Source organism: Crinia signifera, chromosome 8 (assembly GCF_055691185.1).
Source record: "Crinia signifera chromosome 8, ASM5569118v1, whole genome shotgun sequence".
NCBI classification, from domain to species: Eukaryota; Metazoa; Chordata; class Amphibia; order Anura; family Myobatrachidae; genus Crinia; species Crinia signifera.
Genome location: NC_139224.1, coordinates 21,934,575 through 21,991,629, shown reverse-complemented (window position 1 = coordinate 21,991,629; position 57,055 = coordinate 21,934,575). Strand labels below are relative to the sequence as shown.

Below are 57,055 nucleotides of genomic sequence, written 5' to 3'. Positions count from 1 at the left end.
AATCATTTACACTGCTTAACCAGTGTTGCAGATTTTGCATTGTAAGTGATTGCCGCTTTAAAAAAACTGGAGATTTCTTACCAAATCTCTCACTTTTCTGAATCTCTCATCCTATTAAATTTCACCCATATGAGGTATTTTAGTGCGATGCGCAGTCATGCGGGTCAAGAGGTTGCTCCACTGTTCATACGTGCTGCACACATGATCAGTCAGGATGGCTTGGGGTTGTAAGCAGATCATATGTGTTTTATAGCACATATAGATCATACGATGAGCATTGTATGCAGGTCTTCCTAATGTATGGCCAGCATTAAATTAACAATTGTATGGTCAACAGTAATTCGGGCGACAGATATAAGTTGACAGATAACAGGTAGATAATGCTTAAGGAGCCCATACACGGTCCGTTGTGGACCGGCTCAGTTTCTGTACTATGCAATGCACGCTCCTGCGCATCACATAGTACAGTACAAAAAGTATGTGCTGCACATACTTTTTATACTAGCTACACATCGCATCGGATCGCGTTGCATGCACACTGCATGCACAAGGCATGCGATGCGATGTGTGCTATTTAAGTCCCGTTAAACGGACCGTGTATGGGGACCTTTAAAGTTATTAGGGTCAAAGGGTTGACGTGACACAAGTCGACACATAATTTTTTTTTTGGGGGGGGGGGGGGAGGGAATCTTGTATATTTTATGTTATGTAACCACCGCCAGCATATACCCTGGTGGACTTGCTTTGCCCGCCACACTTCTAGCTATATGCCTTACCACAGGTTACTATTTCCAGTAGATGTCCATGTGGATAGTAAATCAAGCAGACCATTCTTATGTCAACCATATAGACTGTTGACAAATATACTGTATCATCCAGATAGACTCATACACTAAGGTCGGCTGTAAGGGAACTACAAGTCCCAGTCTGGCCTGCCAGCCAAATCAAAAGCTCAAGAACCTCAGCTCCCCCAAGGATACTGCTGATATGTGATAAGCAGCTTCTTTCTGGCAGAGCATGCTGGGACTGATAGTTCCACTAGCTGGAGGCCACATACAGTATCTACTAGCTAGTGAGACACCAGTTAGCAGGGAGAGAATCAGAGTGAGAATCATTCAGTCAGAGTCATCACACAGAATGATGGCCAAACACGCCCAGATCCATGACGTCTTTCAGACACCTCCAATCAGCATGAAACCAGCTAACGCAGGGAACCAATCGCCGGGCACCCCCAGCCTCCCCCCTGATTGTCCCGAGCGCGCCTCGCGTCCCGGTGCGTGCGCGCCCCCGCGCGGTGCCCGGCAGAGAAGCGCTCCCCCGCCGACGCCTCCCTCTCCTGCGCGCCCCCGGTGACGTCACGAGCGCCATATTGGACGGCGGCTCCTGTTCCTCGTACCCGAAGGTACTTCCGCCGCCTCCGAGGCTGAGACCGGCAGTAGCGAGGCGCCGTGACCGCGTCCCTGTCTGACCCGAGGAGCAGGGGCCCCGAGCCAGGGCACAGGTGGGACTCGGGTTCTGGAGGTGAAAGTGCGGCTCGGGAGGCAGCCGGTGTGCGACAACCCCCTTCCGGCCATGGACGTCGACCTGCTGCAGGAGGCTTTAAAAGGTCACTATTGTCCTAGTGCCCCGAGATTCTAGTGATAGCTGCAGGGTACGGAGGGTGGGGGGTAGTGCGGAGGCTCTGATGGAGGATGGGAGATAATGTGAAGAGTAGGGAGGGAGGAGGATGGGGCAGGGGCTGCAAGTGGGGCTGAGGGATGGGACAGGGGCTGAATGATGGGGAAGGGACTGGAGGATGGGACAGGGGCTGCAAGCTGGGTTGGAGGATGGGGCAGGCGCTGCAAGTAGGTCTGACGGATGGAGCAGGGGCTGCAAGTGTAGCTGGAGGATGGGGCAGGGGCTGCAATCCGACTTGTGAATGGGGCAGGGGCTTCAAGTGTGGCTGGAGTATAGGGAAAGGGTTGCAAGTGGGGCCGGAGGATGGCATAGACTATAGGCTGGAGAATTACTAATAAGGGGCCACAAAGGACCCACAGCACCTTACAGAGCATATATTCAATACAGAACACTGGGTAGATTTATTAAGCTCGGTGAAGTGTCTGGTTTTTATCACCGGCCAATCAGCTTGTACCTGTCATTTTTCAAACCAAGCCTGTAACTTCACAGATAGGAGCTGATTGGTCGGTGATAAAAACCAGACACTTTATCACTTCACCGAACTTAATAAATCTGCCCCACTGATTCTTACCAGCTAGATGACTGACACACTTCTGCATGTACAGTAATGATAACAAAGAGCATGCTGGTTGCAATTTGTGCTGAAGTAGATGGGTGCACCAAACAGTCCCAAAAGCCACCAAGTACTGAGTAGATAATGGCAGATGTGGGGGAGGGAGAAGGGCCTTGCTTATGAGAACAGTCTGACTCTGTACACTAGGCAGACAGGGTGGCACAGCAAGATGAGTCTAGGATGAGATCTGCGAGGACAGATAGGTGCCATGGATGTAGATGGGGAGTTAGATACTGTTCTAAGGGAGACGTTATGTAAGTTTCAGAGGGTACTTCCTCATCTTTTTGGCCACTGCTTACACTGCGTAACTTACGTAGCATCATCACCCCCTCGCGGGCTCGCTTCACTTGCCCCACTTTGGGCTTGGTGGCTTGCTTTGCTCGTCACAACTTTACTACATGTAATACATGGTGTGGACACAGGAGGGTGGTGCCGGAAGCATGGTGAGTGAAGAATGGTGTCGCTATTCCCATAGCGGCTAACGTAACTGGCGTAGTGGTGGCTGCAAAGATGACGTACCATTCAGATGTTGGGAGTGGATTATGTAGAGGCAACAAATGTTGACAGGTGGTGGGGATGTCGAAGAGACAACAGGTGCGGTCGAAGGGTGGGTTGTCCAGTATGATCTAGTGTGCGGTGTAGATGTCGGTATTTACTACAGGTTAGGGCTACAATTTCATTTTCATATTTCTGCTGTGTAGTTATTTACAGGGTTTCAGTGTTCAATAATGGTAAGTCTGTGTTCCTGCATGTATTAGTGCAGTAAAGGACCACCTCAGAATTGGGTGTTAAGGTGCCCATACACTAGGGCAATATACATGCGATTATGCAATTGTGGTAATAAATCGTAAAAAAAATGGCATGTATTTGACATACGATGCGCGGTCATGGGCAACTCTCATTGCAGACTGAGGATTGCATGGGCTGCAGAAGAGATGTCACATCGCAGCGAAGCCGGTGAGGCTTGGCTGGGATCCAATATGATACATTGTATGCAAAAAAAGGACAGCGTATGGTTTGTCATATGCGATCCTGCCGCCAAGCAAGCTACAGGGTGGCTCAAGGGTAGACTTCTGCCTTCGGAAAAGTCATACAAGTGTATGGCCACCTTTTTAAAAAAAACGACACACTATGCAATTTATTTCGGAAAAGACCTGATATTTAATGTGGCCTACACATGGGGCGATTTCAGGGTGTTTTGTAAGCAATCTGACTTAATTTGAATAGATCACTTAGAAAATGCCCCTAAATTGCTCAGTGTGTGTGTGTGTGTGTGTGTGGCCTTAGCGTTTTGCAGCCCCGCGCGTCACTGTCGCCCGGTGATCAGATCCGGCATGCTGGATAAATCTAGTTAGATCACCTGTCAGGCCCAGTGTTCAGAGAACCCTGACCGATCGCTCAGAAAAATCTCCCCATGTGTAGGCCCCATAAGAGAGAGACACGCATGCGATTTGACCATTTGTTTGTTTTTATATTTCTTGCACATTAAAGAGTAATGCCCCTTATGTAGGGTACACACCACGACGACCCGCTCACGATGCACATCGTGAGCGGGTCGTCAGTGTCTCGTCCGACCCGCTCACGGTGGCGCGCGCGCGCGGGGGGGGGGACGACCCGCTCACAATGTGCACCGTGAGCGGGTCCGATCCAATGGCAACCCGCACCCGGCTGTATGGTCGTTCTTCAGATCCTACCTGCAGCAGGTAGGATCTGAATAACGACCGACCTGCAGGGCCGCCCATCGGATCGGGATCAGAACAGGGAAAAAAAGGGCCCATCTACCTACAATCTACATCCAATTGGTCCGAATTGGATCTAGATTGAGGGGTTCGGGCCATAGTCGTCCTGGTGCTGGTGCCTCCATCCAAAGCCTTCTGCAGCAGCGCCAGGCTAGCAGGGTTTGCTACAGAAATCAGTGACTGGGCGAGTATTTCTTGGGGCAGGAAAAACTTGCCCCGGTAGCTTTGTCCTGCCCCAAGAAAACCCTCCACTGAAGGGGTCAATCACTCAGGTCACTCAGCGCTGCACCAGTGATGTGTGCTGAGTGATCTGTCACTGCCCTCAATAGAGAGAACCCTGGCGATGACTAGATATATTGAGCATGCTTGAAATATCTAGCCCAACAAATATCTAGGCATACACACATACAGATATTTGTGCTTCGTTTCTAACGTTCTAGTCAGATTGCTTAGAAATGGGGCTTAAATCGCCCCCGCGTGTTTGACCCATAACTGAACTTGAAGCCCAACATCATGATCTACAGTTGTATAAACATTTAGTAATAACTGCAACAGTAAAATGTTCTATACCACAACATTTCTGCTTTTACTTAAATATTTTATTTTTTTTCTTAGTTTTCATTCCATTTTTTTTTTCTTGAGCATAGTATTATGTGTGTTGTAATGCTTGACCACCAGGTGTGTGATGTAAGTTCTGATCATCAGTGCGCTGAGGTCTGTGTACCAGACGGAGCTGCACATATGAACTTCCTTGTTTATGTAAGGACCCCCATAACAGCGTTCTGGACTTTGTTATGCATTTTGCCAGACAATCATGAAAGCCACGGCAGTGACAGTTTCCCTTAGAGTTCAGCCTATCGCTGCCTTCGGTCGGTCTACACTCTTTATTCACCAGCACAATGCAGCTTCTTGCTACCACAATCCTCTATTGTCAGTAACTGGGACAAGAAAAAAATGTTTCCTGTGACATCATCTGTGCTACAAGTCAGGTACTACGGGTGACGTCTATAGGGCCTTATTCTAGTTCACTCTTTCTGACAAAATCCTTCTTAGATGGACAAAACCATGTGCACTGCAGGTGGGGCAGATGTAGCTTGTGCAGAGAGAATTAGATTTGGGTGAGTTATTTTGTTTCTGTGCAGGGTAAATACTGGCTGCTTTATTTTTACACTGCAATCTAGATCTCACTTTGAAGTAAAAACCCACCCAAATCTAATTCTCTCTGCACAAGTTACATCTTCCCCACCTGCAGAGCACATGGTTTTGTCCATCTAAGAAGGATTTTGTCAGAGTGAACTAGAATAAGGCCCATAGTCCTAGAACATATTGGCCCTTATTCTGATCGGTGCGGATATATCCGCGTGCGTTCGGGCCGCCGATGTTTTGTGTCTGCGCATGTGCAGAGGCGTCTCTGCGCATGTGCGAGCGGGGCGTACGGCCATATCCCGCATGATATGTGAACACTCCGAACAGGGGGTGGAGAGGGGCGTGAAGGGCTATTTGGGCTCATTACCATATGCATACGCCCCGCGTTTCATGGGCGTTCCCATGCAAACGCTGGGCGTACGTATGGTAATGCGGCCGTGACACGCATGTAGGGGGCGGATATATGACATCGCTGGATGTCAGCTGCCCGCCCAGATCCCTGCTTTTGCACGGAAAAATGTCCGTGTGGTCTGAGGTTGCGGGTGCTGGTGGACCACTCGGTCCTGCATTCGATGGTCTGCGACCATCGAATGATGGGGGAGGTTCCCTTAGATGGAGGAGGCGTATTCCGTGAAAAATACACTTGCGGTCCGTTCGGACAGCTTCTCACCGCATACAGACGGAGTTGGCGATCCGTATGGAAGACGGGGTTTCGCACGCACGGTCCTGGCCGCATAATCTGCTCCGGCCGCACCGATCAGAATAAGGGCCATTGTGTTCTATTATAGTGGGATGTTATACCCCTTTCACACCAGCCTGAATTCCCACAATTAGTGCTGGTGTGTAAGATTCCCAGGAATTCAACCCTGCTAAATAGCAGGGTTGCTCCCGGGAAACAGGCCAGTGTCAAAGGTACTTACCCGCCATCCCGGCTTGCAGGACAGAGGCAGCTGAAAAGACTGGCCAGAAGCACTCACCAAATCAGCTGTCCTGCCAGTCTTTTCAAAATGCTTTCAAATTCTCCCGCCCCGCTGCCCGGCAAATAGTGCTACAAGCGCTCAACTGCCAATGCCAGACCCCCGCAGTCTGGACCCCACCACCCGAAGCCCGGACCCCAACACCTGCTGCCCCCACACACCAGAAAATGCAGGGACTAGCCCGGTGTGAAAGGGGCCAACCCTTGAATGTCCCTGCATCATCCAGAGACAATATTCCAGGAACATCCCTGCATTTGCTGGTCTGAATGGGGTATTATACCCCTTTCACACTTGCAAGCCGGGTACGATCCGGCTTGCCACCGCTTTCACACTAGCCACCCAACCTGGCATAAAGCCAGGCGGGTGACGTCATCTTTAGGCGGTGCTGGGGCGGCGCTGAGAGATGTCAGCATATTCCAGTGGCGCCTTTTACACTGAACGGGACCTGGGTCGCGTCGACCCAGGCTACCGGTTCACACTGCGCCTGGACCCATCCCGGGTCCAACCCTGGTCAAGACCTGGGTAGAAATTCCGGAACGCTGGACCTGGCATAATCTACCAGGACCCTTTCACACTGAGCAGTTTCCCGAGTTGATGCAGTTCACATGCAATAACTCGGGAAATATTTGTCAGTGTGAAAGGGGTACTAATGGCTTATATTTTCCGGTCTCAATTATGTTTTTTTTTTTTTTTTATTAACTACGTTGAGATGTTCCCTTAGTGTTAATATTTACATCCAGTCTATGTCACATACTTGGCTGGTTTTGCTGTTTATTGTATTTCCCTGTTTTTTTCCTCCTGTAATTAGCGACATTTGTGAACGGGGCATGGTTTTTGTTTTTTTTAATCCTGTAAGTATTCAGACTATAAAGTGTCCTGTATTCCTAGTAAAGTCCACTTTGACAGCTGTATTGATGACGTTGTCCTTGTTTAAGGAAGCATGGGGAGAATTTCATGTCTGCAGCTCACAATAAATTCTTCTTTACTATGCAGTTAGGCTGTACTGTTGTATTTCCTTTTATAACACTCCCTAAGGTGGCAATCGCGTTCCTCTGCATTAGTCTGTAAAACAGTACTACGGTTTATGGCTATAAATAGGACTAAACTTTTCTTTTATTCCAGATTTTGAGAAAAAGGGGAAAAAAGAACCATGTCCGGAATTGGATCAATTTCTGTGCCATGTGGCGAAAACTGGAGAGACCATGTAAGTATGAGACCAGCGACCATTTAGTACATGATGATAGTTTGTGTCGAGCCGCGCATTTGGTGTTTGTGGTCATACAAACCTGTGGTATATTCGCGGGGAAATATACATTGTATTTTTGTGATCAGCTTTTTCTAATCTCCTGAAATCGGACAGGGAGAAAAACAATTGCAGCAGCAATTCGTAGAGGTGCATCCATAAAACTGACCGTTCAGAACTTGGCACTCTGCACACATTGGGGCAGCTGTATTAAGCCTGATAAAGTGGAAGGTGATAACGCACCAGCCAATCCGTGTTTGAAAAAATGGCAGGAGATCATCATTACTAATCACCTTCCACTTTATCGATCCGACTCTATGGAACTCGCTTCCCCGTACAGTCCGCGAGAACCCCCACTCTAGAATCCTTCAAGAACAGACTCAGGACTTTCCTGTTTTCTCAAGCATTTCCATAATTCTTTTAAGTACAATGTATGAAAAGCTTTTTCTGTACTTCATTGTTCCTGTATTGTATTACATTCATTCTATCTGTTAAGCGCCTTGAGTCCTATTGGAGAAAGAGATTATATATATATTTATCACTGCTTTATCAGGCCTATTGTACAGGATTAAAAAGGCACCTTTAAGCTACATGGATTTGGAAACCTCTATTCCATACTTGCGTTTCCACCACCCTCCCTTTAAGAGTATGGTACTGTCTCTGCTGTCTGTATTACAAATCTAGCAGACCAGATCAGTCTTTCTCCCTCGGCTATAAGCAATATCAGGCAATGTAATCAGTCCTTGCGTTACACAGCTTTCTAGAAGTTATGACACTTTAGGGGCCTACACACGGGCAGATTTTGCTGAGCGATTCTAGATCTCTCGTCATGCAGCGCTGCACAGCGATCTGTCAGGGCCGGTGAGAACACTGGCCCTGACTGGCGATCTAACTAGATTTATCCGTCATGCTGGATATTAATCGCTGGGCGATAGCGTAACACTGTGGCCCCTGCACACAGATCGATGTAGGGGCATTTTCTAAGCGATCTAGTCAAGTCAGATTGATTAGAAAATACCCTTGAAATCGCCCTATTACTGTCGACGAGAGACTCCTCTTGCTGTCGTCCAGTGATCACTAATAAGCTGCTAAAATGATTGAAAACTGTTCCCACTTTCAAATGTCGTTCATCAGTAAATTAGGAAGGTCAGTGGTGTCATTGCATCTTCAGCAAATAGTAAATACAGTTCTGTCGTTCTGTGCAGGACCGGATCTTGGTTCTGGACACCTTGATGGCAGTAAAATCCAAAGGGCATTTCCACCTTCGGATTACTGTAATCTCTCTGGCTTCATGCCCACGCGCATCCCCTGCTTTGCCTTTCTAATTTCATTCCATGCGTTCCAGCAGCCGGGGTTATCACCGCAGCTTGGCGTGACCCTCTCTCATGAGACTGTGTAGTTGCGTCACTGAAGAGAATAAGAATGTGCACGTGCCAGTTATTATCGGTTATCTGGAGCGCAGGGGGTTCTATGATGTCATGTTGGGGGGCCGGCCTGTAAGGCCCCTTGCTGATTACAACACCTCTTCCCCCTAATCTGTGCATTGCAAAGCTACCCTAGAAGCTGCATGTTCCTGGCTTGCAGAGCAGCTCTTGGGAACACTAATGGGGATGCAGTTACAATCCCGGCGGTCGGAATCCCGACGCCGGAATCCCGACCACCGAAATGCCGACACATTCTCCCTCTGTGGGTGTCCACGACACCCCTGGAGGGAGAATAAATTAGTGTGCCGAGCGTAGCGAGGCACCGGGCCCGCTGCGTGGCGAGCGCAGCGGACCCGCAGCGTGGCGAGCGCAGCGAGCCCGCAAGGGGGGGCGATCCACGTCCCCCCCCTTGTCGGCATTTCGGCTGTCGGGATTCTGAACGCCGGGATCCCGACCACCGGGATTCAATACTGAATCCCACTAATGTATTATCTGTCTCGTTACATGATAAGAATGTTGGTGTGACCTGCCACTCGTTTTAGACTGGACGGTGGTGTCTGTCCCATTGGTTTAATCTATCTAAAGTAGCATAATACATTTATTTATATAGCGCTCTTTGTCCAATAGCACTCAAGGTGCTTAACAGATAGAATGAATGTAATACAGTACAGGAACAATGGAGTGCAGAAAAGCTTTTCATAAACTGTACTTTAGGGAATTAAGGAAATGCTTGAGTAAACAGGAAAGTATTGGCTCTGTTTTTGAAGGATTCTAGAGTTTGATACAGATTACTGCTAGTTAGGCTTTGTTGTAATATCCTGCCTTCAGAATTAATACATATAGCAGTATGAGGTGTATAGAAACAGATTAGTATGGCGTACACATGGGGCTATTTCAGGGCATTTTATAAGGGATCTTACTAGATCGCTTAGAAAATGCCCCTACGTTGCTCCATGTGTAGGGGCCGTATCGATGTGCGGCCACCCCCGTCTCTACCGCCAGGTGGTTAATATCCAGCATGCTGGATAAATCTAGTTATCACTGGGCAGAACACTGGCCCTGACAGATCGCTCAGCACACCACTGTGCAGAGCTGTGTGCTGAGCGATCTACATCGTTCAGCACAGTCGCCCCTTAAGCGAGCAGGTGCGAGGTAAGCGCAGTAGGGAGCTGTACCGATGAGTCACTGCTTGCAGATTGTACTGGGAAAATAATGGATCAACTTTATTTGCACTGTCCTAGGGAATGGATTACAGTACGCTAGCTGTGATTTGAGAATACAGAAACACACACATCGCAGCAGCTGCAAAACATCACAGTCGTTTTTTTCAAATCCTCTGTCTGTAAAACTAAACTCGGCAGTGTTTGTGTAGATGGGGAAAGCATTCGATTCATTTTTACTGTCCGCGCCTGGAGACTAGTGAAGTGCCATAAAAATGTCCTGTATAAACTGCGCTGCAAAATCTAAGCCATGGCACTGCGTATACACTGTTGTAGTCAGGAGACCCTCAGTTCTGCAGCCTTTCCGCCAGTGCTTGCTTTGCTGTGTAAAAGTTCAAAGTCCCTGGCCCGGACTGAGCTGTCTGCATAGTGAAATGATGTGGAAATGTTACAGGCTGGATGATGTCCAGCATTTGCTTAGCAACCGTGACTGTTACCAAAAGCGCTGGCTGGAGAGGTAGCCGGGTGTCTGCACTGCTTGGGGTAGAAATGTCCTTACATTTGCTCTTTGCTTGGAGTATGTTAGTAGTTAGGGATTCCTTTCCAATGACGTGCAGGATGTAACGCGTCATAAGTCCAAACTTGGAGGTTTTTATTTAAAGGGTCAGTCATTTGCCCGGCATGGTTTTGCCCTGTAAATGACTACCCCCCCCCCCTTTACAAAGAATCCTGCAAAGGAAACGGTCATTAGGTCACTGTTGACATGCATTGGGTCGACTACTGAATATCGACAACTGAAATAGGTCGACGTGCATTTTTCACGTTTTTTATTTTAGCCAATATGTGCGGTGTTTAATGCCCTGCCATCCACTATGGCGTGGTGGGAGAATATAATAGTGCGCTGGGCACAGCGAACGGAGGTGGTACACTTTGGCAATGTCCATGTTGACTGTGTCGACATTCGGGACAAAAGAACTCTGAATCTCATGTCTACTTTTTTTGGCTGCTGACCTTCCAACCCTGTTGATCATAGCCATGTCTACCTAATTTGGGTCCACCCAATGACCCATACTCTCCTGCATGGCAGTAGGACTGGCAATGCCTGATGTCTCTGTTTATGCCACATTTCTTTGTGCGGATTGACAATATCTTCCGGTTTCAGATTAAGGGTATTATTTGTATTTATTTGTTTTGGAGAGACCTTTAAACATCCCGTCGGTTATATACCTAGCATTCTAGTCACAAAGCAGCACACCAACTGGACCTATTTATCATCGTCCTTTTGGCATGTTACCTCGTGGGCGGCTTAAATGTCTTATGGTGCGTACACACAGAAAGATTTGGCAAAAGATCTGGGCGTTCCCGACGGATTGAAATGACCAATCGCTCAAATCGTTCCGTGTGTATGAACGATATATCGGACAGTGCGCGTACCTGCCGTCGTTGGTAGAGGTCACTGATCTTTCCTGCATGCAGAATGATCAGCGATCAATGTGTACCAATCTTTTCATGTGTATGCACGTTGAATGATTTGGTAAGGCTGATTGACTGGCTCCCTCTCCCTCCACCATCGTTAAAGATCAATCATTCATCATTTGACACCAAATAGTTTGTGCAGGAGTTCAGAGGAAATTGTAAAGACATTGAATCGTTGCCCAAATCTATCCGTGGGTACGCACCTTTAGTTTGCACTATTGTCTTTGTCTGCCTATCTCTAATTATGTAATACACATGCTCCTGTCCACATTTCTCCAAGCCATTGTGAGTACTGGGTGTGACTGCACAATAGAGGAGGCAGAACCTGAGACCACCCTCCCTCCTCCACTGGTTTCCCAGGGTATTTAGTGCAAGAGCCATATACTGTACACATGTCGTTAGGATGGGGGGGGGGGGGGGGGGGGGGCAGATAAATACAGCAGCGATTTGGAAATCCTTTTTTATTTTAAATTTGCAAAATAGAAGCATGCAGCTAGCTGGATGGGCGACTTAAGCAAAGATGCCTGTGTTCTGTGTTGTAGTTCCCCCTGAACATGAATTTATTATTATTTTGTTTAAAGAAAAAAAAAATGTGAGGAATGGAAACAAAAAGCGTAAAATTAACCTGTTCTTGTGAGGTAAAGCAGATTGCTGTGGTTGTATCTACAGTATTTGCTCTATTTGAGGTGTTATTGCCAGTGCCTGATACCCCCTGGAATCTTTGCTCCGCTACCTTGTGTGTGTATATATAATAATTGTATTGGGGCAGATTCATCATTAAGTGACGTTATCACACACAATGGCTGGAGGTGATTGGCTGGAACACAGTTATGATGCTATTGATAACAAAAATATAATTCACTGATACATCTGCCCCTGTGTGTGTGTTCTATCTTATCAGCGTTTCCTGTGGAGTTGATCTATTGGACTTATTATTCTCGTATTAAATGCTATTAACTAAATGCGGTTCTGACGTATTGCTGGAATGTAAAGTCCCCCCTATGGCGTAAAATTCAAATGTATTTATTATTATTGTAGAGTCCAGTGGCCGCAGTTCAAAGATTACTTCATGTTTAAGCTAGAGAAAGTTATGGATGACTTCAGGACCTCCGCTCCTGAGCCCAGGGGGCCCCCGAACCCCAATGTGGAATACATCCCCTTCGATGAAATGAAGGAAAGAATACTCAAGATTGTTACTGGTTTTAATGGGTAAGTGTACAATGAATGTCGTGTCGTCAATCCTTCCATATGTGGGCTGGGCGGAGGAGCTTGTGCTGCTGATATCTTGTCTCTTAAGGTGCCCAATACATGGTACAGTTATTGTATACAATATCACATCACATCGCATTGCATAGGTTTTGCGATGAGATCTAGTACAAAAAGTACGCGCAGCACATACTTTTTGAGCTGTGCGATGGGGATGTGTGACGGGAGCGCACATCTCATCGCACACAGCAATTGTACGTGTATGGTTAAGTTGTACCATTCAGCACTTTTTTATTTATTTATTACTTTGGAATTGGGAAAACCACTTCATGAGAACTCAAGACCCTATTTCTGCCCCCCCCCCCCTCCTTCATAAATATCCTAACATTATACAGGTACCTGCACGCTCTTCCATTGTACCATATCCTTGTTCTGACTGCATCTTCCCTCCCCTGCATGCTGTGGATCCCCCTCTTCCCAGCTTTGTGGCACTTCCTTGATGCTGTGTGGTGAGTGTTTTGTTAATGCTCTGACTGTTACAGGGACCACGAGCATTCCGGATAAGGGAATATTCCGGTTTTTGGAAAAATTTTTTAGCCATACTTACCTGCCCCTGGTGGGTCCCCGAGGGTCCCTCGGCGTCCATGGAGTCCTCCAGCGTCCACGGCAGACCACCAGCACCGTCTCCGGCGTCTCCAGCGGTCCCAGGAGTGCTTTGCGCAAGTTCCTAGGCGCGCCGGTGATGTCACCGGCGCGTGCACTCACGCAAAGCACTCCTGGGACCGCTGGAGACGCCGGAGAGGATGCTGAAGGCCTGCCATGGACGCCGGAGGACTTGGTAAGTATTAAAAGAGGGTTGGGGGGGGGAGGGAAACAAAAAAAATTTGAATTATTCCAAAAAACCACGGTTTTTGGAATAATTCGGATACGGGATGCCCGGATACGGGATACCCGACCTGTAGTATGGGGAATGATGCTGTTACTTTGTATACAGTGATAGGGTGAGCCAATCTTTCTTCCATGTTGCAAGAGGATTCGTGGTCATCAAGAACCAGTTTTTGAGAATGGTGCCGGTGGCTCTGCCACCATGGCGAGTGTCTGTTAGTGGTTTGGGCTCGCACAATAACTTTGTTGCTATAGTATTATCCAACAGTACTTCCTCATTGATGGCGCCATAACACGGTGTTATGCAATTGGAAGGGCTAATATGATTGCATGATGTGACCTCTAACCTCATGCCAAGTAACGGGTCTCTCTGCAGGAAGACCTTCTTATTGAGAGAAGTAGCGTGGTAAAGTGTGGTAGAACCAGGACTCTAGACACGATTAGCTGCTGAAACCGGTCTATAAAAAGTAATGGGCTCCAGTAGAATTGCCCTGATCATCCCGTTACTTGTGGCACCCAAAAAAGCATTCTGGTGCGTACACACTGGCTGATATATTGATGCACCATCGGCCAGTGTGTACGAGCGATTTATCTTTGAACAGCATTGTTCCCAGATATATTGTGATGGCTGTGCAACTCAGCCGATGCCTGATATCCCTGGATATATATCTTTAGATATAAGGATCACACTCTCCTCCAATAGGTGACAAGTTCACCAATATAGCCACAAAGATGAGGACACTCACCGGTCTTTCTTCAATAAAGGAATTTTAATCCATCTCACCACATCCAATAAAGTGCAAAGTGCATGACAGTGGGCCTAGGGCCAACGTTTCGGTCTGCCAACAGACCTTTTTCAAGGCCCCCACTATCTCCTCCTAAAGTGCATAACCCACAGGACATTGTGTGCCTTATATCAGCCCCACAAGTAGCTGTACACTCCCCTTTGGTACAGTCAAAAATCTGGACATAACCTGAGCCACATTCTTAACACACACTAATTACCTTATCCCAATTCCATAGTTTGTAGGTAACTGGCGCCAACATACTCGCCTGCCACGCCAGTGTCAGATAGCGCCACACACCTGGGCTGGATTTCTCCTCCATCACACAGTCCCAGCATGTAGCGCCAAAAGCGGAAGTGCATCACCGCCGCGTCACTTCCTGTAAGTGGAACGCACAGTCAGGAAGCGTGCGTTCCCCCTGCGGCTTTTGTAGAAGATCAGCCTGATCTTCCTTACAGATACCTGCGCCGCATCACTTCCTGTATGTGGAACGCATAGCCAGGAAGCATGCGTTCCACTGCGGTCTCCTTAAGGCATTTTAGAATCCTGTCTCTCAATCTGCACATTACTGTATATAAAATAGAGTAATGATATATATAAAGATATATATCGGCACATCGTGCTGTGTGTACAGGTGATCCGCCTACAGCCCCTGGTGATTGACGGCTCAGTAGGCAGGTGCATGGAAGAGCGCCCACTCATTTATGTTGTCAGTCCCGATGGATCGGACAGCGTGTATGACGAAAACGCTGCCTAGCCATAATTGATCTACAGATATATCTATAGATGAATCAAAGATCTGTTTGTCGCACTTATGGTAGCCCTGAACACACACGTACACACTTACCTGCGGAGCAAACTCCCTCACGTCTAATGATGTTGACCCTTCACACAAGCTCATTATACGATATAGATGGACAAGGGAGTTTGGACTTGTGTTTGCAGGAGCGTGTATGTGTTGGCCTAGTCCACTTGTTCCCAACCTCAGTCCTCCAGTACCCTTACAAGTTCCCGTTTTCCTGGTCACCTTTAGGTTTTTGAAATGTGATAGTTGGTGACACACAGTACACCTGCTGGGTGATATATTGGGGGTACTTGAGGACTGGGTTGGGAACCACTGTGTCTCTGGTGGCTTCCCTAGTCCTGCAGTTGCTTGGGGCATATGCTTGCTCTTCCAGTTAACCCCTTGTATCTCTAGTACATCCTTCCCTGTGCTGCTGGTGTTGTGAAAGTACTAGTCCCAGCAGAGCATGCTGGGGATTGTAGTGTCACAGCACTTGGAGAGCGAAAAAGTGCACCGCCCTGAGCATTCACACCACTTCTGGCTTTGTGTTGTTGTGGATAGATGTCTCTATTTTATATATTTAGAGCTGAGTTGAATGGCATGGTTTGACATTAGAGGGTTAGATGCCATCCACCAGTGCTGCCCCTGAAGCACATCAGATTGTTTATACATGCCAGCAAATGTCTGGTTGTTATGGTAACATCGCCACTAATGGAAGTCATTTCATAAATGTGCCTGATGGTAAATGTTAGCTGCTTTGCAGGCCTTACTGGTAAGCGGTACACTAGGCATTGGCGTCCCTGCGTCGGGCACTCAGCGTGGCATTGATACATCCATGTGAAGTAGCTGTATCCACACTTGCGCTACATTGGCCAGTAAGATTTAGTTTGGCAGGAGTGCTGTAAATATTACGCAAGACGAGTCTGCCGGCTGCACGTCCCACAATCCCCACGGGCCTGTAGAAGGATTTAGAATTTAACTGAAACCGTTCGGGATTCAGACAGGGACGTGGTTTTTTGTTTAGTTTTTTGATAACTCTTTTGTGGTTTAGGGTAACTCCTGTATTCCATTTAGCTGCATGCATTAAAAGAGTTGTGCTATAAAGTTATTTTGACAATTCTTGTTGTCTTTATGGCAGTATAGTATAGGCGGTTTTATGTTCTTGCTTTTTATTCTTCCTTTAACTTTAATTAACTTTAATCAACTATATTCTATCTTACTAATTAAGGCCGACAAGGATTGTGGGGTGATTCAATTCAGCGTGATGTTATTAGTGCCGGGAGGTCCTAGAGGTGATGAATTGTCAGCATCAGACCCTGCACTTAGTTGGGAGACGCCAGTTTCTGCACCTTATGATGGGTGTTTAGTAGCAGTAACTGCCATTTTTCGCAGTCCCGGCTGCGATGCTTTTTGCACTGGCCTAATACAGAAAACTGCTTTTGTGGCGTTGGTTTAGTTGTTTTTCTGCTTACACCTCAGGAGGGGGGTGCAAGATGAAATGTTCTGGTCGGACTTAGGGCAGTGTATTGAATAGCTTCTTCCCTCCTATTAATATGGCACTCTATTTAAACGCACCCATTGAATTGCGTTCCATATACAGACCAATAGGAAACGTGCGGTCAGTAATATGAGACATTTTATAGAATTTTCTCCTGCTAATGTTTTGGTACCTATGAGGCACTTGAGAATGTAAACTAAAACAAATCTGTCACCAGCAAGTTGTTAGACAGTCATTAGGTCGACATGTGTCTAGATCGATGAGGGTCATAAGGTTGACATATATATTTTTTTACCCTTATGTCGACACATTCAACATAAACATTAAAACGTACCACCACGTCCCCTTGCATGGCTAGGTGCGCTAGCCATGGTCGGGCACGGTACCTTGCTACGCTCGACACACTATTTTATTCTCCCACCACGCCCTAGTGAATGGTAGGGCAAGAAATACTGACTGTCGGCTCAAAAAACAGTAAAAAAAACCCCCAAAAAACTCTGTTGACCTAGTGGTGTCGACCCAATGACCATATCCTATCAGTATAATGAAGTAAATTTGTCGGTGCCATCCAATAAAGCTCCAAAGCATCGGAACCCCCAATATAATCCTCTGTGTGGCGGCACTTCGCGTGACACCGCACAGAGTAATATATACCATGTACCTGTCCTAACTTGTACTGTAAGTTTTTTTGCTCATTTTCATATTATTTGGCACTGCGGAACCCTTGTGACCCAATATAAACGATAATTATTTAAAATTCTTCAGTTTAAAAACTGTAAACTGCCTGTGTAAATATAATGCAGATGTTGCCCTTTATCTTTTATCCCTGATTTCATGAAAGATATTGTAGGCTGTGTCTTGCCGTGCAGTTGTATAAATGTTGCGTCTAACCATGTTTTCTTGCCTGGCTTTTTCCAAGGACACCGTTCACAATTCAGCGGCTCTGTGAGCTGGTTACTGAACCCCGCAGGAATTACACCGGCACGGATAAGTTTCTCCGAGGAGTTGAAAAGGTCATTTTAATATACACTCTTTACTTTTTATCGACACCGCTTTTAAATTGGCATTTTATATTGGCTTATGTGACGGTTTACTGTACAACTAGAAACGCTACATTTATGGTGCATACACGCGGTGAGAGATGCACTGTTTTTCTATTAGATTTTTGCTTATAGAGGCAAAATCGAATGGTTTTTCTACATTCGATGCAGATTCAATCCCGATGCTCGCTCCTGTGTAGTGTAAAGCGAATAGAAAAATGATCTTGCCAGGAAAGACTATATATAGTGGAAATCGAATGCCAGTTGGAATCGAAATCTAGTCTAATTCCTCGTGTAACCGTGTGCATGCACTAGAAGAGTAACCTTTACAATTGCATCTAATGGCGATGGGGTGAAAAACTGTAGTAATCCGAGAGTTTTCAGTGTGCCGGTTTGCTTCTGGTCGGGTGAGACCACAAAAGCGCATCTTTTCATCCCCATAAAACTGATCTGGTACAGTAGGATTGGCCAAACCGGTCCTCAAGAGCTACCAATGGTCCACATTTTCCAGCCCACCTAGGTTGTGCCCAGCTGTAGTCATTACTGTCACATTTCCCAGGTCACCTCACTGGTGTAGTCATTACTGTCACATTTCCCAGACTCCCTAGCTGGTGCACAGCTGTAGTCATTACTGGCACATTCCCCAGATCACCTAGCTGGTGCACAGGTGTAGTCATTACTAACTGTCACATTCCCCAGATCACCTAGCTGGTGCACAGGTGTAGTCATTACTAACTGTCACATTCCTCAGATCACCTAGCTGGTGCACAGGTGTAGTCATTACTAACTCACATTCCCCAGACCACCTAGCTGGTGCACAAGTGTAGTCATTACTAACTGTCACGTTTTCGCGCCTGCTGCATTCATTCCTGCTATAGATCCACAGATTGCCTGATATACATAGTTGGCAGAACTTGTGGATCGGTTTGGCCACCCCTGCATTAGTGTCATTTGCTTTAGAAATGGCCAAATCCAGTATAGGACTAGAAGAACAAGGCCACACAGACACCCCCCTCCCAGCAGGCGCTGTTGCTGTCTACGAGCGACCCACCTGTAAATCTTCGGTGCTTGCAGGGTTTATGGGGGGAAAATGCATTGGACCGACCATTTGCGCGGTGACCTCCCCTACTCAGTTACTGAATGTATATTACTTTGTGTCTTGCAGAATGTCATGGTTGTCAGCTGTGTATATCCCACGTCTGAGTGAGTATGATACATTTAAGTTACACTTATGAGCATACAGAAGTGGTAGTTATATCATTTCAAACACCGGACAGTGTTCTGCTAATATAAACAAGGGACTGACCTGAAACGGGCATTTTTATGAGCATTTGCTTTCCAAGACTTCATACTTTATGGGGGTTGCTGTAATAGCCTGCGAGGTGCAGCCATTGGTGGGTTCCCAGCAAGTCTTTCTGCTGTGTGGTGTTTTTTTTTTTTTTTTTTTTTTAGTAGCATTAATTTATAAATTCAAAAACAGATTGATCCTGTCTTTTAAATGATTGTTGCTTTATTAAAACAGTGGGCGTGCTTAATGGTATCACGTTTATGCCTGTATTTTGCAGCCATTACATTTGCCCCCTATATCGTTCTACCAGTAACTATGCCTGGTCACCGTAGTCCTCCTGCTACTCCTATACACTTACCCTTAGTCCCCCCCCCCCCTTCTAAGGCCTATCCCGACACGCTGCGGCGGGAGCCCACTGTATAGGCCTTGCTGTAATATGTAGATACCTGCTGTACAGTATGTTGCTTTTCCAGTCATTTGTTACAAATACAAACACTTGCTGTGGTGTAGAGGGGCCGTTAGTGGAACAATAAACCTTTTGTAGAGCTGTTCCTTTTCTTTTTCTAGTCAACTTTAGGTTTGTGTTTGGTTTGTGCTCAAGAGCTGGGTGGTAGGGTTCTTCGTGGGGCGGTGAGAGGGGACGATGGAGTATAAAATACATCTGTGTTCAGTGAGTGACCAGACTTGTAACTCTGAATATTTAAGTACAATCCATTTATCTCCTAGGAAAAACAACTCAGGCAGCCTAAATCGGATGAATGGTGTCATGTTCCCTGGAAACTCCCAAAGTTACACGGACAGGTAGGAAGGAGTATTATGTGCATGAAGACTAATAGTACATAGAGGGGAATTTCATTATGGGCACGTATTCAGTACATTAGTATTAACATAACATTTTTAGAACAAAAAAAAAAACCCACAATGTTTTGTGCCTCAGATCGAACATTAACGGCCCGGGAACTCCAAGACCGCTGAGCAGACCGAAGCTTTCACTCTCGAGCCCCATGACCACAAACGGTTTACCTGATGGTGCTGAGAATAAGGACACTGATGTACTACAGAAAGACAAGACTCACAGGTTACTCATAATTTTAAACGATTCGGAGATTCCACACTTTCCCTAGGCCCTCGGATTAATCCCGTAATTCAGTCACGTGAAGGGATGAGGGTCCCCAAATGAGAGCATTTATGGTCATTTTGGTGTCCTAATAGTCTAGGATGTTACCGGTTTCTCATGCGTTTGGAGAACATGAGAAGCTAGAAACAATGGTGGCCTCTCACACGGCCCTGGGCTTACTTTAGTAGCATTGCTGAATTCAGTAGAAGTCAAGTGAGCCCATAGACAGTTCCTACATTTCTGGAGAAGACTCTTATTTGGGAATACTTCTGTTGTCTCCCTAGTCCGTTTCCTGTTGTCTCTGTTGAACCCTTGTAGACTCTCTAATTACAGATTGAAGAACGACTCTAGAGCAATGTTCTGCTGTAATCTAACCAAGGTCCGTGGTACATTTCCATAACGTGCTTTCTGCTTTTCCCCCACTGACAGTGATTCCCTCTCTCCCGATGACGATGATGAAAGTTCTCCGCCAAGTACTGTAAAGAACAAGCACTTGGAGGAAGACCCAGCAGAAGAGCACGAAGTGAAGAGACTGAAATTCGACCCGGAAGACGAGGAAGAGGAGCATTCTGACCAGCTTGACTCCTCATCCAGCCAGTGTTCCAGTGACATGACTGACGATGCAGAGGCTCCATCTGAAAGTGCGGAGAAAGTAGAAGACAGCTGTGATACAGAGCATGCTGCAGAAGAAGAAGAGGAAGAAGAAGGTGGGCATCTCCCAGGCAGTAAATGGGTTAAATATCATGCAATTGTTAAATGGCAGTCTATATGTCCCCCAGAGCATGCTGGGATCTGTAATTTTGGTTGGAGAACCACTGGTTGGTCTCTGGTATAACAGACTAAGGGCGGTATTCAATGCTGACCCGTAATTCCAACAGGGGAAATAGCGGAGGCCGCCTAATCAATGATTTCAAACAAATTCACGGCCGTTTCTCGACAATCCGCCGCAGTTTTCACCGACACGCCCACTTTCCGGCACTCTACAGCCATAGCATTGAATCCGGCTGTTGAGATCCAGTCGAGCTGGGCAAAAATGGCCGGGATTCCAAATCCCGGATCGAATTCCACCCAAAATGCTAATTAATTATCCAGTAGGCAGACCAAATCCAAGGCTGTAAATGAGGAGCAAGAATTGTAACTTAGTGTACAAAAGCCAAATGGCCTTTTTTTATTTTTTTTTCATCTATCCAATTTTGGATGCTTGAGAACAGACAGATTCAGTGAAACCTGTGTGTTCCCTGGTTTCATCCTTCATTTGCTGGGTACATCGATTTGTGGCATTGAACCGAATATACCCTTTTAAGTGGGATGCAGTTAATATCCCGGCGGTCGGGATCCCGGCGTTCAGAATCCCGACCGCCGAAATACCGACATATTCTCCCTCCGTGGGTATCCACGACACCCCTGGAGGGAGAATAAATTAGTGTGCCGAGCGTAGCGAGGCACCGGGCCCGCTGCGTGGCGAGCGCAGCGAGCCCGCAAGGGGGGGCGATCCACGTCCCCCCCCTTGTCGGCATTTCGGCTGTCGGGATTCTGAACGCCGGGATCCCGACCGCCGGGATTCAGTACTGAATCCCTTTTAAGTTAGTAACGAAAAATAATACTGGAAAATAAAAGCCGACATATTTTCAAATATTTAAATGCACATTGAGTTGCTTGTTACCAAGGTCTGCTTTGAATAACGTTACATATATTGGAAGGGAAAGATGAACGTTGGAGTTTGTCGCCTGGAAACCTACGTTGTGATGAGTATATAATATGAATCCATCATTTCCGTTATTTTAGAAACTGTGCCTCTGTTGGTGATGGTTTAGGGGGGTTTTCAATCCCAGATTCCAACTGTCCGGACGTCCCGACAGTCGGACTCCCGGCCATTTCCGAAGGCTTCCCCTGACGGGAGATGGCTGTGGGGCCCTATTCAATGCTGTCTTCCCCGACCGCATTGAGCAGGGGATCTCGCAGAACAAGACCGACTTCACAAGCAGTCAGGCTCGTTCTGCCAGGAATAGACAAGCTCCCGGCCACAGTTCGCCGATTCCCAGCCACTTCTCACGGCCACGCCCATTTCTCCCACGGCAGACGGGACATTGAATCCCGCCTGCAATTTCTTGGTCGAGAAACGAGACCGGGTCACGGCTATCGAGCCAACTAGACAGCTGTGACCCCACATTGAATACCCCCCTTAATCTTCAGACCTCTTGTAGCACATTTTTGGTTGAGGGTGTGATATTCAGAGAATAGCGCAGGGACCAAACATCATCTTGGTCTACGGCATACAGATAAACGCGGTTTAGTTGAAATGTTTTGTGTTAAGGATTCCGCAACCAGTTTGTCATTGTACTTTATGCTTCTTCCATTGCAGAATCTTTAATGACATCAAGCGAGTATGCGGCCGAAGTGGAGGACAAGCAAGCCAACGAATCCTCACCCGCTAGGGAAGAGACCTCCGAAGAATCCCACCAAATGGAGGAATCGGAACAGACTGAACCGCAGGACGCTCAGCAAAGCGAGGAAGCGGAGAGCGCCGCAACCCCAAACAAAGCCGACACAGAGTGCAGCGAAACAGAGCACCCAGAAACTTTTGAAAAGTCCCCTGAAATCCCCACCGAGTCCCCTATGGAGAACAGTGAGGAGGCCACAGATGTAGCAGAGGAACCTATGGAACAAGACTAACTATACTGACACCTATAGACACAGTATTTTCCAGACAGTTCTGTTTTTACACTGTATACAAATTTTACCTAATAAAGTGGACCTTTAGTTTTACAAAAGGCAGGTTGTGAAATGCAAACTTTTCTGGAATAGAAGCCGCTTTACTCCCCCCTGTTTCAGAACTGTGAATCTTTCCACCCTCCAGGTTCGGTTTGCCACTCAGTTCTTGGTTTGGTCAAATCCGTTGTCTGTGTATAGACTTCCCTTTCTCTTTTTTTGTTTGTTTTATTTTTAAATCGTTTTTCAACTGGAAGGTTATGATTTTGATGACACACACCCCCCCCCCCCCCCTCCCTTTTTTTTTTCCTTCAAGGTTTCCACATTTTGGTTAAAGTAAAATCAAATCTATGTGGCGTCTAGTCCTACCCACCCACCCCTTTTTTTTTTTTTTCCTTCTCTGCCTTGTTTTTTGTTTACTTTTTAGTTCAAAAACTTTATTTGTATAGGAACAAATGTTTCCTGTTTTTCTTCCCATTTTTTTAGTTGGCAGTGAATGTGCTAGGGCAGACCTCTTCAAAACCTATACTAAACTGTACCCACCGCTTTGTGCCCGTTTTCAGTCGGCCATGTACGTTTTGGTTCCGTTCACGAGAAGTTGGCCTAGAATTCACTTTATACTCACGACTTCACTGAGGCGCATCTGTAACTAGTGCCCCGATGGATTGCATTCCCACGTACAGATAGCTGCCTCGACATATTGTAGCAACCTGTGGTACCCTTTAGCTGCTATGGAACTACATATTCCAGAATGTTCTGCATTCCGGACATGCTGGGATGTGTTGTTCTACAGCAGCTAGATTGCCACATGTCGCCCGCAAAAGGTGCACTTAGAGTTTTAAGACTCTTCTTCCGGAGTTGCAAAGTTTTAACATTCCAAGGGACTGAACCATCATTGTTTTTTTTTTTCTCCTGCATTAATTTCTTTTTATAATATAAACCATGTCCATTTTTATTTATGAGAAATGTGCTTAATAGCGACTGCTGTTGACGCAGTTGCCGACAGGTAAAGGTAGATACTTGCAAACCTAGATTCTTAAACACTCAAAGGGTACTAGTAATTTTCTCTCGAGACTTGTGACTACCAGAATTTCTCGTTACTGATCCAAGAATTAAACTGTATGCAATCCCAGTGCTACTCTGCTCAGCTGTAGCGAGAGGTTATATATTGACGTATGTACCTATACTGAAAGGCTGGCGGGTTTGTTTTTTTGAAGTGCATTGAAAATAACATGATTTGTATAACACATTTTTAAAGTGAACTGAATTTTTTTGTTTTTTTCCTCCCTCTCCGCCTTCTGACAGCCAGTGATCGAGAACATCCACGACCAGCTGTAAAGCACAATTATTGCTCTAGAACATCGCGCCACCTAACGTCTGTGCGTCACAAATTGCTGGCCGCCGTCTTTCTACTGGTTTCTCCAACTTATAGCTTTTTGATATTTAGAATTTTTAAATTTCGGTAAAGTAGATTTTGTAGGATGTTAACGAGTGTTCACTGCCTTTGTGCAACGTTATCTAATTGTATAATTTTCTGTGTGTAAAACTGAATGCTTTGGGCTTTCAATACAGTATTCATATGAAGCAATAAATATTTATGTTATAAGTGATGGAGTACATTTTTATCAAATATATGCACCGAAAAATAAAAATAGATAAATCCTAAATTGGAGAGTGTAACTGCTTTTATATCTTCTTAAATGGAGTCCGTTCCCCACACGGACTGTGAAACTGTATACAATGGAGGAAGCCGCCTCCGGGGCCAGTCCGGTGTTTGGGAACGGAACACATCAATCCACTAGGTCTTTGGACTCTGGATAAAGTGATGGCTTCCTTCAATGTATATACTGTAGGCTAGTAAATAATATACATTTAGGGGGGTATTTAATACCAGACACTATTTCCGCCTGTAGAAATAGCGGGCGTCACCTATTCAATGCGGCAGTTACCTACAGCATTGAAGGCCGATTATTACAAAAAATAGATCCGACTTTAAAACAAGTCAGATCTGTTTTGTCGGAAACCGCCGTGAATTGTCAAAATCATGGCCGTTTTTCAACAATCTGCTCACTTTTCAACAAGGCAGCCAGAACATTCTGGCTGTCGAGTTAGTCGAACTGAGCCAAAAAGGACCCGGGATTCCGACTGTCGGCAAGTTCTGACAATCTGAATCCCTGATTGAATATATATTTTTATTTTTTTACACCGGATCTGTGGCTGGCTAAATTCAAGCCTGTGTAACTTTGTCTTGGATATTATCGCAGGCCTATATGTAGTTTTGGGCTTATACAGGTGATGTGATTTATCCTCATTTCCTTTCAGGTAAGGAGGGGAAGACTATCAGTTGCCGAGGTGTTCTCACAGTGAGGGTGGACACGGGGCTAGTGCAAAAACGGTGGGTGCGCCCAGAAAAAATGCTTGGCCCGTGTGAACGCAGGCATGGCGTAGCCTGCACGGGGCACCCCCTGTTCGGCCATCTCTGGCCCAAATAAAAGTCAGATCAGACTGTGACAGACTTATCTGCGGGCGGTCAAAAAAATCATTCGATGGTCTGCGACCATCGGCCATACGGCCGCATACAAATAGATGTGGCAGCGTGATTCAGCCAAACTGAATCACCCCCAAGTATCTTTTCCCTTCATTTTATTTAACTTTTTTCTTACATGCTTATTTCAACCAATCTGAGGAACCTGTACTGTCTTACTCTGTACCAGTTCCTCTATACTGCTTATTCTGGACTACAATAACTTCCTGTCCTTACCACAAACCACCAGCCTGTCATGATTGTGTATTGCATTTATAGGTGAAAGCGCAGTGGCTGCCATTGGTTCCGGTACGTCTTATAGCTCTTTACACTTTACTGGTGAGATCTGTAACAGGACTTGTACATAGGGACTCTGAGGACGTCCTTGCTAAATGCTGCCACCTTTTGGTGATCTGAAGCCATCAGTGCACAGCTAGAATATAAATTTGCAGGAGAGGGCTCAGATTGGCACACTATTTTAGGACGCTATCCAATCCAGTATGAAATGCAAACCCTTCCCATGGATCGTTGTTTTTTTTTTTTTGCTGCAAGTTTTTGACTCAAATTTTCTATGGGGTTTATAATTTGCTGGACATAGGAAATGCTTATTAATGGATGTAAAAGAGAGATTAATCATCTAGGTGCTGAGCTAAATTAATACAGGATGTACTAAATATGGTACAATAGCCAATCTGTGATGTTTGCAAACGTGTGATATATTTAAACACACGATGCAAATCACAGATAGGACAAAATCAGGCGCGCAATAACCCGCGGTTGGTGACACACTCAATAAAAGGCACCACAGGGGAATAAATTAAAATTTATAACAATATTGCTGCTCCTAAGAGTGATTCTGTATTTTTATGACAATTGCGCTCCTTTTCTTAAGAAATACTTGGGTACTTGTTTCCTAGCACGGCGCCCATCGCATCGCATACCATAAGCCATACGATGGTATGCGATGCGATGGCAGCCGATGTTATACAATTTTAAATCGTATACCATCGCATTGTATGCCATATACAATGGTATACGATTTAAAATTGTATAAGCACCCTAATGGGTGTTTTCAATGTTAAATATGGCCCCTATAAGATTATTGTATAAGCACCGTAATGGGTGCTTACAATGTTAAAAGCACCCCCACTATCAACTCCAACCCGAAGCGTGGCGAGCCCGCGAGGGGCGGCGGTACGCGTCCTCCGACCTTTTCATACCCCCACTCTCCACGTCGGCGTGGAGTTGATTTTAGATAGTGTGGCGAGCGGACACGGAATACATGTAAAGTAATACGCGTCCCCTCGCAGGGCTGGCCACGCTTCAGGCTCGCCACACTATCTAAAATCAACTCCACGCCGACGTGGATAGTGGGGGTATGAAAAGGTCGGAGGACGCGTACCGCCACGCTTCGGGTTGGCGTTAATAGTGGGGGTGCATTTAACATTGTAAGGACCCATTAGGGTGCTTATACAATTAAAAATCGTATAGGGGGGCCATTTACCATTGAAAAAACCCATTAGGGTGCTTATACAATTTAAAATCGCATGCGGGCATATGGCATGCAATGCGATACAATGCATACGATGCCATACGACTGAATATCGTGGGCGCTGTGCTAGGAAACAAGTACCGTTACTTGTACTAAATATGGACTTGAGGGTATCAAGTGTATTTATTGAGCTGATAATGGCAACACAAACAAAGGTCAAATAATCAGAGACCATAAAGAGGACGGAAAATAAGGTGGTAATCCTATTCGCCACAGGCAACTCGTAGTAGGGGTTGCCGGTTTAAATGGTGGCAACGCCACCTAAAGTCGCATCCCGTGCAGTCTCTTCTATTGCTGGACATGCACATTTTTGCTTGCAGGCCGCTGAGGCTGCAAACTGAAACCCAAGAGTGTCAGTACCACATGGGCTGCAGCCACACTTATTCACCCTAAAGTGTATTCAGTATGCACCTGGAGAGTTTAAGTGAGGAAATATTAATTGCACTTGTAGTAATAATAATACTGGGTGATTAGTTGAGAGCTACAGAGGCGGACCATCAAGCAAACAAAAAATGTATCCAGAAAACAACTCCTACATACAATAGAAAATACCTATATGGTTGACAGACAATCAAACAATGAGTCGGGGAGATCAGTGTATTTGCCTACTGTTCCGGAATGTTTGGTGTAATCCTATGGATGCCTGGAAGAGGAGGCCACTTGTGATTCTGTGAGGAGATCTGGAAATCATTGTAGGGATTTGAAGGTATCAAATAGCAAGAGAGGGATATCACCTCTCCATAGCAGCACACAGGACTGAATAGGTGGCGTAGAACAAGATGGAGTCAAAGATTTCCACAAGGCATTGGTCCTATTGGAGTGCTTATGTCAGCCATTAGAGCAGGCATTCCCAACCACGGTCCTCAAGGCACACCAACAGTGCAGGTTTTGTAGATATCCAGGCTTGAGCACAGGTGACTTAATTAGTATCTGAGGGATTCTGATTAAACCATCTGTGCTGAAGCCTGGATATCACTAAAACATGCACCGTTGGTGTGCCTTGAGGACCGTGGTTGGGAATGCCTGCATTAGAGGCAAGTAACTTCTCGGCCTTTTGGCTAAGATCAAGTGTACTATCTGTTCTTATCAGTGGGTGTGGACCCGCCCCTGGTAGAACAATAGAGAAAGGCCGGACCAAGTATCTGCTCCGATGGGCTGAGGGGACCGAAAACCTCATGGTCGGGGCATTGAACAGTCTGGTTGTGTATCTTCACCCTGCCGTGGGAGGGGAAAACAGGCCCTTTCCCCACTGGTAGGGAGGGGAGAAACACTGGGCCTAGTAGGTGGCTCTCTTGAAGGGGTTTGTGGCCCCCGAAGGATAAGTACAGTCTAGTATCCATTCCTCAGGAGCGGGGAAACGCTGGGACTGAGTAGATTGCTCCCATTCCAGAGGTTTGTAGCCTCTGATGCGGAGTCAGTGAAAAGCCCAGCTTAGTACCTTAACCTTGGGATGCGAGAAACACTGGGACTGAGTAGATTGCTATTCCGAGGGAGCCTCAACCCTCAAGGGAGTCAATGGAAAAGCCCAGTGGAGTATCCATTCCCATGCCAGGGGTTGCAAAACACCCAAGGTAGGAGCGGAGAAACACTTGGTCGAACGCTGATTAGAGCCGGAAGTTTAGCGTGCCTCCGGGTGACGTACACTGGTGTCCCCACCAGCATGTTTTGGCACTAGCACTGCACACTTTCCCTTTAAGCTAGCACAGCAAGTCCTTGCCCTGTGCCTTTTGGCTGGGGCAAGACAATTTTTATACCCCCACCCGGCCTTCTGACTGGGGTCTCTTTATTTATTTCTCTTCACCCCTCTCACGTTTGTCACTTTTTTCACGTTTTCCATTTGTTTGGTCACGTTTTTAGACAGTGTGTACTACCATTATGGGCTACCGGCTCCCCACGTACCAAAGCTCTCTCCTCAGATTACCCCAAGCTGCAAGGTGGAGGGAAGCCTACTGAGGGTCTCTCCTAGCTTCGGCCAGGAGGACCCACCTGCCCTAACCCTTCCGGGGGTTAAGGGAAGAGGGTCTCTCAGAGCTTCGGCAAGGACCCACCTATCCCTATTTTCCCCTCTTGGGCCTTTTAGCTGAGCGGGGTCAGGGGAGTAACAGGGTTTTTCTCCTTTGGGAGAGGGTCCATACGTATGTATGCCACCTATGCACGATTCAGGTCACTGGGTGTTTGGAGAGCACCACCTCGGGCTCCAAGTAAATAAAAAAATTAGAGGCAAGAAATTGCTTGTGACACTCAGTTGAGGGGAGATGAGGAGCAGCCTTGAGCATTAAGTGGTGTTGTGCCATCCAAGTGGACAGGCAGTTGGACAGGGGGATAAGACACATTGAAAGTAATCAGGAGAGAAATTAGAGTATAGAGTATTAAAGGGTCCCGACAGATAGAGGCAGTGGAGGGCTGCATCTGCCAGAGGCAGAGACACGAATGTAATGTAGGTAAACCAAGAGCGTATCATGCTCTGCCAGCCGAGGGGGTGAAGGGTGCAGGAAACGAGTGGACTGACTGTATAAAAAATGGCAACAAGTCCAAGAAGATGTGTTTGGAGAAGAGATAATTTGGCTTGATTGGATGTTACTTTGACACTTACCACCTACCTAAAAAATGTACACCCCTTCCTGGAAGCGCTATTACCTGATGGCAGTGGCCCTCAGCAGGATAATGTTCCCTGTGACACTACATACAGTGTTCAGGAATGGTTTTAAAGAGCTGAAGGTGGTGGCCGGGCCTCTATATTCCCCAGATCTCATTCAAATCCAATCTGTGGGATGTGCTGGAAATACAAATCCGAGCCATGGAGACCGCACCTCACATCTCGCAGGACCTAACGGTTCTGCTGCTAACGTCTTGGTACCAGAGACCACAGGACACCTTCAGAGGTCTTGTGGAGTCCATGCTTCAACAAGTCAGGGGGTTTTGGCGCCACGAGGGGGTCTTACGCAATATTAAGCTGGTGGTTTTAATGTAATGGCTAATCGTTGTACATACACCCATTTTGTTACCGTGAGCTCCTGTCTATTTTCCTAATTATATTCATCTGCTGCATGGCAGAGGCTAGAACGCATAGAGAGTATTTCAGTCAGAAAGACTAAGCTACAAGAACTGTCAGTGTAGCGCTTATTAAACCATTTTCTTTCTGTTGTTGTCACTGTTGGGATTTAATGCTCCTGTTTGCCGGGAGTTGGGATGTACGTCTCCACACCGATCACTGTACAGCACCTGTCACTGGTGTAAAAGGACCGATTACTAGCGGCCTCCTGCTTCTCAGTATTAGCAACCAGTGACCCCGCCCCCCTCTGCGTCATGACCACGTTCTCTCCCCCGATCAGCTGACATGATGGAAGGGATATTATAGCAACATCTTGGTCCTATTTTGCATTTGTCATATTAAGTAATAATCCAATTTAAGAAATGATTTCTCTTTCTAGTTTCACTGTGTCTGAGAGGTTTCCCATTTTGTTAAAGCGGCAATCATTGACATTGCAAAACTAGAGTGATTTTAAGGTGCTTTAAAAAAACTCTCCCAAACTCCTTACTTTCTGATTCTCACATGATCACACCCTATTAAGGTCCATACACACTGGGTGTATGGTGAAAGATGATGGGGAAAATTGCCGGAATGAAAAACACACAGTGCATACACACTGAGCGTTTTATCGATTTTCCCGGGGGTGGACGGCTTTCTATAGCAGGACGCTATGGAAAAGCCATCCACTCTGCCGCTCATCTGGGGCAGCAATGATGCCGGAGTGCCCATTAGCGCTCACTGCTGATCGTTGCCCCGTACACACTGGGCGACTTTCAAGCTGAAAGCAGCGCAGAGGAGTAAACTGATCTGCTTTCGAGCTGAAAGTAGCCCAGTGTGTATGGGATGCGGTCATTTGGTCTACAGCATTATGTCGACACCATTAGGTCGACATGGGTGTAGGTCGACATGGGAAAAGGACAACATGGTTCTAGGTGGAAAGGTCATTAGTTCGACAGGTCGTTAGTTCGACATTGTCTAGGTCGACAGTCAAAAGGTCGACATGGAGTTTTTCACTGTTTTTTGAGCCGTCATGTGCCGACAGGCGGTATTTCATGCCCTACCATCCACTAGGGCGTGGTGGGAGAATAAAATAGTGTGCCGAGCGTAGCGAGGCACTGTGTCCGACGCATTGCGAGCGATGCGAGGGGATGCGGTGCACTTTAAACTGTGTCCATGTCGACTGTGTTGACATTCAGGTAAAAAAACTGTGAAAAACTGAATGTCGACCTTTTGACTGCCGACCTAGACAATGTCGAACTAATGACCTGTCGAATTAACGACCTGTCGAACTAATGAACTTTCAACCTAGAACCATGTTGACCTTTTCCCATGTCGACCTAGACCCATGTCGACCTTTTCCCATGTCGACCTAATGACTGTCGACCATAATGCTGTAGGCAAATGATCCCAACCCGTGTGTATGAGCCTTTACATTTGGCCCAATATCTTTGCTAACTGGCTTCTGACACTGCATCGCAGTGGTACAGTTTTTGCTTGTACAGTGCACTGGGGAAGTGTTGCATGTGCCTGAAAAAAAGTCTCTTATTTTAACAATTCTCGGGAAATTAGATGTATTTAAAAAAAAATATGATGATAATAAGATAATTAAATTCAACAGTGTGCCAATCAATTTTACAACTGAATCTCCCAGTCCAGCACAAATACTTTAAACCACAAGAGGGAGCTGTGGATTTGAAAATACAAAGCTGGAACTATGCGCCTTGGGGATGATTCTGCGTCGGGAACAAAGCAAAAAGAGAGACAGAGAACTTTGCACATGCACAATCTATGCTGTGATGGTAGAGACAGACTAGATCCCCTTCAGTTTTGATTACAGGATGTGATGTTCAGTGAGGGCGGAAGTTGTTAGATGCCCTCACAACGTTTTTTATTTAATATGTAATTCACGTAGGTGGAGGTTATTTTGTTTTATTTTAGCTGCATTGTACCCTCGCGGGCTCGCTACTCTCACACGCTTCGGGCACGGTGGCTTGCTTCGCTCGCCACAGATTTATATTCCCCCTCCAGGTATACGTGGACCCAGGGAATGATGGGAAAATTGTCAAAACTGAAGGGGATCTAGACACTTCCATGCTTGTGATGTCAGTGGTGCGTGCAGGGTAATTACTGCTGCTTTTCCTACGTAGTCTAAAAATACCAGCCAGCTTTATTCCACTGCAATTTAAATTGAAGTTATAGCCACTCCTTCAAACCTTAAATAATAATACCAGTTATTATTTATATAGCAAATTTCTCTCAATAGGACTCAAAACAAAAGATAAACAATTTAAATCTGACCCCGACTCAAAGCAGCAAAGGAGGATTTTCCACAAGGCAACAGGTCCCAACAGGTCCCAAGGAGCCCCATAAAGATATCCCTGCTGTACAAAACATTCCCAGAGAAGCCTTGGGTGACTACCGTGGGACATTATGAGTTAGATTTGGGTGGGGTGCGTTCAAACTGAAATCTAAATTGTCTAAGAATAAAGCAGCCAGTATTTACCCTGCACAGAAACAAAATAACTTCCCCCAAATGTAACTCTCTGCACGGGTTACATCTGCCCCACCTGCAATGCAGCATGGTTTTGTCCAAATGCAAAAATTGCAACAGGTCTGAATCAGGCACTATTGTTAGAGGGAGGATGGCCCCAAACTTGTATCTTGACTAGGGCCCCATGAGGTCCAAATCTGCCTCTGCCAAGCAGTGCAACATGGTTTTGCTCCCAACTGAGACTCGCCTCCCTTAACCGGAAGTTTGGTTCCCTCTCTGTGGTTGGACAATACGGGTTGGGATCATTTGGTCTACAGCATCATTGGGATCATTAGGTTGACACCATTAGGTCGACACGGGAAAAGGTCAACATGGGTCTAGGTCGACATGGGAAAATGATTGACATTGTTCTAGGTCAAAAGGTCATTAGTTCGACAGGTACAATATTTGGATATATAGAATACATTTGTGGTCGTTTTCCTCAGGTTCAATGTACTGTCGATAACATGATCAATTTTGTTTTTGCTTCCACTTTCTGAACACTGTATACGTAAAATCCCACGTCACTGTATTTATGGCATACTAGTTACCAGCCTGTCAAAATGCCAGGAACAACATAACAGTAATACCCCCTTCACACTCGCAGAGCCGGGTCATACCCGGGAATGTACCCTTTCACACTGCACTCAGACCTGGGATCGACCCGGGACAGCCCCATTCACACTGCTCCCGGGAAATCCCTGGAAATACATATGCATGTCATTAGAAATGGACTCTAGGGCTCTGAAAGATGACATCAGCATTTGTGAGCCCAAGAAAGCTCCAATCAGCAGCTTTTTTAAAGTCCCGTGTACCCAATCCCGGGTACGGGACCATTCACACTGACCGCATCCCAGGTCGATACCGAAATCTACCCAGGTCAGGACCTGGGTAGCAATCCCTGGATGTTCATCCCGGGATATTCTTTCAAGACCCTTTCACACTGAGCTAAATCCCGGGTTGATGCGCGTTCGTGTGCAAAAACCCGGGATATTTTTGCAAGTGTGAAAAGGGTATAATACAAATGGATGTGCGCGTCCGATTGGAGCAACACTTGAATTTCTAGTGGCCCGCCAGCATGCACAACATTTGCATTACCCCCAAAGAGCTGAGGAGCAGCGTTAGCCTTTTTATATATATAGTGAGAGAGAGCTGGAACCCTCCCTTCCTGCAGCCTGACCCAAAAGGTGCATACACACTGTACTTTTTTTTTGACCAACTTTTTTGACCAATTTCATTCATCTCGGCCATTCTGAATGAAATTGGTCAAAATATCTTTCAATGCGTTTGCGACCAACAACGAATGATTATGCCCATACCCGCCAGTTGTTCATCAAGGTTGTTCATCAACTGAGCATGCAGCTCAATTTGGAAATCTTTCAAAAAGACCCTATAAAGTGTAGCTAGATCTTTCGTCTGTCATCAATATCTTTTGCAACATCTTTTGTCCAGGACACTGGGTTCAAGGGAAATGTCTTTCAACGAAATTGGTTACATAAATTATACAGTGTGTATAACCTTTACCCTTGTAGCCCACTACCTAAACCCTCTGCCAGTGCCTAATGACTAATGTAACCCCTGTAACCCACCTCCTAAACCTAGCCATCCCTGCAGCCTAAACCTAACCTCCCACCCGCCGCAGCCTAGCCCTATGTTCTCCCCAGGCTCAAGACTAACCCGCCCTGCCGTACTTACAAGGGTGGATCAATAAGTACCTGTTTTTGAAGACAGGTGGCATTGCTGAGGAAAGTTGGTATTATCTTTCAAACAACGCCATACCAAATTTCAGATTGATTCATAGGTTAGTTTTTTTTTTGCACCACGACAATGCACCGGCTCCCTCATGCCGGAATTGTTGTGGCCAAATTGCATGAAGTGCATATGAATTGTTGCCGCATCCACCGTACTCAGCCGACTTGGCTCCCTGCGACTTCTTTCTGTTCCCTAACCTGAAAATGTGGCTCGTGGGGAAAAGAAACAATTCATAGCACAATTCATGCAAATTGCCCGCAATTTGCAAAAGGATGTGTTTTTTTCTGTTTTAGTAAGGATCCGGTGCTTCTTTGGAGGCGATAAAAAGTTTTAAAGATATTTTTTCCTAATAGCAATATTGCTGGATGCAGACGTTCTCGCAGATACTATAAGGAATAGAGGGGGCCGCGCGGACCTTGGGAAATGCCACAAATGTTTAGCGGCGTTCCTATGGCAACATCTGCACAGAAGGATCGCCTGGAATCTGCCAAGATCTAAATGCTTCAGTCTTTACGTGGAGGTCAAACGATGTCTTTTCTCTGTATTCAAAGCCAGGGAAGCGGGCAACGCTCTGCTGGATAATGTCTTTTGCCCGCCAGTGTTTTGTTTTTGTGTCGTTTTATTTTTTTTTAGAGCGTTTGCAGTGACACACAAATATTCTAACAGCTGTGGAGATGTTCTACCCACCGGTGCAAAAATGATGAAGGTATTTTATTAACCACTCATATTTAAAGACAAAGGGTCTAATTCAGAGATGAACGTCATCGTAATGTTTTTAGAACTGTGCACATGCAGAATCAGCACTGCAGGGCGGCAGCGGGACGCAAAGTTACAGGCACAATGTTGCAGCGCAGATCTGATGGTCATGTCTCACGTTGAGACACTGGGGCAGATGTATTAACCCTTAACAAGAGATAAATGCAAGGGTGATAAGGAGAGATAAACATCCAGCCAATCAGCTCCTTACTGACTTTTTTCAAACACAGCCTGTAACATGGCAGTAAGGAGCTGATTGGCTGGACGTTTATCCCTCCTTATCACCCTTGGATTTATCTCTTGTTAAAGCTTAATACATCTGCCCCACTGATTGGTTGCTATGGCAACTTCTCAACTTTATTTCTATGGGCGGGATGTATTAATATACATCGCCGCCCTTCGCCTGACAGCCGCCGCGATGCTGCCGCATATGTTCTAACATATGCGGCTAGCATCGGGTTGCGGTGACTGAGACCCCCGCGATACCTGTAATGTGGTGTGCGGGGTTCTCCATCACATCCCGGCTGTGACACCTGCTGGGGAAGGAGGAGATCAAAAGAGGACCTGAATCACAACCAATTTGTTGGGCGTTCCTGGGCGGTTACAGGCGATTGGCTAATTAGATGCAGCAGTAACATAATATGGGCGTGATTGCATATACGGTAAGTGAGACTCAAACCATTTTTGCCCATTTGTAATGTCCTTATGGCTTATCACCCTCACATAATAAGCCATGTCTGGCAACAAGCATGTAACCCCTCCCCCCCCCCCACCTCTGTTTGGGCGGGATTCTCTAAAATCCATAGCCCAGTATCGCCGGCCACCGCATTTCTAATGACCGCATATTCTCTAAAATATGCGGTCATTAACGCAAGGGACAGCTCTTGCGGTAAGAGCTGTCCCTTGCGATGCGGCACCGTTGCTGGACTTCCGGGTCTATGACCCGGGAGTCCGTCTGCGCATGCGCAGACTGACGCGCCGGCCGCAGGGCATGCTGGGAGGGATCCGTGACGGATCCCTCACACACCGCTGCGGTAAGAAGCCCATAGGCTTCTGCAGGGAACCGCCAGCTTTTGCTGGCGATTCCCTCCGCAGCGGTGACACTGCGGAGGGAGGTTAGAGAATACAGAAATGCGGTAAAAACCCCGAAAACTGGGTTTTTACCGCATTTCTGTAATAGAGAATCTCGCCCCTTATGGCTTATCACCCTCACATAATAAGCCATGTCTGGCAACAAGCATGTAAACCCCCCCCCCCCCCCCCCCCCTCTGTTTGTGTAATGTAAATCTTATGTATTGGGCCACAACTAATGTTGCCATGGGAGTTGGGGGTGCGGTTTCCCGTTACTGCTGTTCTTGTAAAACATGGCTACTTGAAACTAGCAAGTAACTCCCGCTAGAAATGAGCATGTAACTCCCCCTAGCAACGAGCATGTAACTTCCCACTGGCAACAAGCATATAATCCCCGTTGACAATGTGAATGAAACCCATGGCAAGAAGAATGTAACCCCTGGCAACGAGCATGTAGGTTAGCTTCACTTATGTGGCATAATATGTATGTAATAGGCATTATGGTTTGTAGTATAATGTGTACAAGGCATTACATTGTGTGGTATAATTTGTAATGGGCATTATGTTCGGTGGCATTATGTGTAACGGGCAATTTTTTGTCTGATCATGGGTTACGAGCATAGCTCCGCCGACTCGTTTGTTGTCGGGGTGGATTTCCACGAATCGATGATGCATGAGGTGACAAGCCTAGTAGTCACAGCCCAGCTGCAGCAAAAGACGCAATGAAGGCTGCAACTACTTCCAGCTCAGGATCTGACCCCACGAGTCGCTCATTCCTCTGCAGACCCCGTCCCCATTAGGGATGCTTACAGAAATGACCCAGGCTGGTTGACCAACCCAGTCCACCACTGCCTGCTTCTGACATCGCAGGATTCCTTCATGCAGGTGCAGAACAGGTGCTGTGCATGAGCAAAGTACAGAACATCGGGCCTTTGTGCATGACACTGCAGGTGCAGCTAAATGGTCCCCAGGCTGCAGGAGGGGTTGGTTAGGGTTATCATGCGCAGTGGCGTAACTACTGTAAGGCAGCCCCAGCTGCCGCTTGGGGGAGCAAGCCACAGTGAGGTCTGTGTGGGCGCCATCACCCGCTCAACACACTGATATGCTGCTGCCTGCCGCTGCCCACTGGTTGAGCTTCGGAGGCTAGTCAGCCGCAGCGCGGGTGCGGCCATGGCAGAGATGAAAAATCCCTCCACTGATTCAATTGACTGTACACAGAGAAGGCTATTGGCTACTGTGTACAGGATGGGCGGGCGGATGGACGTGCTAGGGCGGCCTGGGATGCGTCTGTACCAAGGGAAGCAGCAGTGTATTCTGGTCTCTCTTCCTCTATCCTGCTTCAGCTTCTCCGTTATGCGTGGGGGGCGCCACAAATTTTTTGGCAGGGGGGGGCAAAATTTATAGTTACGCCACTGATCATGCGGGAGGGGTGTTCTAGGGTTAAAATACCTACCCTAATCCGTCTGCATTGTCAGGACCCAACCCTAGGATTTCATAGACAAGACATCGCTCAGAATTACATTCCCTTAGATTGGGCGTTCTCCCATGTTTTTTAGGAATCAACTTAATCTTTTTCCCTCAGGTCCCTCCCTCATGTTGGCATATTTCCAGTAAGGGGCAGCTTAGAAGAGGAAGAGTACCCATGTACAGTCCCCATACAAACCACCTAATCTCTCGACGTACTGTTGTGTGTAGCAGACTCGGGCACGGACGCCATTTTCCTGGTGATTTGGGACTCTGGAGAGGTGAGTATAATACAGTATACGACTGCAGGGCCTGTGTGTGCCTCACACCCTGCTCCCATTATACATACGCCACAGTCTGCGGTTAGAGTTAGTGTAGCCGGTCAGTTTTGGCACCCTTACTGGCTCGCTCCTGTCAGTGCATTAGGCAGAGACTGACATTAATATCCCGCGGGACCAGCACAATATTTAGCAGAACAATACCAGCTTGTAAGAGACAAGTTTACAAAGTCAGTTTTGTATATAAAGCAAATTGAGTGGAAAGGTGAAATTATCGCAGTTAATGCAGCTTTGAGGCAAACGGATCTATTGTTAATGAGTATTCGTTTATTTAATCCTGCGCAGGCAGCAAATTATTTACATTACATTCCCCTCCCTGAATTCTCTCTCCCGGCAACAGCTTCGCCAAGTAAATCGGCCACTCAGTTGTGTAATTAGATTATTGTCTGCAGTTGCAATTGTCAGAAACACAAAGTTAAAAGCATATGATCGCTCCCCATTGAAAGATTTTTCCTCCGTTTGTGGATAAAAGTCAGTCAAAACTGTAGCCCTCCAGCTGTTGTGAAACTACACATCCCAGCATGCCTTGCCATAGTTTTAGCACTCCCTAATAACAAAACTGTGGCAAGGCATGATGGGACATGTAGTTTCACAACAGCTGGAGGGCCACAGTTTGGCCATGCCTGGTCTAGACGGAGATGGCCAAATTTGGGGCGGGGGCTGATGTCATGTGATGTCCGCCACCCGCCCTAATCAGGCATCGACACACCTGCATTCCCAGGGGTAGGCCCAGCGTTTCTATGGGCGCACCCATAAAACAATGGGTGTCCCCTACCTCTGCCCCCTGCCCACCCATCCTGGAGTAAACGGGAGTTCTATTGAAGATGGGATGTTGCCCATAGCAACCGATCAGATTTTATCTGTTATCTTCTAGAAGGTGCTAAAGATATAAAAAGTAGATGATTGGTTGCTATGGGCAACATCCCATCTTCAACAGTGCTCCCATTTTAGAAACCATTGTAAATATAGCCCTTAGAGCAGGGATGGGGAACATTCGGCCCTCCAGCTGTTGTTGAACTACACATCGCAGCATGCCCTGCAACAGTTTTGGTATGTCCAAATAGCAAAATTGGAACAGGGCATGCTGGGATGTGCAGTTCCACAACAGCTGTTGAGCCGAAGGTTCCCCATCCCTGCCTTACAGCCTTATCGGGAGTTTAGTGGCCATCTGCATCTTGTCACAATGTACATCTTTGGTCATACATGAATCGGGCTTGTGTGTGATAATACAAGCTCCCCATTACACCATGGGGGCACCCATACAAGCTCCCCATTATCCAGATTTATCGATTTACTGCCAGATCTAGGGGCGTTACCTGTGTTTGACAAACAGCTGACCACCTCGGTCCGTGTAGCTAACTGCGCATGATTATGATGGCAGCAAATTGTATTGAAAGATTGGAGCTACAGGTAAAAAAGTCCCACACTGCCCAAAAACTGACTCAGCAAAAGAGCAGCTTTTTGCAAGTGATACTTTAGGTTAGGAGACACGATTGCCTTTGTGATCATCTTTGAACTTGCAGTGAGTCAAAACATAATTATCACCAGTAATAATTAGGTCCTAATTTTTAGGCCGCATAATGTGATTAAGGGGCACTACTGTGTGGTTAAAATGACTAATGGCACAATGTGTGGTGTAATGTGAACAAGGGGAACTACTGTGTGGTTAATGTGAATAAGGGGCGCTATTGTGTGGTGTAATGTGAATAAGGGGCACTACTGTGTAGTTAATGTGAATAAGGGGCACTAGTGTGTGGTGTAATGTGAATAAGGGGCACTACTGTGCTGTATATGTGAATAAGGGGCACTAGTGGGTGGTGTAACGTGACCAAGGGGCACTACTGTGTAGTAAATGTGCATAACTTGCACAAATGTGTTGTGAGTCGAATTGAGAGTATTGTTGTGTGGCCACACCCTTTACCTGTGGGGAAATGCCTGCTAAAGACCACGCCCCTGTCTCTATTTGAAGTATTGGGAAGGTGAGGGCACCAATACCAAGAGCCCCTGTCCCTGCTTGTACTTATTAATATGTACAGGCGATGGATCACACATTGCAATGCGATCCCTGGCGCTAATGATGCACCCTGATCACATTGAATATGCTATGGTTAATAAATAGGCCTCTAAGTTTGCAATGCTTCATATGTAACGATGAGCATTATTCAATGTAACTAAGTGACAATGCTTTAAATATATCGATTGTGCTTAATTTGATCTATACACTGTCTCTGCCGTCATGCACGCTTACATATTACCCTACAGATTTTTTTACTATTAGATAAATGGTCTTGGCAATTATTAAATAGCGCAATAATGAATAAACCTTTTCTCCAAAGAGAGTTATCTGGTCATAGCCAAGAGGCAACTGAAATGATATACAATATCCAGCATATGTCTTACACCTAATAATTCAGAATAACATTTTTTATTGAAGGGCTGATGATTGGGTAGAGAAGCTTAAATGGCAATTAAAGCAAATCCAATTTAAGGGAATATTTCAGCAAACACTTCCAGAGAGGCAATGCTCACAAATAGCATTAACGTGGGGTGAGGGGGAGAAAAAAGGGGAGATACATTTTCTGCATTTTCTGTGGCAGCATTCTGCAAAATGCTGCCACATATAGGGCCTGATTCATGTTGGAAGTACAGCACAAAAATTGAGTAACTTGGGGCAGGGACAGATTAAGGAGGGGCTCAGGGGGGTAAGTGCCCCTGAGCCACCCTCTACCTAGGCACCCCTGGTGGTTGGCATGTATTAAAAAAAAAAAAAACCTTTAGCTAAAGGTTTTGTGCATGGGAGTGTGGTAGTGCTGCACCTTCACCTATCTGCCAATGTGACAATGATTAATGGTGCTGAGTATCGGGAGCCAAGTCCCATGGGTCTGCACAAGAGGTCAAAGACTGAGAGGCTTGTGCTGAGCTCTGAATGGTGGAGCTCATCACATGCTTCTCAGGCCCAGGTAGGACAGCAGCAGCCTCGTCATGGGAGGGTTTTAATCAAAGGCAGCGCTGAGCCTGTGAGGTCTCCTACATAGTAAGGTACAGAGGGACAAACACAGACTTCTCATGCGGTATATATATATATATATATATATATATCGGAGTTACCCATTAACCAAGTTTATACTGCCATTACTCTGTGTTTTGACAGTGTAATATTCTCCCGTGCAGTTTGCGGCCAGTAATGACAAGTGGGACGTGGCCCCCTGTCTAAAGGGACTCGGGCTCCCCAAAGGCTTAATCCGGCTGCAAGGAAGAGAAATCATGCAATGGTCGAATTTTCCACCATTCGGTCTGAAAAGTACGTCTATACTTACTTTTCTGATGGCCGCTGTACTCTGAATTAGGGGTGGGCGATCATGTCATGTGACACATCACCATGCCCGCATTAGCGGGGGAACACCCAGCATTTTAATGTGCCTGGAACAAACCGTGGGCCGATTCAGAACCTAACGCTCGGCTGTATATATGCAGCCCGAGCGATCATCGAACGGCCGCGCATGTACACTGCATGGAACGTCTTTTAACTAGTAATTCATAAACAATGATTAGATGATTAAAACCACATAACAAATAAACTTAGCTATGTTGTAAAACTTTCAGGAAAAAAAAGCGAATAAAGGCATCTGAATAAAACTCTGCGACTATAATCAGGCTTCTCCAAACTAATCACACTAACATCTCTTTTACATTTCTCCTGGAAACGTTTCCAGCCTCAGAGATTAGTCCCCTTCTCCCTCTCCGCCTCCCAGTCTGGTACTTTCCCAGTGACCTTTTCTGGGTATAGAAGGCAGATGAACGCCAATTAATCGCTGAAATCCCATTTATAAGGTCATCTCCAATTAAGCATCGACTATAATTATTGCTGATGATGACCTCATATTACTGGGATTTTGGCTATCGCAATTATTTTTGTCTTAACCTTTGTTCGTTTTATTAGTGTCGCTATTAAGTCAAGGACCGCAAATGTTACTCTATTACCGTAATCTCTTTTCAAGGGGATATCCGGGAATTATTACGGACAGAGCCTGGCATTTGGTGGTTGTCTAGATAGATGTTTGTGTGCAGTTTGTGTGTGTTTTTGATAGACTACCATATTACATCTGTGTCTTGTGCATGAGGCTTCTGATGGGCCGAGGAATATGTTATGTCTGTCGAGACCTTGGATGTGTCTAGTTGCACTTATCAGGAGAACATCATATTCTTATTAAAGTTCCTTGACATTTGATGCAGGTGGAAGGTCACCCAATTGGAGAGAATGATTCACCTTACTTTACAGTGTCCCCGCAGTGGCTCAGGACTTGCAGTGGATCTTCTCAGTATTGATTTCCGCAGAGCGATGACATTTCCAAGCACGGTTTGTCTCTCGCATTCCCTATCTTACGTACATTTCAGATTGCTGGTCCTTTCATTGTTAAGGCTTGCTGATTGCAAGCACAGGCCATGGTAGAATAGTGGTCAGCACCGCTGCCTTATAGCGCCGGGGTTATAAGCTAATTTCCAGAAAGGGCCACACAGGCTTTGCATGGTTTAATGCCACCATACAGAAAATATTACAGCTGTATCGGTAAGATCGAAATACATCGGAGATTTGGATTTTGCCCATTTAATAAGAAGATCCCAAAGTCTTCACGACAGGTGTCTGCGGAATTCTGTTTTGCCCTTGTGACCTATGGGCTGATTCAATCTGAGTCAGGCGCTGATGGTTTCCCAAAAAAAAACAGTAACTGCGCACGGGCCGGATCGGACTTATACTGACCTATGAGATTGCTGCTGGGTGCAGATTGATTTGTTCCCCCATAGGGCATAAATTCTGCGTGTGCCCGCCTATGAGTACCCGGTTTAGCCGTGCAAAGTAGCGAAACCCATATAAGGGGGTTATTCAGACCTGGATTGTCCCTGCGATAGCCACTGAACATTCAGTGTGAAATCCCTCCCCATACAAGCCTGCAAATTAGCTGGATCGGGGATTCGCTGCACCAATGAATGATTTTTTCAGTGTGTACAGTCAGTGCGTAGCCCAGGACTTACTCGGAGGCTGCAATAGAAACAGTCAGATCGGGGCCGGAGTTTTCGTGACACTCCCAGAAAATGCCCGGCTACCACCCTCAAATGCCAACTTCCTGGCTATCAACTTGCACACAGCCAGTACTCCAAAATCGAGCAGGATTTTATGGCAGGACAGCCTTGAATGATCCATACCGTTGTGTGCAGTCTATCGCTATTTGCCCGGTCTGCGATTTCGCAGATGTGTGCGAAATTGAATAACCCCCTAAAGTACTGCTTTGGGTGCTTTACGCACCACTTTTAACCCACATTTTAGTTCACACCTCTGGAAGCAGCATGCAGAAATTCCCCGTCCCCCCAACATTCTCCCCGCTCCTCCCCTCTTCCAATTATTCTCACCCAAATGGACATGAACAATTGAATTGCTTCTTCAGGTTCCAGATAGTGTCAGCTGCAGGATGAAACAATTGAATTCTTCATTCTCCCCTATATGTCTATAGAAACATAAACAGCATTTAACACTACAAAGTAGGGATGAGTGGGTTTGGATTTTAAGGAATCCTAACGCCACCGGACACCCCCAATCCGAGTACAGATTCCTGCCAGACTCGGAGCTCAGTCTGTTCCAAAATGTCATCATCCCGCCGTCGGATCTCGTGACATCCAGACTCTATATAAATCCCACGCTGGCACCGCCATCTTCACTTCGGCGTGGGTGGACGTGTTCTAGGGCTGTGGTGGTCTGTGGTGATCTGTGGTGGTCTGTGGTAATTTGTGGGGGTGACAACCTGCTATATGAGTCCATTCCTGTGCTGCCTAGTGCTTAAAGTCCATTGGCACTGCCGTTAAAGTCCAGTCCAGTAATACTTTTGGTGCATAATTCCTGTCCAATGATACTACTGGTGCATAATTCCTGTCCAGTGATACTACTGGTGCATAATTCCTGTCCAGTGATACTACTGGTGCATAATTCCTGTCCAGTGATACTACTGGTGCATAATTCCCGTCCAGTGATACTACTGGTGCATAATTCCCGTCCAGTGATACTACTGGTGCATAATTCCCATCCAGTGATACTACTGGTGCATAATTCCCATCCAGTGATACTACTGGTGCATAATTCCTGTCCGGTGATACTACTGGTGCATAATTCCTGTCCAGTGATATTACTGGTGCATAATTCCCATCCAGTGATACTACTGGTGCATAATTCCCATCCAGTGATACTACTGGTGCATAATTGCTGTCTAGCGATACTACTGGTGCATAATTCCCGTCCAGTGATACTACTGGTGCATAATTGCTGTCCAGCGATACTACTGGTGCATAATTCCTGTCCAGTGATACTACTGGTGCATAATTCCTGTCCAGTGATACTACTGGTGCATAATTCCTGTCCAGTGATACTACTGGTGCATAATTCCTGTCCAGTGATACTACTGGTGCGTAATTCCTGTCCAGTGATACTACTGGTGCATAATTCCTGTCCAGTGATACTACTGGTGCATAATTCCTGTCCAGTGATACTACTGGTACATAATTCCTGTCCAGTGATACTACTGGTGCATAATTCCTGTCCAGTGATACTACTGGTGCATAATTCCTGTCCAGTGATACTACTGGTGCATAATTCCTGTCCAGTGATACTACTGGTGCATAATTCCTGTCCAGTGATACTACTGGTGCATAATTCCTGTCCAGTGATACTACTGGTGCATAATTCCTGTCCAGTGATACTACTGGTGCATAATTCCTGTCCAGTGATACTACTGGTGCATAATTCCTGTCCAGTGATACAGCTGCGTAATTTTTTGGCACAGTTTTCAAAACTGCCATCCTGCCTGCTGCTGGAGTGCCACTCCTAGATGGGCCACGTGTTTGTGCCACTGCCACCCACTTATGTTGCTTAGCATAGTCATCCAGCTTGGCCTAAAAACAACATTGTGAGGTGTTCAGAATAGAATGGAAATGAGTGGAAATTAATGTTATTGAGGTTAATAATAGCGTATGAGTGATTATAGTGGTTTTTATGTAAAAAAAAAATAATACAGATCCAAAACACGAAACACGGAAGGGCGTGTTTTGGAACAGATCCAGACCCAAAACAGGGCCAGAGATACAGACCCAAAACCCAAAACACGAAAAGTGCCCGCTGCACACCCCTACTACAAAGTGTCTATAATTCAGACTTTTAATATAATCTTCTATCCATGTATGATCTAATTTTTTTTTTATCTTGCGGTAACCACGGTGTACTCAATAAAAAAAAAATGATAAGCAACCCTTTGTTTATTTATTAATTTATTCATTATCAGTTTCAAATTCCGTTAAACTAGAATTGGAAAGAACAGTGGTAAAACAAACTGGTCAGTTACAGTAATAGAGGTAGGAGGGCCCTGCTCGTAAGCTCACACTCTATAGGGCAGGGGTGGGGAACCTCAGGCCCGGGGGCCGTATGCGGCCCCCGTAGCCGGTCTGAGTGGCCCTCCCACCCGCCTGGCAGCTTTGCCGGGAGTTAAGTACAGGGGAACTCTCGCGAGAGGTCGGTAGTTCTCGCGAGATTCCTCTTAATCAACAGCAGCCGGAGACTGTCGGTCCTATTCAGCGGCAGCCGCCGGAGCGTGGGACGGCTACAGCAGGACAATTTGTAAGAGACATTTTTACATATGGCCCCCGAAGGATTTTTTCCCCATACAAAATGCCCTTGGCACAAAAAAGGTTCCCCACCCCTGCTATAGGGAACGGTTGCTGCTCCCATTGATTGGGGGCTGGCACCATCCTGTTTGGGACTGTTTTCAATTTACAGTTCTGTTTCTATTAGATTATTAGATTATTTATGAGGTCATTTTTACATTTTAAATGAAAATTTCCAAAGTTTTCCTGACTGGCAGCTGAGTTCAGGTGGATTCAGTTTGTTTCAGTTCCTATATAAACCCAGTACCGCACAGAAGAACAATGGAGGCTTTACCCCGTACCCCAATTACCAGCACCGACTTACTTCATCTGTATAAAATACCTCTGCTTTAAGCTTCTCATTAGAGTGAAGATCTGTGAGCGCACGTATGTTAAAAATGTTCCATTTCTGGTTCCAAGCCCCAATTATCCATTGTGCGCACCCTCCGTAGCCCTATAGAACTTCAAGAGAACTTTCTTCAATCTCAGCATAATTGCACCTTATGATGTCTATAAATAAAGATTACAGCGAATTCACAGCAGGCGAAAGCATTTGTGTCGTCTGATTACATTGCGGCCTGTTTGATGGATGCTACGATAGGATTCATTTACCGTCTTCGCTGCAGGCATCGGTTTCACACTCGTTTTTTTGGGTTCTGCCCAGCCGAGGAAGGTCCAGGACAAACAAGGACCCTTGGGAGGGGATCATCAAACGTAGGTTGCTTTACCCGCTGACGTGACATTTGTACAGAAGCCAAATAGGGCCTATTACTAGGCGCAGGACTGTACGGCAGCTGGTCTCGTCCTCAGTTACGATATCACCAAATTAACTGGGGACCAGACATTTGTCTAATAAAATGCCCTTCCCTGCAGGCGGCGGAGCTTTGTTCTGTCTCTTAACATTCAGCCGTTCGAAATACAAAGCTCCATGTACCAATAGGAATTAATCACTCGCTGTGTGTGATTATTCTTCACCCAATTATACTCAAGAAAACCTAGAAATGTCCGTTTTTGTAGCTCGATTTATTTCCAGTCTAGGAATTATTACCAGTATATACTGAGACGCAACTGTTAATCAGCTGTAAAACAAGCCCGATTCTGGACCTTATTCAGGTTGACTCGTAAGGCTGCGAATTTCGATTACCATGGGAACGCCCAGCATTTTCACGCCCATGAAACGTTCCCATGGGCTCCACCCCCCACCACCGCCCCTCGCACCCCCCCCCCCAGCCACACTGCTAGGTGCGTGCCCATTGTGTGTGTGTGTGGGTCAGCACAGGTGGCAGCGGTAACTGGGGGGGGGCATACTAGAAATCCGTCCCGGGCCCCGTAATTTCTAGTGGCAGCCCTGGTCACACTCACAGCCGCTGTGACCTAAAACATGGTGGCCCAGCGTTTGCTTCGCAGCTAAGCTTCTTTGCCAGTGGCGGCTCCAGAGGTGGGGCTACAGCACAGTCCAGTATTCAAAGTAGAGGAGCCACCCCAACTGCCGGCCATGTTTGGCAGGTAAAGCAAGTTTAAAAAAAAAATCTAAATCCTGTATAATAAACACTGCTCCTCAGCACTATGGTAGGAATTCAAGTGGATGGAGCAATTAAAAATGTTGCTCAGTTTGGACTCACACAGCCACCACCACGCACATTATCGTTACATTTAATAATAACTAATGTTTCTATAATTCCTTTGAAGCCTTTATCCTTTTTCTGCTCTATATTCTTTGTCGACATTGCAGAACCCGACGGAACAGCAGAGTTTAATAAAGAATTGCGCTGTGATACTACAGTGAGCGTTAGTGAGCGATACTGTAAACGTTTATCACATACTGTAGTCCACTGGCAATTAAAACAAATTGTCTTTAGTCTAAAAAAAACAAACAATTAAAACCATAAAAACAAATTGTTTGTCCATTAAAAAAAACCTGCTGAGATTGTCAAGTGGAAATTGTGATGTTCGATGTGAAAATGAAAACTATTGATTTTATGCCGCCAGTTTGTGAATATCAGAGGGCTCATTTGTGCGTGCGTTTAGTGGTCTGTATCCCACGAGGTCGCGATGTATACAAGCCGAGCAAACGGCCTCAGCATCACACAATTAATTGCTTTATCCCAGGATAAATATGGGCATTAATAATCTAGAAAATAGGAGTTTATTTCATGGGGCGGGTAGTAAATGTCACCGCGATAATGAATCTGTTGTGTATATTTACCTATCGGAATGCAGAAAACAATCAGCTAATTAACATCTTTCTTTTCGTTGCTGTAGAAATATAGTTATTAATATTCTAAGGGCTTTTTTTTGTCTCTCAAAGGCAATGCACCACACACTATTTATGTCCTTAATTAAAGAAACATTCATCTGAAACTACCATCCGTACAGGAAATATAATAGTATGGGTCACCATAGCGACGAGACGACATGCATTAGGTTGTCCACTGAAAGTCGACACAAGCATTAGGTCGACAATGGGAAGGTTGACAGTCAACAGATCGAATCATGGTGTTTGTGTGGCAGGAGGCGGAGCTTGGTCACATGAGCCCCATCCCTGCCCCCTCGATGTGTTGCCTCTCTGGGCTTCTCCCGGAGAGGCAACTATTAAAGTAGGCATGTATGCTCATTAGTGACCAATCGCACCGATTTGGGACCTTTTTGCCCGATTCCGATGGAACGAACTGAGAAAATACGTGAAAAGTGTCAAATCCTACGTGTTTTACCTCAGATTTTGATCCGGGTGCAGTCCCAAGTGCATCAGATCTGGGTCAGAGATCGCCATGGCTGCCACAAAGACTTACCAGATTCTGTGGCAGTCAACGGCATCGCATACAATACATTGCATTCATAATTATGTGTCCTATGCGATACCTTGCAAGTATGGGAGCCTTGACCATCAGAACCCCTATCGTCATTCTCCCATGTTTCCTTACATTTTTACATACCGGTTATATTTTTCTCTCCACCATATTACAAAAATATTTAATTTAATAAATATTTTTTTTGCCCTGCGAAAAAAATAATAATAATGTGCCTGATTCATCTTCGCTAACCAAGCAAAAAAATAATTGTGCAAATGGGCAAAATGATGTTGCACTTCAGGTGGGGCAGACGTAACATGCGTAGAGAGTTCGATGTGGGTGGGGTGTGTTCAAACTGAAATTTAAATTGCAGAGTAAAAATAAAGCTAATAACTGTGGGATACACGCAAAAGCAGACAGTATTTACCCTGCACAGAAACAATATAAACATTTTTGCTTGTCATGCACGGCAACGCGGTTTGTTCCAGGCACAAAATGACTTGGTTTTTTTTTGTCCCATTGTCTCAAGTTTTTTTTTATTGCTGCTTTTTAACGAATTATTATTATTATTGTTATCATCGTCATTATTATTATAATCATTCGCTGTAGTATTAGTATTAGTAGTAGCTGCCATCGTAGTAGTATTTTGTAACCTGGAACCTGCACAGCCAGAGCAGCATAATTACAGCCGGCAGTAAACGAGCTCTGTCTCGTGCCTAGAAATGAGACAGGAAAGACACGCAGAGCGAATGCCATTACCGGCAATTGGATTTCCACTTGATAATTCACAAAAAAATGTAAATACTGAAAATGGCCCCCTGAAGGGCACACAGAATGGGCCGGAATAAATAAGAAAAGACAACATACAGCAGGATCTTTTTTTAATGGTTCTGTACAAAATGCTGACTAAATAGCACAGAGCAGCGGTATTTGTACGAAGGAGGCAGCGTTCCTATTCTTTATAGGAGGATGCATTAATGGCGGCCAAGTGAAATATTTCTGTCAGCGATTGGTGTTTACGTACATTACATACTATATAACGCCGCAGATGTCTGCTGTGTATCCTGCCGTATACAGAGTTCCACAGAGGGAAATGTACTAAGATGAGAGTTATATTCAAGAGGGGATGTTGCGCATACTGTAGAAAATAATCAGAATCTACTTATTTATTTAGCACCTTCTAGAAGATAATAGATAAAGGGCGTTATTGTTTTTTTTACTGCATTTTGATATGAAGGAGAACCCGCTCGGCGGGTTTTCGCTGGGGAGGGAGCAAAAGCTGGCGATACCCCAAAGAAGCCTCCACTCGGCGGGCGATACCCCATAGAAGCCTCCTCGCACCAACCCCCCATCACCTGTGTCCTGGCAGCATAGCGCTGTGCTGCACGGACCAGTGACCTCCTCCTCCCTGCACTGTAAATCCTCTTCCGGGTGCAGGGAGGAGGAAGAGAGCCCGCCGCAGCAGCAGCAACACCCGGCCCGGTAAGGGAGGGAGGACCCCCTGGGACCCGCTGCACATTGCCGGCCACAACACAAAGGACAGCTCTTAACGCAAGAGCTGTCCTTTGCCATAATTAACGCATATGTTAGTGCATGTGTGATAAATATATCTGCGGTAGCCGGCGTTGTACGGTAAAGTGCGGGCTGCACGGATGTTAGAGAATCCGCCCAGAATCTGATTGGTTGCCCATATCAACAACCCATCTTCAATAGAAGTACATTTACCTCACACTGGGGCAGATGTATTAACCACTTGAGTGGTATGCCCGGAAATTTTCTGGGCTCAGCCGCGCTGCCACAGTGGGCTGTCCCGGAAAATTTCCGGGCATTCCACTTTGCAGTAGGTGCGCGCCAGTGGTGCACTACCTTTGGGGGTCCCCCCCTTCGCCCCAACCCCCCCTCCGTTCTGGCGATCGCATGTCGGAGCTCCCCTGCCACCAGCCGCCATTCACCATTTGCATCAGTGACGTAGGTGGCAGGCTCGGGGATGGTCGGCGCAGCTCAGGGGGACTCGGGATCGCTGAGGAGTTCAGGCGCCCGAGTCCTCCCAAGCCGCCGCGAACATCCCCGAGCCTGCCGCCTACGTCACTGCTGACTGTGACTGGCGGCTGGGGCAGAGCTGCGGGAAAGCTCCGGCGTAAAAACAAACGCCGGAGCGGAGTGGACCTTTCTGCATCCTGTGGTGGGTTTTGCTGGGGCAGGACAAACCTGCCCTGGTAGGTTTGTCCTGCCCCAGCAAAACCCACCACTCAAGGGGTTAAGCCTGGAGAAGAGATAAACTGGAGATAAAGTGAAAGGAGATAACGCACCGGCCAATCAATTCCCAACTGTCATATTTCCTGCTCCTGGGCCTGCTCACACTCTTTCCCCGCTTAATGCACCACAGTGCAGTGTTCCCAGCAGCTCCCGCTCACTGGTGCCGCACTTCCTTCCCATCTTCTTTTGCTGCACCCCAGCGCAGGGTTCACAGCAGCTCTCGCTCCCACTCATGCTCCTCAGCGCCGGGAGCCACTGACAGGTAGCTGATCGCACAGTAGGGCTGAGGCACAGTAGGATTAGTGGGATGCGGAGCACTGCACATGTTTATTCATTTAAGAAAATAACACTTCCGGGTCAGTGGAGAAGTGCCGATATGCCATACCGCCGCATACCGGCCAACTTTGAACACTGGTCTCACCCCTAGAGCAGGTGCAGATTTACAGTCTCCAAACCGAATGTCTTAGTACACAAACACATTAGTGACGCACCAGTGACACTCCTGGAACACGCACTTAAGACAGTCCATCTCTGTGCCTCTGTTTCCCACCTCCCAGTCACGGCCCAGGAACACACCAGCGCCTCCTTGTGGACACACTGTGTAACGTATGCGCCACACGAGTTTTCAGGGCAGTAACAAAAAAATGATCACATTGTCAGCATGAATATTCCCAAATACCCTCTTAAATCGGCAAATCCTGATTTGGGTACTGGCCACAAAGGGCCGACTATATAGTGTCAATGCTCCAAGGACAGTAGGTCTCCTCAAGCGGAAGCTAGTCTATGGATTTAATGATAAATATCTTTTTCAACAGATGCTCCAATTCTCAGTGATGTGTTCTCTGACCCTGAAGAGAATGTTGCCGATGTGATTTTACCTCTGCCCGGTCTTCTTAACGAGTACCGCAAATTTCTTGTTACTGTAATTGATCCAAGTGAAATAATTTTCATTTAAACCTTTTAGGTGAAAACAAGATGCTTACATTTGTCACTTTCTATTGCCGACGTTGTTAAAATCAGCTTAGAAATTCATGACCGACGTACTGTATATTGAATTAGCATAATTCTAAGATCCCCATAGTTGCCTATCAAATTGAATGTCTGGGAGACTCCTGGAGAGATGGATTCTCTCCCTGCTTGCAGGGCAGGAACACCTAGCCGTGTATGTAATAAGGTCAGAGTTTACCGAAGGATGCTGGCCAATCACATCCATTTTTATAAAGCGCCAATCGTTTACAAGGCTGAACCTAAATAATTGCTGCTTTAAAAACCATCTGGGATTGTCTGGCGACCGCACCTCTGTCGAACTGGGACCATATCGCATATATCCCCCAGTAAATACACAAATTGCATCATCAAGCCACACCCACTTGAGTAAACGGGAAGTAAGAAGTAATGAGATGACGCAATTAGTAACATCCTACACGCTGCCTCTCCCGCTTGATGATGCAAAAGTAGGCAAATGAAAGGAAATAAATCATAAATCAACATAATGTATGGAGAGATGCACTCTGAAGGGGAAACCTATGCTGCATACACTCTGGGCACTAAGACCCAGAGTCTGCAAGGAGGTGAGACCTCCAACCCGTTGTGCTACTGCACATGTGCAGACTGCAGCCATCATTAATGTACCGTACGCAGCTCCCGATGGTTCTTTAGTGTAATACATGTGACAAATGGGATGCAGTTTAAATCCCGGCGGTCGGGATCCCGGCGTTCAAAATCCCGACGCCGGAATCCCGAACGCCGAAATCCCGACACTTTCTCCCCCCGTGGGTGTCCACGACACCCTCGGAAGGAGAATAAATGAGTGTGCAGAGCGTAGCGAGGCACCGGGCCTGCTGCGTGGCGAGCGCAGCGAGCCCGCAAGGGGTGGCGATTCACGTCCCCCCCTTGTCGGGATTTCGGCGTTCGGGATTCCGGCATCGGGATTTTGAACGCCGGGATCCCGACCGCCGGCTTTTCATGCCGAATCCGAGACAAATACATTATTGGCTGCTGCATACACAGGTGCCCGTCTCTGTAGCGATCAGTGAAGCGTGGCCTTGCGGACACTGGGCCTGGCATCTTGCAGGCCTCTGGTCACTTATTGAATATACCCACTGGCACTGGCAAAAGTAAAACAATCATTTATAGTGGTGCCTACTATAATTTCCTTACAGACTACTTAATTATTTACCGGTCTCCCTTTTTTCTCTTAAAATAATGCTCGTTGGAGCCTTATTTATGTCTTAATTAAGTCATAAGGCTTAGGGGACGTTGGGATTCTCTTTATTTCATGTGTCATATTTGTTCATTTTATGATTCTAATTACATTAGTTTATGTGCCTATATAAATGTGCTGTCCCATTTCATATACAACTAGACAATATACGAAGTGTGGCCCACTGAAAGTAATGACCGGTGTTTTATCTCTCTACGGGGGACATGCAGGAATGTGGGCTACACAAATCTCTGCAGACACCGGCTAAACTGGATTACACCACAAATTCTCACACTGCGCCCCTGCTTCACCCCTTATGCTCACACTGCACCCCTGCTTCACCCCTTTGGCTCACACTGCACCCCTGTTTCATCCCTTATGCTCACACTGCACCCCTGCTTCATCCCTTACGCTCACACTGCACCCCTGCTTCTCCCCTTTGGCTCACACTGCACCCCTGCTTCATCCTTTATGCTCACACTGCACCCCTGCTTCATCCCTTATGCTCACACTGCACCCCTGCTTCATCCCTTATGCTCACACTGCACCCCTGCTTCATCCCTTATGCTCACACTGCACCCCTGCTTCATCCTTTTGGCTCAAACTGCACCCCTGCTTCCTCCCTTATGCTCTCACTGCACTCCTCCACACTTTACCCCTTTTGCTTATACTGGGCCCGTGCTTCACCCCTTATGCTCAAACTGCACCCCAATTACTCGTCACCCGTTATGGTCACACTGCACCTCTCCACTTCACCCCTTATGCGCACACTGCCCCCTTATGCTCACACATCACCCCTTATCCTCCCACTACACCCCATATTAACACACATCACCCCTTATCCTCATACTGCACCCCTTATCAACACACATCACCCCTTATTCTCACACAGTACCCCTTGTCCTCACACTGAACCTCTTATCCTAATACTGTACCTCTTATCATAACACTGCACCCCTTACACTCACACATCACCTCTTTTCCTCACACTGCACCCCTTATCCTCACACTGCACCTCTTATCCTCACACTGCACCTCTTATCCTCACACTGCACCCCTTAACCTAACACATCACCTCTTATCCTCACACTGCACCCCTTATCCGTACACATCACTTCTTCCTGACACTGCACCCCTTATCCTCACACTGCACCCCTTATCCTCACACTGCACCTCTTTTCCTCACAGTGCACCCCTTATCCTCACACTGCACCTCTTTTCCTCACACTGCACCCCTTATCCTCACACTGCACCTCTTATCCTCACACTGCACCTCTTATCCTCACACTGCACCCCTTATCCTAACACATCACCTCTTATCCTCACACTGCACCCCTTATCCGTACACATCACTTCTTCCTGACACTGCACCCCTTATCCTCACACTGCACCCCTTATCCTCACACTGCATCTTTTATCCTCACACTGCACCCCTTATCCTCACACTGCACCCCTTATCCTCACACTGCACCTCTTTTCCTCACAGTGCACCCCTTATCCTCACACTGCACCTCTTTTCCTCACACTGCACCCCTTATCCTCACACTGCACCTCTTTTCCTCACACTGCACCCCTTATCCTTACACTGCACCTCTTTTCCTCACACTGCACCCCTTATCCTCACACTGCACCTCTTTTCCTCACACTGCACCCCTTATCCTCACACTGCACCTCTTTTCCTCACACTGCACCCCTTATCCTCACACTGCACCTCTTTTCCTCACACTGTATCTTTTATCCTCACTCTGCGCCCCTTATACTCATACAGTACTGGAGCAAATGCCCCAGCCCATTATGCCTCTGCTCAAAGGCCCCTAGATCACGGGCCCCAGGGCAGCTGCCCAGTTCCCACTCTGGAGGAGACAGATGTCCACTGCATTGAAGGAGACAGATGCTAGAGGTCCTACTGAGCAGATAGATAGATGATAGAGGCCCTACTGGGTAGCGTAAAATGGGCAATGTAACTCCCTGGCAAGGATCATGTACCCCACTGATAACAAGCAACAAATCACTGGCAATGAGCATATAACTCCCTGGCAATGAGCATGTAACCCCCTGATAAAAAGCAACAAATCACTGGCAATGAATAAGAAACGCCTGGAAATGAGCTTGAAACCCCTGGCTACGAGCATGTAACCCTTAGCAATGAGCATGATGTAACCAATGGAAATAAGCATGAATCCCATGGCTACGAGCATGTAACCCCTGGAAACGAGCATGAAACCCCTGGCTACAAGTATGATGTAACCCCCTGGCAATGAGCATGAATCCCCTGGTAATGGGCATTTAGTTTAAATAATTGTAATAAATGTATGGGGGGGGGGGTGGACTTTTTTTTGGCGGGGGGAGGGGGGGGGCGCACAACCACTGTGACTGACATGTTATATGATGCATTTTATGATTCTAATTACATTAGTTTATGTGCCTATATAAATGTGCTGTCCCATTTCATATAGAACTAGACAATACGAAACGCGTCCCACTGAAAGTAATGACCGGTGTTTTATCTCTCTACGGGGGACATGCAGGAATGTGGGCTACACAAATCTCTGCAGACACCGGCTAAACTGGATTACACCACAAATTCTCAAACTGCGCCCCTGCTTCACCCCTTATGCTCACACTGCACCCCTGCTTCACCCCTTTGGCTCACACTGCACCCCTGCTTCATCTCTTATGCTCACACTGCACCCCTGCTTCATCCCTTATGCTCACACTGCACCCCTGCTTCATCCCTTATGCTCACACTGCACCCCTGCTTCATCCCTTATGCTCACACTGCACCCCTGCTTCATCCTTTATGCTCACACTGCACCCCTGCTTCCTCCCTTATGCTCTCACTGCACCCCTGCTTCATCCCTTATGCTCACACTGCACCCCTGCTTCATCCTTTTGGCTCAAACTGCACCCCTGCTTCCTCCCTTATGCTCTCACTGCACCCCTCCACACTTCACCCCTTTTGCTTATACTGGGCCCGTGCTTCACCCCTTATGCTCAAACTGCACCCCAATTACTCAAGTCACCCGTTATGGTCACACTGCACCTCTCCACTTCACCCCTTATGCGCACACTGCCCCCTTATGCTCACACATCACCCCTTATCCTTATACTGCACCCCTTATCAACACACATCACCCCTTATTCTCACACAGTACCCCTTATCAACACAAATCACCCCTTATTCTCACACAGTACCCCTTGTCCTCACACTGAACCTCTTATCCTAATACTGTACCTCTTATCATAACACTGTACCCCTTATACTTACACTTCACCCCTTATGCTCACACATCACCTCTTTTCCTTACACTGCACCTCTTATCCTCACACTGCACCCCTTATCCTCACACTGCACCTCTTTTCCTCACACTGCGCCCCTTATCCTCACACTGCACCTCTTTTCCTCACACTGCGCCCCTTATCCTCACACTGCACCTCTTTTCCTCACACTGCACCCCTTATCCTCACACTGAACCTCTTTTCCTCACACTGCACCCCTTATCCTCACACTGCACCTCTTTTCCTCACACTGCATCTTTTATCCTCACACTGCACCCCTTATACTCATGCAGTACTGGAGCAAATGCCCCAGCCCATTATGCCTCTGCTCAAAGGCCCCTAGATCACGGGCCAAAAGGCAGCTGCCCAGTTCCCACTTTGGAGGAGACAGATGTCCACTGCCTTGAAGGAGACAGATGCTAGAGGTCCTACTGAACAGATACAGTAGATAGATGATAGAGGCCCTACTGGGTAGCGTAAAATGGGCAATGTAACTCCCTGGCAAGGATCATGTACCCCACTGATAACAAGCAACAAATCACTGGCAATGAGCATATAACTTTCTGGCAATGAGCATGTAACCCCCTGATAAAAAGCAACAAATCACTGGCAATGAATAAGAAACGCCTGGAAATGAGCTTGAAACCCCTGGCTACGAGCATGTAACCCTTAGCAATGAGCATGAAACCCCTGGATACAAGCATGTTACCCCTGGCAATGAGTATGTAACCCCTGGAAACGAGCATGAAACCCCTGGCTATGAGCATGATGTAACCAATGGAAATAAGCATGAATCCCATGGCTACGAGCATGTAACCCCTGGAAACGAGCATGAAACCCCTGGCTACAAGTATGATGTAACCCCTTGGCAATGAGCATGAATCCCCTGGCAACGAGCATTTAGTTTAAATAATTGTAATAAATGTATGGGGGGGTGGACTTTTTTTGGGCAGGGGGGCGCACAACATTTCTAGTTACACCACTGTGACTGACATGTTATATGATGCATTTGAAAAATGATCTTATTGGTTGCTAATTTATCTTTCAAAAAAGTTTGGAACTG

The 57,055-nt window shown here is 46.5% G+C and overlaps 1 protein-coding gene and 1 pseudogene across 1 annotated transcript; both read left to right on the top strand.

Moving 5' to 3' along the window:
* Positions 1 to 1,315: 1,315 nt before the first annotated feature.
* PPP4R2 (protein phosphatase 4 regulatory subunit 2) lies at positions 1,316 to 24,434 on the top strand. Its single transcript, XM_083155971.1, has 9 exons — positions 1,316 to 1,606; positions 7,275 to 7,356; positions 12,494 to 12,664; positions 17,533 to 17,626; positions 18,819 to 18,856; positions 19,668 to 19,742; positions 19,879 to 20,019; positions 20,488 to 20,765; positions 22,421 to 24,434. Exons 1-9 carry the CDS (start codon positions 1,573 to 1,575, stop codon positions 22,729 to 22,731), a joined length of 1,224 nt encoding a protein of 407 aa, XP_083012097.1. The 5' UTR covers positions 1,316 to 1,572; the 3' UTR covers positions 22,732 to 24,434.
* A 3,447-nt stretch (positions 24,435 to 27,881) lies between these two features.
* On the top strand, positions 27,882 to 27,983 carry LOC146029966 (U2 spliceosomal RNA; annotated as a pseudogene).
* Positions 27,984 to 57,055: the final 29,072 nt, after the last annotated feature.

Coding starts and splice junctions, on each gene's coding strand:
- PPP4R2 (XM_083155971.1), top strand. CDS start 1,573: ATGGACGTCGACCTGCTGCAGGAGGCTTTAAAAG. Junction 7,357..12,493: donor GCGAAAACTGGAGAGACCAT/GTAAGTATGAGA, acceptor TTATTATTGTAG/AGTCCAGTGGCCGCAGTTCA. Junction 20,020..20,487: donor CAGAAAGACAAGACTCACAG/GTTACTCATAAT, acceptor CCCCACTGACAG/TGATTCCCTCTCTCCCGATG.